Genomic DNA, 68195 nt, shown 5'->3' on the forward strand with positions numbered 1-68195 from the left:
AATTTTGCCAAACCGAGAAGAAGCTTAGGGGAGGTTGCACGGGTGGCCCAGTCGTCTAAGGTGTCGCGATTTGCTGTGCAGAGTTGCTTCCTTGGACACGCCAGAAACCTATGATTGTTGGCTCGAATCCCGGTTCATCCCAATTATGTTTCTAGGTTCGTCAGCACCATAACCGTGCTCGTGGGCTTCACCGAAGTGGTAAAGGTCTAAGACTGCATCACTTCGGGCTTTCTCCCACATTAAGCTGACACGCCGCGATATAACTGGAATACTGTTAAAAGAGGCGTTAAACCCAACTCACTCACTCAGTGGTCATCACATAATTTTCACACCTATTTGGCACTTTACGCCAAATGGAATCTGTTTCGGCGGATGATCTAGACAGGTTATTCTCTTGGATTGACAATTTATATTTTCTCAGTACACTGCAGATGACATTGCATTTCATCTTGGAACAATTGACATTACGCTTTGACGGCGGAACTGTAACTATACCTATGGTCATCACGTTGAGTGGTAAAAGCCCCATGGATCAAGGAATGAAGTATTTCCTCACGACATTTGCTGGTAAGCTCGTACGGTATCTAGTAAATATGTCTCGTCATTAACACGCAAAAAACATTAAAGAGACAACGTCTTACGTCTTATGGCGGTTCGATTCCACTTTGAATAGAACCTTTGTAATATCAGCGAGTGTGAGCTTATTGCTTTAGATTTAAAATGTCAATGCAAGAGAATACAGGGCAAATAGCGGTGAAACATATATAAATGGACCACTGAAAATGAGTGAGACTTCATACCTGTGAAGATCAGGGACAGAATAGGTCCTCAGCAACCCATGCTTGCCGCCGTAAATGGCGACTATGCTTGTCGTAGAAGGCGACTAAAGGGATCGGATGATCAGACTCGCAGACTTGGTTGATGCATGTCATCGTATCCCAATTGCGTGGATCGATGTTCATGATGTCAATCACTAGATTATCTGCTCCAGACACGATTATTTACGGACCGCCGTCATATAGCTGGAATATTGCTGAGTGTGGCGTTAAACAACAAATATTTTTTTTAATTTGAAGTTTATAAGATATACGTCTTTTCAAGTGGACGAGAGGTCGGTCACCTGACCGCGAAATTGACGTTCATTAGTGTATGAACGACACAATTTCACGTTCATACGTTTTTCACGAGACCTTGTTCTTGAAATGACGTAAACACTGACGGACTACTTCAACATTCCTGGGGAAACCCCTTGGAATTCCCTAGCGCGAATATGTACAGAAGCGTCCTTTCTGATCATTTAGACGCTTTAATCTTGAACTCAGCGTTTTAGTATACATTGAGAAACGTCAGAGTTTGACTGCATGATCGTTCACGAATATCCTCGCTATTACCCATCCTAGTGAACAAAACGAAGCAATGGACACCAAAACTGTGGTATTATCGACTCGATCCGTGTCTAGGCTGGCAGTGACTACAGCAATCTATGACTTTACCTTAGTAAAATTCGACACATCTTTAATCACCTTTCAATGATCGGCCAATTGATTAATGATGACTAAACATGTAACCGCCATAGGTTCATTAGCAACTTCCGAAATCTCTCCCGTCACGTTTATCGTGTCGGCCATTTTGACGTCTTGTACTTAAAATGTAAATGTATGGCTGTCAATGTAAACATAAAGTCACACGTACTAAATTAAATGTATCTTTGAGGTAAGAAATTGTGATAAAAAAATATCAGATTTGACTTTCGTTCATACGCTTTGGCACTCACTCTATGAAGATTCATATCCCAAAGGAACTCACACAAAGTGAAAGTCAATTCTTAAACAAACAAACAAACGAACAAACAGTGAGACTTTAGGTGTTAAAGCAAACGCTTCAAGCACAAGGATACCCACGCCGCCTTCCACTTTGATGAAGTAATAGTGCATGAAGATGGGGGGAACTAGTAATCCTGCCGGCCTGGGCGGCAATTAGTGATGCTTTCATAGCGTTTCCGCCAGCACAACGAGAATTTCAGTGTCAAGAAGAGCTGAGTCAAAAAGAGTTGTCTCCCGTTCTGTGACTGTGGCGAGATTTACAGGTCAGGTGGGGTGAAATGGGGTTTAATATAGCGACCAAGATTATTGCACTTATATAGCAACGTGCATGCACGTGTTTGTGTGTGTGTGGCTGCTTGTACTAGTCCAGACTGATGCCGGTTTTAAAGTGCTGACCCACTGAGATAACATGCCTCAGTTTAACATGAATGCCTCACCCAGACACAGTATACTGACTCCGAGCCGACCAGTCCTTGTTTTAGCCCCTTAATGCCGAGCGCAAGACAGGATAACATGTCAGGGTACCATCTTTAAACGTCTTTTGGAATGACGCGGCGGGGATCGAACCCCGGACCTTCCGCTCTCCGGGCGGACGCTCTACCACTAGACCACGGAGGCGGTCAGAGATTAAAAGACATTCTTGAGATAACCTGAGCTCGGAAGGAGTATTGATATGACCATGGAGATGGGGATGGGGCCAGGCCAATACTATTTAAGGCGTTTGTCCCTCATACCAGTGTCTTACAAAGCGAAATACCCAATCTCAAACAATCATACGTGTAATACTGCAATAGCAAATGCAAAAAACTAACATCGATTGGATGAATTGTCCTGCCCAGACTCAATAAGTTACAGATATATAGCTGGAATATTGCGGCGTTAAACAACAAACAAACAAATATCTTGAAAGAATTTACTATAATTCTGCTGGACGTATTGCACTCAGAGAAGCGAGACGTACATAATATTCAAACATGATATAAACCAAATCCGCTCCCAAAAATCAAACAAATCAGACTTTCGTAATACCAAATGTATGTAAACAGGAGTAGCGGGACATTATTATCTCAATTCTAGCTATAATGTGTATGTTCCTTCGACTTTCCTTCATCCTCAAATAAACGTCAATCAATGTCAATTCCTCATTTCACGTCTTCGTAATTACTTGCCAAGAATAACGTCGCGAGGCTGGCACCGAACAATGGCGTATCATTGGTTACGTGAATAAAACCCTGCACATTTCCCGAGAGATTTTACGCGTAGTTAAAGACAGTGTATTTGTGCGGATTGAAATAGTCTTCAACAAACAAAAGCACAAAGAATACAGTCTAAAGAAATCTCAACGAAGTCATAAATAATTTCTCTTAATTTAACAAAATGTCATTTTCCGTATGCCGTGTCAAGTAGGTGAATGTGTTAGTATCGACTTAGTGATTAGTCTGTGTGATCTTCACACCTTGACAAACCAGATTGAAACGAGTATACATGACACGGTGACATGTTCAACACCAGAAATATCACTTCTATGTGGATACCAGAGTACTCACATAAGCACGTCATAATATATAAGTTCTATATATAGTTTTAATCAAACTAACATTTTTTTCACTTGCTTTTCAATACACTTCTCATATCGACAGTGAAGCTTTCTGAAACCACCCTGAAAAACTCATTCACGGCATCTCTGAGGTCATCGTTGTCGTCATACCGCTTTCCACGAAAGTTTCAGTTTAGGAAACGGGGAAATCACTGGGTGCCAGGGGGTGAAGAAGCTCTTCGAACCCACATTGTCGCACAGCAGTCTTTGCAAGTCGATTGGTGAGAGAAGAGGAATTGTCATGAAATAGTAGAACTCCAGCAGTCAGCATTCCTCGCCACTTTTCTTAGATAGAATATCTCAGGCGATGAAGCAAATCAGCATAGTAGACACCGGTAATTAGCTTTTCACTTTCTATGTTATTTGTTTTGTTTGTTGTTAAATCCCGCACTTAGCAATGTTCCGGCCATATGGCGGCGGTCTGTAAATAATCGAGTCTGGACCAGGCGATCTAGTGATTGACACAATGGGCACCAATCCACACAAGTCGGCGAGCCTGACCACCAGATCCCGTCAGGCGCCTCCTTACGACAAGCATAGTCGCCCTTTACGGCAAGCATTGGTTGCTGAAGACCTATTCTACCCTGGATCTTCACAGGTCCAGAAGTATATTAAGTCTATTTATTAGATATTATTAAGATAAGGCAAAAGAAAGTATAGGTTGGCAATTTGTAATTTTCCTAAAAACAGCGATAACTAGTGGAAAGTGGGTATTGTGAATATGACTGCCCAGGAACAGGTACCAAAAAAACACCTCACCCGAACGCGCCACCTTAGACAGCGCTCGTGCGGTGACAAAAAAATGGTGAAACAGGTTTCCCGCCTATGGCATAAGCTGCACGTGCATGTTAGCTGTATAAATGCGATTGTCTGCAGGGTATGACCACACGTGATGAAAGCACACAAAAGAAAGTCCACGACTGTCACAGGAGCAGAGAGAGAGAGAGCCATCGGTATGGCCGAAATGGGGGCAACACAGGTCCAAATTGCCAGAAGGTTTGGTTGTACTCCATTGACAGTAGCCAGGTTGATTCAACGGTACAGGCAGACAGGGAGGTCACAGGGCAGGCCTAGAACCGGACGACCCCGAGTGACAACACCACTGGAAGACGGTCAGATACGGCTCATTCACCTTCGTAACCACGACGGCGATGGCAGCAACAGCGTTGGGACATCCCATTAGCCAACGTACAGTACTACGACGACTTCGTGCTGCTGGAATCCGAGCGTATCGTCCTGTCCGAGGAATGGTACTGACTGCTCAACATCGACGCCTTAGACTGCGATGGGCGAGGCAGGTTCGACGCTGGCTAGTGAGAAATTGGCGTCGAGTGCTGTTTACTGATGAAAGTCGGTTTAATTTGTTTCGAAATGACGGCAGAGAACGAGTTTATCGACGCAGAGGGGAACGTTTGGCTCCGGCGTGTATTCGAGAGGTCCATCCATTCGGCGGGGGAGGTGTCATGGTGTGGGGCGGTATTTGTGGAGATCAGAAGACTGATTTGGTGATTATACAGGGAAACCTGAACGCTGTGCAGTACAGAGACCAAGTGTTGCAGCCAGTTGTGCTTCCGTTCTTACAAAACCAACAGCAGGGGACATTGTTTCAACACGACAATGCCAGGCCCCATACTGCAAGACTGGCTCGGAACTTTCTAAACCAGCAGAACGTTGACGTTTTGCCCTGGCCTGCCCACTCACCCGATGTGAATCGGTATTGATATTGAATATCTGTGGGACAATCTTGACAGACAGATTAGAGCACGCCATCAGCCTCGCGTCAACAGACAAGAATTGCAGCAGGCCCTGAGAGACGAGTGGCAACAGAATCCAGTCCACGTCATCAGAAGACTGACGTAATCGATGAGGCGGCTCATCAGCCGCCTCTGTAGCTCAGTGGAAAAACAGGGGGTTACAAAACTCATCACGTTATGTGAGGCTGCAGGTTCGATTTACGTCAGGGAATTTTCATGTAAAAGAATTGTGACTTTTAATCAAACAGAATTGTGTTCTCATCAAGAGACAAGTTTGTGAAACCAACGTATTACAATTGAAATTAAAAAACCTCAGCAGGTTTAGAAGAGTACCGCTTCAAAACCTAGGCTTTGAAGATGAGCAGGTTCGTAGGTTTACCTGAGGCTGTCAGGAACCTTATGCAATATGGAGTTGTACGGTAATAGGTTTATAATGCATGAACCTTACCTTGAAAAAGACATATAGATTGATTATGGGAATTCCTTCCCCATCACCCGAGGAAAAGAACTCATATCAATAATTCCGATTGAATGTCCATTATCACTCTTCCTGTCAGTGTTACTTCATCGTAATCAATACCCTTGTATGTTAAACACTGTTATACTGTGTATTTAATGATGGGTTAGGTCCTGTCATATTTGCAGAACCTGGAAATGATCATGAAACATTTGTCAACCTTAGAAAGGCTTAGTTTGACAGAAAAGTCCACAGACAAAACAGAATGGATACAATCGAGCATGCTCTTTCTACAAAAATTTCAAAGCGCGTCATACGACTCTTGCTCACAAATGATTCGATCAAGGTTACAACATTCAAGGCGTCAGTAAAGCTTTCAAAACGTTTTATGGAAGACATTTGGAGGCCATTTCCAAATTTGACGCACCAGTGACGAAAATGATGTCCGATGCAATTACTTATATTGACTCGTACCATATGTTCCCGTGTTTTTTCAGGTAAACAAATGACTTACCTTTGCATGTGTTGGTGACGGGGGCCACCGGTAGGACAGGATTCGCTCACCTTTTAACGAAGACCTGGTGTCATCACTATTTGATAGTGATTCCTAAACACATGCTCATGATATAGTTGGAATCGTACAATGGAATCTGCTTTACGCAGATATTTCTATTGGATGTGGAGGGTTTTTTGACGCTTTATTCACATGTGGATCGGTTGGCCACAATGGCCTCATTAACCTTTTGGGCGGGGTGATTTAATTCCAGTTTGAGCTCAATTGGAGACTTATAGTTTCAGGCGATACCTGAGCACTTTAAAATCCCATTCATTAACTGGCATTTATGTACACTGCACAACTAGCATCAGCTGCAGTTGCATTGCCTGACATCGGTGTAAAACCCCATTGGTCAGTGCATACATTTACACTGTATAACATAGGTAGGCTAATACAGATGTATTGCCTGACTTAGGTTCTATTGGTTCACTTATACAGTTGTATTGTCCGATGACGGTTTAAAACCCCACTGCTTAGCGGAAACAGTTGTAGTACTTGAGTAGGTGTATTGTTGTGCACTGAACTATTATTCTTAAAGCATAAGGTCGCTTGTGTCCGAGTGCGTTTACGTTTTCAGTTCAGGGTAAAACCATACTTAGTTACGCTATACATGGGGGTAGGGCAAACTCTATCACTTTTCAAAGATGACAAGCTTAAGACGAACCTTATGGTTTATTGGCGATTAGTTCAAATCCATTTTAAGCGAACAGGGCTAACTGACGGGCTGTTCCACGTAATTGACTGCTTCCTATCATTAGGAGATACAGTATAGTTTTAACCACAATATAACACCAATAATATGGGTCGATTATGGTTAAATAAGTCACATTTTATTGTGTGTTCAGTGTGTTATTATTCATAAACAGCTGTTCGATTCAGCTGAGCATAACTTGTGCCATGTCGCGTTACTTTTATTGATATGTTATTAAAAGCAACAAAGCCCTTGGCATAGTTATATGCAAAGTCATGACTGTGTATTGAGCATGTGCTTCTGAATCACTATCAAATAGTGGTGATACGAGGTGTTCGCGAAAAGGTTAGCGTATCCTGCCCCACCGCTGACATCCGTCACAAGCCATTATCCGAGTATTTACAATGTATGTGTGTCGCGCATCACTCGCTGAAGTGACATAAACATGGCAATCTGAAAACGTATAATCCAACTGTAACTCAGATCTGAGTGTGTCGTTATGACTCGGAATGTATTAAATGTTTAGCAAGACTAATCTTAGTATTAACGGGGTTCAAGATGATTAAGTGTGTTGAACCTACCATGCCATGAAATGTCTACTTAACAACATTGTTATTGAATAAGTGTCAGCAAGTGTCGATGAGGAGGAGAATCGTGTTGTATATTTCCATTTACTCTTTCCAAATATGGAAAATATATGAAAGCGGCCTTCTGCATATGTGGAATCGATGGAACCCAAACAGTGTGAGCCCTCAAGCAGAACATCTAAAATGTCTCACAGCACACTTACAACACACTTTCTATGCTACAGGGTAGGGTGTGCTTATGGCAACCGTAGTCCTTGTGAGTGAAATCATCGATAAACGGAGATGTAAACAAAGACAGCAACAAGGACATTCTGAGAGTGTTGAAGAGTCAGTGTTGCACTAGAAGGACCTTATGGATCTTTGATAATTATGTACTTCAGGGATGGACTTCAGCGTACCCAGTACGATACACACAGGCCATTCAAAACACTACTCTGACCCGAAAACTACTTACGACATTACAATATTTAAATCGTTAAATTTGATCCGACTGACCTCCCTGTGAGTGGAGGAAGAAATTATTCCGTGGAAAAAGATTGTTTTTGCATAAGTGCCCAGTTTGTCATTCACATTTTCAAAATGAATACATGTTTATTCCTCACTTCCCTAGATTATTACATCTTGTAGATCAGTCATCATTTTATAAGGGAACTGTCGTGAATCATTCGTGTTATGAACCATTTTAATGTTATATACTTCTTGTTAAAATAGCCTCATTGTTACATAAAAATTCAGTTGGTTCGTTACCCTTTTTGATCGTCTAGCTATCAAGTGGTTTTTTTCTCAAAACGATTTTGACTTTGGAAACGTATGAATTGTGTATTATATTAAATAAATGAGTACATCGCCTTAAGCATCCCGTCATTGTGGAATTCAGACAGACAGACAGACAGATTCGGTTTTTTTAGTACAGCCATAATGATCCAATATAGTTTCAAGTGTCGTCGAGTGAGAGTTACAAAGAGTTTACAATATTTTGCATGTTATAAATGCACATAAAAGATATTAAGCAAGTGTAATAATGGGTTCGCAATTATAGATTAAATAATAGATATAATGATGTTGTGGGGAGTAACACATCCCTTGTTGTTATATAATTTATTCATAAACCAACAAACACAGTTATACAAAATGTGGTTTTCATCTTCGGGCACTTCACATATTTAACATAATTCATCAAGGTTTTTTAAACACTTATAATCCTTTCGTGCTTTCTTGATGCCTAAGCTATCACATCTTTTTCTAAATTTGGTTAACATTCTTCTATGAATGAATTATTCTACATGTGATAAATACCACAATAACTTTTCAGTCTAGAATGGATTTACATTAATGATTTGTTGGTTGCTGTATGGCGGAAATAATGCCGATGCGACGTTAAATTTCAACTCGCTCACTAATGATATGTTCGAACACAGAAGACCAGTTAGTCGATATTTCTCAGCTTCATTGCACAATGCAAATCCAACATTGCGCAATGCAAATCCAACATACACTGTGAGCGATCTATGCCTTATTAATGCAAGGAGTCCCAGCGTGCATTGGGAGTAGTGCGTGGTCATAAACAATTTACCACGTGGGAAACTTGGTAGATCCGATTCAAAGAGGCTTCAATATATGATTAAACCTTAGTATTTAGATCCCCCCCAAAACGACTACACCCTTTCCATATTCATTAGAAATATCTGCCAACAGCTGAGTCGGGCGTGCGATGTAGCTACATGTATGGTCACCAGGTTTAGTGATAAATGCCCCATGGATCAAGGCATGGCGTTTCCCGTTAGAAATCGTGCATGCTAGTGGTGTAAAAAGGCGAAAAAGGTTTGGACGTGATATGTGAGGCACTCCATAATATCACAAAATGCTTTGTCAGTAAACGTAATGTTGACAATTGACCGTGTAAAATGTTTCATCAAGTCTGGATTTCCGACTCACCACGCACGTTCAGTTGCTTGTTGGATCGTACTGTGTCTAGTCTATACGTTTCGTCATTTAAGCAGCCTAACATTTTATATTCATTAATTTTCTTTTGAGAGCCTGAGAACCATGACATCTGATGCAGCATCGGGTGGCGGGTGGACGCACTTTGAGGCTCACATTGGCTGTTCGACTCACGATATCACGTATTATCACGATATATCAGCTTAAAGCTGTAGGGAACGTTTCACAGAAAGTAGGCATTTACCCGTGAGGTGAGTGAGAGGGTTAAGTTTCAGCAATATTCCCGTTCTCCGGAAGACGACAGGAATTCCCGACGGAAGACACCAGAAATTGGCGTGACATATTGGACTCAGATCACGTTACCTCCTGGTACAAAGAGTGCTTTACAACGATTTGTCTCCCGTTATATCACCAGAAATCACTTTGTGTTTTGTTTGTTGTTTAAAACCTCACGCAGCAATATCCCTGTAAATATACGAGTGTGGAGCAGACAAACAAGAGACCAGGACGCTTGACAATCAAGAGATTAGGACGCAGGATGCATTGCACTCAGAGTAGACAGGCGTAAATTATATTCAAGCATGATATAAACCGAGTCTGCTCCCAATAATCAAGCAAATCAGACTTTCCTGAAAGGACACGTTAAAATATAGGCATAGCTTAGCATTTGTATTTCCTTTCTAGCTAGAATACACGTCAACCAATGTCAATTTCACCCTTTTGTAATTACATGCCAAGGATAATGTCGGGAAGCTGGCTCCGAACGATGGCGTATCATTGGTAACGTCAATAAAACCATGCACATTTCAATACCCAAGGGATTTTACGGGTTGTTAAATGTTGTGTCGACAATGTATTTATGCTGATTGAAATATTCATCTATCTTCAACAAGCCAAAGCACAAAAAAGTCTTCAGAAAATATTGTGAAATATCACGAGGTAAGAAATCAATTCTTTTGATTGAACCAAACACTTCCATATGCCATCTTAAGAAGGTGAATTTGTCAGTATCAAGTTGGCGATTAATTTGTGTGTGATCTTCATAACGTGACAGACCAGATTGACACGAGTATACATGACAACGTGATACTAGTATATAGTTTGTCATACAGACTCTGAAACAAAAGTATCCGATGCAGCCCATGCAAGTCTAGATTACTGTAAAGTATGCTCATTTCAGAGACAAGATGTAAGTCTAAGTGATACATTCAACACCAGAAATATTCACGTCTATATGTCTACTAGAGTACACACATAATCAGGTCATTTCTTATACATGTCATGTAGCCTGCGTTTATTGTGACAACACACCAAATGATGGCGGACGTACTGATCACGGATGCCAAGGGATACCAACCTAAACAAGTCAGACAGAAACATGTCTGTCTGAGGTTGCAAAACACGTTCAGGTATCTATGGAATCCTTGAAAGGACATTGTCGCGTTTCCACACTTACACAATGCGACAACGCGACAGTTTGAAAATTTGACGCATTATCGTGCTTTGAATAATATGTTTTCACTTTAACCAAAGAGCCACAATACGGCAACGTGACATTTTCAATGTCTCGTTGTTGCGTTGTCGCCCCATCTAATGTGTGTAAAAGATGCGCATGTGTAGTAAGTGAATTAATCTACGCATGGTCATACCTAAAACACGCCCTAAAGCTTGTTAGTGAATGTCTGCATCTTAAAAGTGTACAAATCAGACTGAATTATATTCCAAAAAAGAAACGCATAACCAAACTGATTGTGTCAGAAGTTACACGCATTTACTGCACACATGCAAACAGCGTATCAGTAGGTACTTTTCCACACGAAGACAATCCCCGGAAAATGACACATGTAAATGAAATGAGCATTTGTGTAACAACCATTACTACCAAGAGCTGCTGCCCATTGATTAAACGAGAGTACTGATCACACTTTCAGTCTGTAAATGAAGTTGATACCAGTACAAACAAAAGTCTTGAGATCGTGCCCAACTTCACATATCGTTTACATGCTAATGCCTTTCAGATATTGATATCAATATCACCTTTGCGTCTTAATCTCTCAGCTTACATTAATATTGACGAATGTATTTAGGCCCCCCGACACAGTTTATACTCTCCAAAACGGATGGGAAAATAACAGATAATGACAGAAATACAAAGAGGTATCGAATGATCATAATGGATTGATGCGAATCGTAATCCATAATCTTTGTTTTTGACGAATGCGCCTAGGGATCGAACTCAGTCACAAAAATTATAAGTGCGCATACATAGGTGACGTCTACGAGCTAAGTCTGAAGGTTAAAAGGTCGTGAGTTATCTGAAGTTTGATGACATGGTGTGTCAGCTTGATGTGCCTGGAAAGCGAGAGGTGGTGTACATTATTTTCTCTTTATTTGACTCCCTTAAACGCCAGATACGCTTTATGCACGTAATCCTCTCACTTACGGTATAATCTTTGCATTAAACGCTGGTGGCAAAGAGTATCTGAAAGAAATACGGGCGTTTCATCGAGGAAATACGTTAGACCCAAACCAAGAAAAAGATAATCGTGAATTCGAACCTACGGTCATAGAATTCGGTCACGCCTTTGGTACCACAATCTGAACAGCGTATTCTTCGATTTGAGAAAACGAACGAGTTTGGTTTAACGCCGCTTTGAACAATATCTCAGTTATTTCACGTATTAGTTTTATGCCCTGGGAAGCCCTAAGTGATGCATGTCTATGGTGCGGGGATTCGAACCCACGATCATAGTTTTCTGGTGGGTCTATGAGACGCAACTCTGCACAGCGAACTCCACCATTCCAAACGAATGGGTCAGGCATGTCCCCTCGTCGATTCAAAAAGATGTAAGAGACCGGAATTTCTTGTTGCAGAAACACGTTTGGTTCTCAAAAAACGACACCTTCAACCAGTTTTTGCGCATAGGTAGATTAATTCACTTTCTACACATGCGCACCATTAATCGACAAAAGGGCGACAATGCGATATTATCAATTTATCCGAATTTACCTTACCTTGTAGCGCATTTAACGCCTTTTTTACTCATTTTAAATGTTCTAAATCATGTTTTTAAATGTGACGACAATGTGACATCTTTTGACCTTAAAAGACGTTACGTTACGTAAGTAAAAAATAATATTAAAAGCCCGACAATGCAACAACGTCACATTTCGAAAAATGCTAAAAATGAAATTTTACACTTTTTGCTTATTTTGAAAGGCGAGACGCGACAATTTCCCTTCCAGGATTCCATAGGTATCTAACTGTGTTCTGTGCATTTAATCAGGCGTGTACATATACATTGTCTCCAATTGATTATTTAAATAGTTTCTTTACTGACAGGCATCCATGTCGGCTTTGATGTTCCTCAATTGGGTGCATGCAGTCAGTAACAGCTGGAGCTGAAGATAAATCAACACAGGCGTCACTGTGGCGAAACTGATATGTTAGATCAATAAGAAGCTCTGGGCATGAGCATTAACACTAACATACGCTAATGGACGCTACACAACGTTCCGTAACATGTGTTGTATTTTTGTAAATCCGGGTTTGACACAAGGCTGGACCTTAGGGTAAAGGTTGACTTCCTGTTTTAGTCGACCGGTTCGAAAGACGTTTTCAGCTTGCATCCAGAGGTACATCCTCAGAAACAAACGCCTTTATGATGTCTTGGATTTGTACCTTGCAGCTGATCATCTTAATGATGTACACATCCTCGCACGTTTGGACACTGTCTCTGGGTGAGTTCAGTTCATCATGCTACTATAATGTATATATATATATTTTGATTCACACGTATTGTGTATTTAGATCTGTTGAATTGGTAAAGTGCATCGTAACTTTTTTCACTTTTTTCAACTACCATTGTACATACGCAACCATAGAAACGTATCATAGTATTCGACAAACATAACCCCCTGCAAATCAAATTCACTTATTATTCTGATGTATCCTTTCACTGTAACCAACCTACAGTTTTAACAATATCATAAACAGTCTACTTAATGGTTCTGTCCATGAAAATATGACAACATGATATGATGATGATGGTAGTGATTGATTATTTTATAATATTGAGAAATGTGATGAAATAGAGAAGACAAGTAGCGTCGACCGTTATGAATAATTGAAGCGGATCAATTAATTGTATGGTTACATAAAGAAAAATGATCGATGCTTTTACTACATTCTATCATGTAATCAATATGCTTTAAATTTGTAACCAGATATAATCCTGAACATCAAGGAGTATGATAAATGCCCATATCCTGTGGTGTGCCATAGAAATGTCTCAGTCAAAAACCAGTTAAGCGTGACCAATTGGCTGGTCTCTGATGGTGAGCAATTTGCTGCGTCGAAGACAGGTAACATTTGCTACGTATATAGAAATCTCATTACATTATGGCCTGGAGCTGATAATTTCGTTCTTACTTTCTTTTGATGTATTTTAAATGTAATTAGTTTTTATATAGTGTTTTGTTTTGTTGTTTCTTGGGTATTTTTACTGTGTGGTCAGGAGGGGGCGGGGAAGGGTAAGGGGAGAGACAAATATTATTTTGTCAGTATTTCATGATGTGTTAAGAATCCCTAAATCCGTCTGATTGTAATGTATTTTACCGAAATCATAATAACCCCTGCAAACACAGATCCAAAGGTATAAACGCTATGAGTTTGATGATGGCTTCAACAACTTAAATTCTAGTTATTTTGATACTTTACTCCCAGTGACACAGTTTCAAAAATACTGTGTTTCGAGTTTCAGTGAGATCGGTACATGGGGATGTGGTTGTCCTGGCGGCTCTCACTTCCTGTCAGCGTCACTTCAGTCCCTCCTCCCACAGGGATGACCTCAACATCAGCCTCTGCTCCGTGGTGTGCCCCGACTTCCTATCCAGCCATACAATATATATTCAATCAGTGTTCAATGACACAAATAAAGAGCAGTCCTACTTTAATGCCCTTGTCAGACGCAATTCTATGGAGGTTGTCATTGGAGGCATTAACTTGATACTCGATCATGTGAAGTGGAAGACGTTCGTTGTTATAACTTCATATGACGAAGGTGGGATATAGGAACACTCTGTATTATTCGAAATCCTAATGACAGTGATTTAGGAGCATGGACGCAAAATATATCGTATTCCCTAAAAGCATCATATCAACGAAAGCCTAATGGAGCCACTTTGCTAGCTTTTTTTTAATTCGAAATATATTTATATTTTATTTATTTTCTTGGAATTTCGAGGTTTTTCTCGTTACTTCGTGGGGTTTTTTCGTTACTGCAATTATTTTCGCTATATTTCAGATATATCTCAAAACTCGGAATTTCATAAAATAATGCTACCAAAGTGCGTATAGATATATTATCATAACAGTACGAGATACTTTAACTTTGATTATAACCTAAACTGCAGGGAACTCAGAACGATGTCCTGCAAACCGTTTCCATTTTCACAACAATATATTGCGCAGCTTATGTCATTTATTACAATAACAGGAACCGGAACAAATGAACATGATGGTGATGATGATGAGACAGAATTCCAAATTTCGATAAAATAACTGAAAAAACAAGAAATTTCAATCAGTTAAAATGAATTAATGCGTCCAATGTGGCACCATTAGGCCCTGTATATATCTCGCAATTGCAATGGTCAATGATGGATATCATATACAAAAATATCATATATTATTGATATGACGAATCTGCAAATGCCTTTCACTAAAGCTACACGAGTGATAAGACGATCGTAACCGACATACTTTAACACCGAGCTAGGCTGTCTTTTGCAGGGTGTCCTATTTCACTAAAGCCAACATTCACAATCTGCATCTATCACCACTGTCATTAGTTTCTCGCCTAAAGTAATTATGTTTGGTGATATCCATTCCTTCACTGAAAGTCTATTCCCTTGGATCCGAAGCTGAACATAAATTATTATACAATACAAACAGTACAGTAACCAAGTGAAAGTTATCCGCATACATTACGGCGAAGATATGTTTAATCAAGTAACTGACTTTCCCACCAGCACATTATCAGTAAAGAAAGCTAAATCTGATAAAATACCTACACAATAACGTTCTTTGCAGTTATGACAGCACTATCTGGAGGAAGATTCGCTTCTCCCAAGTTACTGCTATACATGATAGATGATCCTAACAATCCACTTGTAAGTATTGACCTCGCCAGCGTCTACCAGTTGCTTACCGACAAGGACCTGAAACTTCTTGTGATGTGTCCCTCCGATTGTATACAGAAACTCCTCTGTCAGGTAATGTATGTTTCAAGTTCACCAAAAATAACTACATTATTTTCTACATGGTGTGAGTTCGTTCCTGGAAACTGTTTCACGTTTCACAATAATATACTGAGTTTATGTCTGTGTATATTACAATAACAATACCAGATAATACTGAGTTCATATCTGTGTATATTGCAATAACAGTATGAGATGATACTGAGTTCATATCTGTGTATATTACAATAACAGTACGAGATAGTACTGAGTTCATATCTATGTATATTACAATAACAGTATGAGAAGATAATTTCACTTTGACAGAACGTTGTTCTACAAACTGTTTCCAATGTAACAACATACTGCGTTCCTCAGGTCATTTATTAAAATAGCAGGAACCGAAACAAATTAAATTAACCGGTAATATATAGTGCAGGACATACATAGTTCCTGTAACCAGTTTCAAGCTTCAAGATAAATTAATTTGTGCACTGCGTCATTTGAAACAAAAATGATTGAAGCTTTACTCCTGTTTTACCCCGTTCTGGCAGGACAGGACATGCTTACCCTTTCCGCGAACATCTCGTGTCATCACTGATTTTCAATGGTCCATTTATATAATTTTTACTGTTATTTTGCTTTAAGAATCTGTTTCGGTGGATAACCTAGAGTGGTGTTTCTCATGCATTGACAATTCATAATTCAGTCATATGTATATGTTCTATTCCGCAAATCTTTGTACAATAATTTGAATTAGACACAAGGGCAATGGGCATATTTCAATGAAGATCATGTAATCAGTTCTATACCACATGAAAATTGCTTGGCAAAGACATATTAAGGCAACGGGGTACAGAATGGGGGGTTATATGATGTGCATAACTGTTTATTGTCAGGTTCGCTTGCTGGAATCGAACTCGTCAGTAACGAAGGCAACTAGGGTCTCACAATGGCTGATGGTTCCTTCTGCCGGAAGTGTCATGGATATTGCACTCAGTCGTCAGCCATTCAAAACTGATGATGTTGTTTTCCTTGAGTTCATGCCGTGTTCTAGGCACCATTCACCACTGGTAAGCAGCGTAAGAAACGTACTTGTATTTTATACAGTAAGAGGTGAACCGTAAACTGCAAAAACTAGTGTTGCTAAATTGTTATTGGTGTGAAATAATTTCGGGGCAAAAGAAAAAGCTTTGCATGTGTATGTGGATCATAGTGATATGGACATCCCTCTTCTGTCCTCCGTGGAAAAGAACTGATATAAAACAATCCAATTGAATTCTTAGCTTCTTATCTTTCTACCTGTGTCTCTTCAACGAAATGAATGCCTTTGTCATTTAAACACAGTGATGGTGTATATGCAATTATGTATACGTAATTAGCTCCTGTCATGTTTACAGCATCTGGAGAATATTACGGAACATTTATCAAGCTTAGGGAGTATTAATATGACAGACCTGGAGACTGGCAAAGCAGACTGCACACAGAAGGTATCTGTTTTTAATATCTGATGCTGAACTGTGAATCTTGTGATCAGATGGCCACAATGGCCTTAAATCTGACGACCACGTGTATGTCTCCTCCAAGTTCTATTCATGCATATAGTTTCATGCAATACCATAAATTCATTCCATTCATTACCTAATATATGTACACTGCATAATTAGCAGACACTGGCCAGCTATTTTGTTGTCATTAATACAGGGGAGATAAGAACGTGGCAAAAAAATCACTTTCGCGTTTCAATTAATTTGAAGGGAAGTATCATTTGTGAATGAATTTCTGTGTTGATTTCAGGTTAAACGATACAATAATTATGAAACTTGTTAAGTATTTTTACTAAATATACCGGAACAGAAAAAATATTTTTTATACGAACCGGTGTAAAAACCCATTGGTTAGTTACTATACTTGTCATATCTGACTCTGGTGTAAAGCCCCATTCGTTAGCTCAAATGGACACCATCTATTTTTGCAGACTGCAACCATAAGTGAATCCCCAGTTCAAGCTAAACTACAAGTACTCAGTATAAGCCATACTGAAACAAATCTAGAAACCGTCGGCTATATTGGGAAAGATGGTGCTGTGGAGATCAAGCATCAGCTCTATCATGATAACAAATATGGATTTCACAACCGAACATTAACCGTCGGAACTCTGGAGGTATTTACTATATACTTCATGATGCATTTGCTGTGTACTGTGGTGTTTAGTGTAGGCAGTGTAGCTATCTATACACAATTATAACCAACAAGAAAACAACGTTATCACCATCCTCCGCCCTTGGGCACATTAGAACTTTGTTTGTTCATATAATACTGAATATAAAGTATAAAAAGGAGTCCAATAATGCCTAAAAAAATATATAGGCACTTGGACCGCTTCTTGACATCATACAGAATGATTAAATGTGATACATTAAGAAGATATTGACGGACATGTTTCGGGAGAGTGGGTTCGTGTTTAAGCAACAGATTAAATGAGTTGATAAATAGCATACACTGGATGTCCACTGGTGAGACGACCTCCCTCTTCACGATTGATTGATGGCTTGGCTCGTCTGATATAGATAGCTTCTTGAATATTGATTTGATCTATCGTTTTCAAGGCTTCGGACATTAACAAGCCCTTTCAACGATTAGACGCCTGGTTTTCGTGTTGTACTTCTTTTGTCAACAGAAGGCGTTTATCTCCATTTATCATCCAAAATTGGCTCCCACTGGATATATCGCTTGGGTGAGATCAAGCGATATCTACAAGCGATATCTACATTGTAGATATCGCTGCAATGAAATTGCATCACGATGCTCTGCAGATTGTCATGGAAACCAATGACATCACAATCAAATGACATCACTAATGGCTGTGCTTCTGAAGCTGTCAGCAGTACTTTTTACACTTAAGACACTGCTTATTACTGTCTACAAAATGAAAACGTTGGGAGAATGATGTTGGATGATAAATAAAATTTCACGCTTGTGTCTTTAGATATCAATTCTATCAACACTCGTTGATATATTTGATATCAAAAGACACTCGGGTGAGATTCTATATATATGTTATATATCAGTGTGTGCCTGCATCGTCGTCTTTCTATCTGTGCCATTTACATAATATCATGGAAATGTTAATAGTTCCTTGTTCCCGTCCATATATCTTTGAATAATATTTCGATAGCAGCTATATCTCGTCAAAAGTCTTGAACCTGTAAGGATGATAGTAAACTCGACCACTTCGTGTTTGTAGTCTCGATGCTCTACGATTTCCCAGTTTGTTCAAGTAGTGCTGAAAATGGACCCCTACAGCGTCTGTAAACATGTTTTCAAATTTATATTCTGCACAAGCTATTTGTCAATTGCAAAATACTTATGATTAGATATGTCAATAGTACAATCAGCAACACGTTAGAAATATGATTCATCGTGTTTTGCAAAAGAAATAAGCAATTGCTGAAGATAATCAGGGGACAAGAAGAAAATGAAATAGTCGGGGCAATATATTTCATCATATTCTTTCTGGTGCTGATACAGTGGCACCCATTCGTGATCAGGAAGGTGGAAAATGAAACTGTCAGCTTCGACGGCCTTTGCATCCAGCTTTTACAGGAACTGGCGAAACAACTCAATTTCAGGTTCAGTGTATATTATATATTTGTGTGCGTGCGTGTGTGTGCGCGTGCGTGCGCGCGTGCGTGCGTGCGTGTGTACTATAACAAGGTGTAATATTGCTTCTGGGTAATCACTCTAGTACTATAACTCCACCGTGTCAGGTAATACCAAGGTGTACCCTTACTTGTTGAAATGTTGTAACAGGACTATGCTTGTGTTTGTCAGCTACACCCTGGTGGAGCCCAAAGACAGAGAGTGGGGTCGGGTACTGAATGGCAGTTGGACGGGGCTGGTGAAGTTACTTACTCATGGGGTATGTTACAGTCATAACACACAGTAATATTGAGGGTCTGTCAAATGTGCTGGCATAAATTGAGTGCATCTAGCAGCATATATACCCCTTACTCCGAGCACTGGGTGTTTATGGTAGAGAGAAAATGGCGGCAGTTCGTAAGATGTAAGGTGTCAATATTCTTACCAGCATTACCAGTGCCTACCTGGTAAATCAATGCGACAAACCTGTTCTACATCCATAAGAAATATCTGCCCATAACAGATTGTCCGATTCCGACTATATCATGAGCATGTGTTCATGAATCCCTATCAAATAGTCATGATACCAGGTGTTCGCGAAAAGGTGAGCGTATCCTGCCCCACCGGGGTCACCCATCATAAACACATGCAGAGGTTAGTCAATTAGTCACCTGAAACAACACGGGAAGATCAAGTACAAGTCAAAATAGGGACATCTTTTTTGTCACTGATGCGTCAAATCTGGAAATGTACTCCACATATCTACCATGTACGTAGGCATTGGATGTCATAACCTTGATCAAACAATTTCTGAGTAAGAGTTTAATGACGCTTTTTACAATTTTGGGAGAAAGAGCATGCTCGATTGTACGTCAAAAGTTGTGAAATGTGAACACCAAGGGCTGGAGCTGAAGGAATATGGCTCGACATGAAGGGAAGGTTGACTATTGGAAGGTTAAAATCATCCCTGGTGTCATACGTTTTTGTGGTCTTGTTTTGTTACTGCGAATCTGAAATGCATAGATCTGAAAGAGATAAAGCGATCTCACTGGTCTCCTCAATTACGTGCTTAGGGGGATAAATCAGTGGAAGGGAATTGGCTCTATGATGGTTATTGAAGTATATCAGGTCATAGATATACCTGAAACGTTAGTTAAACTTCTTGGCCAAATTACTTTATTTTGACTTTGCCAGTCCAAGCGGTCTTTCTGATTCATATGCATAAAAACAGATCAGCAAAAAAACATTATCTTACATTTTACGTTGATTTCTAAAGGACTACAATAACTGTTGACATGCAGGAATGTAAATGTGCCAATATTATGAAACAATTTAAATGAAACAGACGGGGAGTCCATTTATATAATGTTTAAGGAATAGTCTAGCTGTTTAAATTAGCAATTGTAGCAAACCGACACTTTATATCCGTACAATTAGTATGAAAATAAGATTGCTCTACATGACATACATTTTGTTACCAGTCAAACAGTGGTAATTGAAAGGTTTGCTAGGAATGCGAGTTTTTTTCTGAACAGAGTCCCCCTTTAATGTGCACACTTACAGCTTGTTCATAAGTGAGGAGTAACAGTAGTTGTTTCCGTTCTTCCAGGAAGTTGATTTGGTCGTGGCACCAATGACTATGAGTGACGGCAGATACACAGTCATCGATTTCACAGTGCCCTACTTCTACGTCCACTCAGTACTTATACTCAGCAAACAAGATCCTAATTCCAACCAACGCTTTACACTACTCTCCCTATTCCGCTATGAGGTTCTCATTTGTATCCTCGCCTCCTTCATCTTCTCCACTGTCTTCCTCTTCCTGATAGAAGAAGTGGCACCTGTCCCTTCGTGGACAGAGGACAGACCCACGGATATGCCGACCCGTTATGGGGATATACTCTGGTATCATTTTGGAGCTCTAATGGCGAACGGTAAAGGTTCTATTTGTTTGTTTGTTGTTTAACGTCGCACTCAGGATTATTCCAGCTATATGACGGCGGTCTGTAAATAATCGAGTCTGGACCAAACAATCCAGTGATTGACATCATGAGCATCGATCCATGCAATGGGGATCGATGACATGCATCAACCAAGTCTGCGAGCCTAAACACCCGGTCCCGTTAGTCGCCTCTTACTCGCAATGATACGTTCTTATTATTGCATATTTCATTTGCACAGCGATGTGTTTTTGTGTTATTCTTTTACAGAAGTATGCACTTTCTATCTCCATAAAAGGGTATCTATCCATTCACTGATTTGTATCTGTTTATCCGTCATTTTGGACATTGATAAATAAAGACGACACATTTTGGACATTGATAAATAAAGACGACAAACACATACCATGCAACGCACACCACTTCATGAAACTGAATCACGGGTCTTACATCGCAGACCATGTATGGACGGAGTTAATTGATTTGATTTTGTGGAACATAGATCTGCCTGTTCGAGACCCTGTTGCGTGGTGTCTGTAATACGAATACACACATTTGATAACAAGCATACGTGTGAATGACTGCTTCTTTATACTGTTGTGCTCTTTCCGTGCAGATACTGGCACCTTTATACACATGTGCCTCAATTTTCAATACGCCTTTTACTAATATTCCAGGAGGAGCATATCTTCCCAACACAGTGTCCGGACGTACAATGCTCAGCTGCTGGTGGATGTTCACGGTGATAATGGCGGCCACCTACAGTGGCAACCTCATAGCCTTCCTCACCGACGGACGACAGAAACCTCATTTCTCCAACCTGGCTGAGATGGTGCAGCAGGACACCTACCGGTGGGGGTTTGTGGGAGGAACAGCTCTCATCACTCTCTTTCAGGTCAGTAAGTACATGTGTGAGTTTGGTTTAAGTCACAGGTGTATATTCATATATGCTGTATAACATACACGCACGGCGTTACCGTTACGCGGTGAAATATCTATTCTACACTGGCGGTTCTTAATTGAATCATTATTGTCTCGTACTGATCTGTAAAAGGACCCATGACATGCTATATTACTAATTATGTTTTATCATACACAGTTGAAAGTCTAAGGTTAACCCGGGAATCGGTATGTACAGAACTAGATTGTGAAACAATTACACACATGATCAATGAACAATTTACAAATTCTATTGAAATACACATGATATAAAAGGATCACAATCAAATAAAAATACGTCAAGAAAATGGATGGAAAACATGCGATACAATGACCACACTATGAAGCAACAGCAGTGAACATATTATTACAGGCTCTATTCATAAAGTCATTTCATCCAGGGATCAGTCACACAAAAGGGTAGGAATGTCAATGCTTTCCTATAAGTACCCAGGCAATGATGTGCAAATAGACAGACGCAAGGTAGGTCGTGGTAGGAAGGCAGAAAGGCCTCGAAACGCCATCGTCTTGTACGTTTTATGGGTACAGTCTTCCAGAGGCTTTTTCATCGAACATTGTCGTTATGCTGGAAAAATAGAGCCATGTGAAGCTTCCAGATTCTTCCAGTGTCAACAGCGAAAGGAAAGCGAAAGGAAAGCTGAGTTTCATAATATTCTACTGGCGCTTCAATCAAATAACCACGTTCTTCATATGTAGTTACATGATAGGAAATATATTATTCAATGCCACATAATAACGGAACCTATGGCATGTTTTCAGGAATCCAACATCTCCGTCTATCAGAACATATGGCACCGTGTGGAGGAAAGCATGGCCATCGACCCTGATTGGTTGAGTCAGGATAAGGACGAGCACCTGCGCCGAGTGGTCGACAGCAAGTACGTCTACATTGCAGAGGCATCCACTTTGGAGACGTGGACGGACCCACGACGGTGTAATTTACAGATGTTAAACGACAACTTCTATCACAACAAATTTGCAGTTGGCCTACCCAAACACAGTATATACACACAACTATTTTCCAAACAGTGAGTACAGGATGTTTTGATGCTTTGTTTTGTGATTAATTTTGATCTGGGTCTGGGTGAGTGTAAACGTTTTGCATCAAAGTCCTTATGTTTCAATTTTGTTTAAATGTTTATCAAGACTAATCTAAGCTATAACAGGGTGATGACTAAATGTGATGAACCTACCGTGCTACGTTACCGTGCTATAACATTGTTATTGAATAAGCTGTTGTCTCAGTAAGTGTCCAACCTGAAAAGTTTGGGTGTCCTCAGTTCATGCTCTTTTGCACCCATACCTTCATTTAAATCTTATATCGGCTAAATACAGTCAAAGTCCCACATATATGTGATAATACAGCTTCAAGTTATAACAGGCTATGTCATAGGTAAACATACATATAAATATATACTTTGCATAAGTATTCTTCTGTTGTTTTGTAAATATAATCCCCACCTATTTCGAAAAGAGGTTTTTAAACACATCTACATAAAATTATCATCGAAACTTACTGAGGGCTTAAATATATAAATAAAAGCAACATAATCTCTTTCCACCATCAACAGAAATCTCGATTGTATGTTTCCGGCTGTGTTATGAACATGTGTATAAATGACTATCAAATAGTGACGATACCGGGTGTTCGCAAAAAGGTGGGCCGAACCTGCCCCACCAGTGGCCTGAATCCGTCACCCTTCACCTTAACAGATGTGCATGCTCGTCCAAGAGGAGGATTGCGTTGTATACTTTCTATTCACTTTTGCAGAATATTGAAACTATACGAAAGCGGCCTCCTGCATATGTGGTGGAATCGATGGAAACCAAAACAGTGTGAGCCAGCAAGCAGAAAATCCAGAAAGGTCGACATTGTAGCCTTGCAGAGCGCCTTCTATGCTGCAGGGGTGGGTGTGGCGATGTCACTCGTAGCCCTTGTGAGTGAAATTATTCATAAACGGCGATGTAAACAGAGACAGGAAAGACAGTCCTCTGAGAATGTTACAGAAGAGTCAGTTTGCCCCAATACTTCATCCCCGAAACTATCCTGTGAAGAAATACCTTCAAGCACCTGACGTACAACAGTGTTACACCAAAAGGAACCCAAGGCTTATAAACTGAAACCCCCATCTTGCATAGACATAAAATATAACATAGTTACATTTCTCTTGTCATTATGTTGTATAACTCATTCATTCAGATGAAAGCGCGTATGCAGTTTTTTCTTTGATCAATATGAAAACAAGAACTTGAGAACCATGGAACTATAGATCACCAGATATGGGCTTCAGATATTGTACCCATGTGAAGATTCCTACCCGGGTATGCCAGCAGCGTAACGAGAAGGATCAATCTGAACATGAGATGTAGGTGTTTGGTGGTGGTGGAATGTGTTTTCAGGGGACTAATGTAAAAAGCGTTGATCCTGAAGCCGAAATTCTAGGTTCGATTCCCACATAGGTATTACGTGTGAGGCCATTTCCTAATGAAATGAGAAAAGCCATACCCATATTATATTATGCATAATATGCTGTAAAACACTGGAAAATATGTCACTACAAGCAATTGGCAATTGTACAGGAAAAGACGAAATTTCACTTCATAACGTATTTATGCAATAGAGATGATACAATAAAGCAACAAAGCCCTTTCCATAATCATAAGAAATGTCTGCTAAAGGCAGCGTCCATTGTACGGTTCAAAGTATGTCCTGCATTTATGAATCACAGTTAATAAAGACACGAGGTGTGGCTGAAAGGTCCTGAGTCGAACAAGCTGGACCGCGTTGATGGAGTTGGTTGTTAATTAAGGCCCATTCTGTCTATAAATAGCCTTCTGTTATAAGACAATTGTTTCAACTGGAGACTCCTAATATGACACACCGGAAGTTTCGCCAATATTTCTTAGCTTGACAACAATTTATGAACATGTCACGTGTATCAACATAACAATGCACATAACCAACTAATAAATAAGTGACGTAAAAATGGGCCTCTCTAGATAATATTGTACTCACGATAAACGAAAAATCCAATACACATGTTCCACGTCAAGTTTAATTACTGATTTTCTTTTTTCACAATCAAAACTGAGTTGGTCATTTGATCCACTTGTGTCCCATGTATTATTTGTTCGGTGGCTTTGGATACAATTTGTGTTTTGAAAACAATCTGGCATCACTTCCCGTGTTGTCCACGCCAATTCTTCATCTGCGCCTGCTTCCAAGTCCAAGTATCTAGGCTCTCGTCAAACACTTCGTCTTTTCAGCTCAGTCCAGAAGTATACGTAGCCTGTCTGCAAATCGACGAATTTCTGCAACGTTTTGGGGCAATATTCCCTAACCACGATTGCCTGTGCTGTGTCAGGCATGGTTGAAAAAATCGGTGGGGACACGCATCTTCGCCTTCAACTGGTTCCATGATAAAATCTCTCTGTGACACTGATCCACTAATCCCAAGAATCGGCACTGAATTTGTCAAAGTTTCTATTGAGAGGCGCCATCTTGTTGATTCGAGTTGACAGACGGAATGATGTCATCTTGAATTGGAACTTTCTCCACAATAAAGTCATCATTGTAATATTTGAAATGACTAAAGCCTCCCCTGGTCTCGAAAAACTCTTACTTCAAGTTAAGCGTCACAAGAAAATGTTTTGTTGCTCATATTGAAGACAAGCGAACATGCAACCTCCTTAACAGTTGTGGTAGGCAATAATCCAATTTGGATGCGCGCTTGGGGCGTGGTTCCATGGATTTGTTTTGTTTGTGTGTTTGTTGTTTAACGCCGTACTCAGCCATATTCCAGCTATATGACGGCGGTCTTTATATAATCAATTCCGAACAAGACAATCAAGTGATTGATATCATGAGCATCAATCCACGCAATTGGGATACGAAGACATACATGAACCAGGTTAGCGAGCCTGGCAACCCTATCCCGTTAGTCGCCTCTTTTTTAGTGGAAACAAATGTGTGTGTGTGTGTTTGTGTCTTTTGTGTTTTTTTTGTGATTGTGTGTGCGTGCGTGCGTGCGTGCGTGCGTGCGTGCGTGTACAAGTCAGGACTGATGCCGATTTATAGTGTTTGCCAACTGAGAAACCATGCCGCAGTTTAACATGAATACCCCACTCAGACACAGCATACTGACAACGAGCCAGTCCTCAAAAGAACCAGGTCAACTTTATTTTTCTTCAGCTGTTAAGAAAAGACTGTTTCCGAGGCAACGCGACTTGATCTACGTCATAAATTAACTTATAGACTAGTACTAGGTGTTTTAAACTTTTTGCAAAATGTCAAAAATAACTCACACAATTGTTGGAAGACATTTGTGTTTAATTTAAAAAATATATACATTTTATTTCGTCCGCCCGCTCTCTTGTTCGTTAAGGTTGGAGATGAGAAACACAAAAAATAAGCATGGCCTTAAGCAAACGATACAAGGAATTAAAATCTGGGTCACGGGGACCCGCAAAGTTTCCCGGAGTGACTTGGCACGAGGAGCTTTCGGACAAGTGTGCCTCTTACAAAACACATTGCTTCTGGTCAATGTTTGTTTGGTTGCTTGTTTGCTTGTTGTTTAACACCGCACTCAGCGATATTCCATCTGTATGACGGCGGTCTGTAAATAATCAAGTCTGTACCAGACAATCCAGTGATTGACTTCATAAGCATCGGTCAAAGCAATTGGGATACGATGACATGCATTAACCAAGTCAGCCTGACCACTCGATCCCCTTAATCGACTCTTACGACAAGCAAAGTCGCCTCTCAAGGCAAGCGTGGGTTGCTGAAAACCTTTCACGTGTCCTAATTTACACTGGATGACGCTGCAAATGTCGATTTATACGAATGTCAACCAATGTTAAACTTTGCCAACACAATCCGATATCAACGTTGTGCTCGGTGTACCTTACAAGCGTTGACTTTAACATTGTCTCCAATCGATTATTTTTATACCTAATTTACTCAAATGGGTGCATGTAAGCAACAGTAGAAACAACAATTTGCGATGTTAAGGAGCTGAATATCAATCAACACAGGCCTTCCTCTGCAGCCGAGATGTTAAATCAATGACGTGCACTGATTTAATGTCACAGTCATCATCAGTCATTAGGATTCGCTCAGAGGCACAGCATCGGACACAAGATCCAAGATGTCTTGGATTTGTACCTTGCAGTTGATCACCTTGATGATGTTCACATCCTCGCACGTTTGGACACTGTCTCTGGGTGAGTAATGCTACTATATTTTACAAGTTTGTAGATACTTGAACAGATAAAGTGCATATACAAATAATAAAACGTATCGTAATTACATTTATTCTGAAGTACCATTGTGCATACATACCAATAGGAACGTTCCGACATAAGTATGATACACCGTTTATTCTGATGGACCCTTTCCTCGTAATCAACCTGTAGTTTTAATAATGCCATTTGTACATTTAGTAGACGATTCTCTGCTAGTGTCCGGTGTTTACAGTTTACAGCAAAAAAGGTTGATGATTCAACAAGGTATAATTATGTCATCAGTGTCTTTCTCTTACCAGACATCTTGCTGAACATCAAGGAACATGATAAATGCCCTCATCCTGTTGTGTGCCACAGAAATGTTTCAGTACACAATCAGTTAAATGTGACCAACAGGCTGGTCTCTACTGGGGACCAATTTGCTGCGTCAAAAACAGGTAATATTCGTCCTCTTGTACATAGCAGACGTAGTTCAAACTTACAACAAACTCAGTGGTTTCGTTTCGGGTCCATTACTTGAGTGTCTGGTTTGTTTACAGGCCGTCGTAGCTTTCCATGAGTATTGCTGTGCAGCGTCAGGCAACAAACAAACATATATTGGTGCCACCGATAGGGCAGGACATGCTCACCCTAAACGCGAACACCAGGGCCCACTTGCACAAAGCGATCTTAGCGCTAAGACTATTGTAAGCCTATGTTAAAGTATGGGAGTTACGATCATCATAGCGCTAAGATCGCTTTGTGCAAGTGGGCCCTGTTGTTAACAGAGATCTTCACTGATCCATTCATATTATTTACATATCTGTACTCACACGCAAAAGAAACGCAAGTCGAGTATGCAGTATACATGTTATTTCTTTTCAACAGTAAAGACAAGAAATACTAATAGGGCAAGATTGACAAAAATTTGACTGAAGACAGTTTAATGGATTAAAAGGCAGATGACATAATTGTGTTTTTTTCAAATGTTTAGGGCTTACACAGTTTCGGGTCAATAACCAAAATGTCAGTCAATACCTGGTGTGACCACCATTAGCATTGATCACTGCCATACATCTCCTGTGGATCAGACGATTTGTGAAGGCCCTAGGGATCCTCCTGCACACATCCAGAGCAGCTGTGCGTAGTTCATCGGCAGTTGTAGGGACTGGGCGCACATTGTGCAGACGCCTTTGAACCTCATCCCACAAGTGTTCGATGGGGTTCAGATCAGGGCTGAGGGCTGGCCACGGTAGAACACGGATGTTGTGTTGTTGCAGAAAGGTCATGGTAGCTCTGGCAACATGGGGACGAGCGTTGTCCTGCTGGAAAATGCGTTGTTGACTTTGTGCAAAACGTGGGGTCTGATCACTTGGTCGATATACCGCTGAGCAGTGACGCCGTGACCCCGACCTTGACCAACATTCAGAAAGCACATGGGTCCAAGTCTCGCAATAAGTCCAATCCCTGCCCATATCATGACGCAAGGTCTACTCCATGGATCCCTTTCGACAACGTTTCTGTCAGCGAAACGATCACCTCGACGCCGCCAAATTCTGACTCTTCCGTCTGCATGGGAGACACAAAAGCGACTTTCATCAGACAAGATGACACGCCTCCACTCACGATGACGCCAATTGTGATGACCCTATGCCCACTGAAGTCGTGCTTGTCGATGCCGTGGTTGGAGAACAGGACGATGTGCTGGTCGGCGACATCTGAGGTTGTTGGAACGGAGACGTCGAATCACAGTGTCCCGGCTAATGTGTCGATTATGTGTTGCTATTGGTCTGGCGAGCACTTTCACTTGCAGTTAGGAACGGATGTCGCTGGTGTTGACGGGTAATCTGCCGATCTTGTCGAGGTATGGTGACCCTAGGACGACCGCTCCGAGGAAGGTCATCTGTGGTCTGTGTAGCATAGTATCGTTGAGACGGTAAATTGTGGTTATGTTAACGTTGAAATGAAGGGCAACATCTTAGACAGACTCTCCAGCTTCCAAACGTCCGATATCCTGGTTTCTCAAAATTTGAGTTAGGCGTGGCATTGTTGACCAAGGAGTGGTAGGTCCCACTACAGTTCGTGCATTTTCGATTTCGCAAAAAACGGCAGCATGATAACCACATATTCATTGAAATGGTGCGTTTTGGCGATTCGTTTCTTATGTTGCGTTTTTACCCGGGGCTTCCAAAATGCCACCAAAAATATTGATAACACCATAAGGCTTCACTACATGCTAAAACTCGTATCAATATATGGTTCCGTGTGTGTTACCTATTTGCTTAAACCACTTGCGTTTCTTTTGCGTGTGAGTATATTTTGCCTTTTACGCCCACTGGAATCTATGTCGGCGGGATAATCTCAGGTGTTGAGGTTTAAATTTAGAATCTCGCTAATTGTCTTTAAACAGGTTGACCTTGAGCTAATAATTTCCATCGTTATTTCTTTTCATCCGGTTATTTATTCTGGGACGCGTGGCATTGTGCCTGGTTGACATAGATCAATTATGTTGTTATCTTCAAAGGTTAAAAAAACAAAACAAATGCCATCTGAAGTTTGCTGAGAAGCATATGTGAATTGATGGACTTCCTCATTAATAACATGGGTGTGAAATTTTGGGACAGGATATTTAGGCCAGAAGTAGGCATCCGCAAGGGAGCACCCTTGCTGATCCCTTTCTTTATGCATACGGGTCAAAATTACTTCTCGGATTAGCAAAATCAAGCTTTCCCAAGAAGTTTAACCTATGCTTCAGGAATGTCGATTTTCTTATACTGTTCACCAATTGTCAAATAGCCCATTCTCGTCCACTGATTTACCCACCAGATCTAGAAATACAGCGAAATTGCCTCATGCGGGTCATATTTAGATTTATGTGTAACAAACATTAGTTGACATTCGTTTTATGCTAGATATGTGAAGGATATTACCAAATTTGTCGCATCAATGACGAAAATGAAGTACGAAGTAATTCCCTATTTCCAGGTGTACAATTTAATTGCATTGGCATGTGTTTGTGTCGTATACCACAGTTTGGACAAGATACGCACGTCTTTTCACAAACACGGAGTACTATTTGTAAGTGATCCATAAACTCAGGTGTTTTGTGGAATCGAAAAAAAGCGACAGAACCCTTTTCATAGTCATAGAGAGAAAAACATATTATTTCGTTATCTTTTTATACATTTATGTACCAGTAGTGACCAAGTGACCCTTTTAAGGTACCCATGATTTAGGTGGCTTGATTCCATCTGATTTTCATTTGTTTTATTGAACTAATTACTAACTCATACAACTAGAATGTTAACAGCATTATTTTAAAGGTGAATGATTCTACAAATTAAATACTTGTTATATTGGTACATCAGTACTAGTGGCACAGTTACGAAAATACTGCGTTTCGAGTTTCAGTGAGATGGGTGCATGCGGACGTGGTGGTCCTAGCATCTCTGTCTCCCTGTCAGCGTCACTTCAGTCCCTCCTCCCACAGGGATGACATCAACGTCAGCCTCTGCTCCATGGTCTGTGCTGCCTTCCTATCCACCCATACAAAATATATTCAATCAGTGTTCAACGCCACAAAGCAGTCCTTATTTGACAACCTTGTCAGACCTGATTCGATGGGAGTAGTCTTAAGAGGCATACACACAGTACTCTGTCATATGAAGTGGAAGACGTTCGTTGTCATAACATCATCTTATGACGGTAGGATCTAGGAACTCTCCGTATTATCCAAAATCCTAATGTCAGTAATTAAGAAGGAAGGTCAGAAAATAGTTACCCCTCAAACAAACATTTTTGGCATATACAACTACGAATACAACAATCAATTGTGGATCTACATATAAAAGACATCTACGAATACAATGGTCAATTACAGATATATAATATACGATTTCGGATACAATGTTCAGTTATGAATATCCCTTCAACCAACTTTTGTAGCATATACAACTACGAATACAACAGTAAATTGTAGATAAACAGGTAATATAGAACTTTGGACAAAACAGTCAATTACGGATAAAATATCAACTTTGCATAAAAGTTCATTTTATTGATATCACGAACCAGCAATTGAAGTTCAACAAAGCAAGTGCGATCTTAACTGACATATTTTAACGCTGAATAACGACATTCGGTTTCCGCATACATGACCAATTGCATTGGTTTCTGCATGTTGAGTAAAATATGCTTAGCTATGTTCAATATTTCAACGGACCCGTGAAGATCCGTGGTTGAATAGGTCTTCAGCAACCCATGCTTGCCATAGAAGGCGGCTGATGCATATCATCGATCCCAATTGCGTGGATCGATAGTTATGATGTCAATCACTGGATTGTCTGGTCCAGACTCGATTATTTACAGCCGCCGTCATATAGCTGGAATATTGCTGAGTGCGGCGTTAAACAATAAACAAACAATATTTCAACGAAAGCTAAATCCCTAACATCCGAATTATATTACAATGAAAACATTATACTAACCAAATGACAATTTGCGTCGATCAAAGATATGCTCACCCGCGTGAGTAAATATCGCATCAACAAATCAGTATGGAATAAATAAGCAACAAACAATCAAAACGAGCAAAGAAAGCTATATCACATAACATACTTAGAAAATGGCGTTATTTACAGTTTTGACTACACTGCCTGGAGGTAGACTGGCTTCCTTCAAGTTAGTGCTGTATATGATAGATGATTTCAACAATCCACTTGAAAGTATTGACCTCGCCAGCATATACCAGCTGCTTCTGGAGAAGGACCTCAACCTCCTTGTGATGTGCCACGCCGATTGTATCCAGAAACTCCTCTGTCAGGTAGTGCCTGCAAACTGCCGGCTTCAGTTTCAATAACAATTACATCTCTTTCTACATAGAATGAGTTCATTCCTGGGAAATGTTCACGTTTTGCTAACAGTGCACAATTTATAATAGCTTTACGAGAAAATTGTTTGTACTATAATAATGACATCTACTGCAGGATACGCGTGCATATAACCTGTTCCTGCAAACTGTTGCCAATTTCACAATATACTGTGTTGGTTTGTTCATATTACAACAACAGGCATCGACAAAATGTACTACTGCATGTATTGGAAAAGAATACGTTGTCCATGTAAACTGCGTCAAGCTTCAAAGTGAATTACTTTGCTCATTAGATCATTTGTAAGACAAAAGATTGAATCTTTACGCCTGATGCATTCTATTTGAGTATGGAACATATTCAGGAAGTGCATAAATAAACTTTATACTGCATGAGCCGTCATATAGCTGAGTGCGGCGTTAAACCAAAAACCAACAAACTATTCTGCATGCACATTGCTGTTTATTGTCAGGCTCGCTTGCTGGAATCGAACATGACAATGACAAAGGCAACTGGGGTCTCACAATGGCTGATGGTGCCTTCTACCGGAAGTGTCATGGATATTTCAAACAGTGATGAACCATTCAAAACCGATGATGTTGTTTTCCTTGAGTTCATGTCGTGCTCTGGGTTTTATTCACCACTGGTAAGCAACTATGAGACGTATGCTTATCCCATACAATAAAGGAATCATCATTCGTGTTGTGACCCCTCTTCACAACTGCAAAGAAATAATGTTGCTAAATTGTTATTGCTGTGAAATAATCAAAATTATGTGCATGTGTCTGTCGAGCATCACAATACAAACAGATACATACATTTGTGATGTCTTTTAATGATGTGTTAGCTCCTTTCATATTTACAGAACCTGGAGATTATCAAGAAGCATTTGTCAAGCTCAGAAAGGACAGTTATGACAGACCAGGCGGCTGACGAAACAGAATGGATACAGAAGGTATCGGTTTTCAATATCCGAAGCTGAAGAGTGACTCACATGTTGCCTCGTCTAGTATTTGGGCAGGGTGATTAAATCCCAGCTCACGCTCTAACTATCGACCAGGCGTGTCTATTCAAGTTCATTTAAGTCATATAGTTTAAGGTAATACCTTAGAACTTTATAAACGCCATTCGTCAGCTCATAGGATGTGCACAGTCCGTTAGCTAATCAGTCTAAAACGGCATTCGTTAAATAGAACAGTTATACTGTATGACACGAGGGCAAGACCCCATTGGTTAGATACTATAATTATAGCTGGAATATTGCTGAGTGCGGCGTTAAACGGAAAAGAAAAAAGAAAAAAGAAAACATAATTGTATTTCCTGACTACATCGTCAAACCTTATTCAGAAAAAACTACATCTCTCAGTTGATATCATATGTTTGATTTGATTTCATGGACACAAGTTAGACTTTGCTGAAATGGAGGTAGGTGTCGTTTCTGGATCAGCACTAAAAACTGTTCAACAGTGTTGAATCACACTTGGAACATGTATTATTCAGGGGTTGAAGTGGTGACTTTGGCTATTTAGGAATTCAGATATATTTTCCTGTTTCCATGGCAAGAAGTTTGACTTTGACTACCTCTTTTAAACTAAAATAGGTATTCTTCCTTCAAACTTTGCACACATATGACCAGTTTGTCATCTGGTGCCTTTTGCTGTTTAGGGATTGTTAGAATTTATATTTTTTCCGTTTCCCTGGCAACAAGTTTAATTTTTACTGTTCATGTTGGTGTGTACCTGACATAGAAATACAAAGTTCCGAATCCAAATTCCATGGTATTGTTTTGTTAGCTCAAAACCTACTCTTGTATACTGACAGACAGATCAGATAGAAAGTCTTCATCAAGTGGACTTAACAGGCAAATAATTTGTTCTTTCGAATTTGTATGGGCCGGGGGATTTGTCATCTTCTGATAACTCTTGTTACAGCATGTTGGAGGAATGAGAGATGGTCATAATCAAATCACATCCGGGTTAGTCTTCAGCAACCCGTGTTTGTCGCAAGATGGGTTGATCCGGCTAGCCGACTTGGTTGATGCATGTCATCGTATCCCAATTGCGTAGAAATGTACTTACGATTACAGACCGCCGTCATTTGGTAAAACAAACAAACACTGGATTTTCTTGTCCATCGATTACTTGATTATCTGGTTTGTTCACATGCCGCCGTCGCATGTCAGGAGTACTGGTGTCTGGCGTCAGGCAATAAACACTTACTTTGTTATGCAAATTGTGTGAATAGCGGGTGCTTCTGATTTTCAGTGGTCCATTCATATATGTTTCTGAGCCATTTTGCCCTTTACGCCAAATGGAATCTGTTTCGGCAGATAATCAAGACTGGTTATTTTCCTGCATTGAAGTTTTATACCTAACCAATACAGTTTATTATACTATAACGTTGTAAACCACATTAGTCAGCTGATACAGTAGTATAGTCTGACTACTTTGTAAAACCCCATTCGTTCGCTCAAATGGACATCATCTATTTTTCCAGATTGCAACAGTCAGTGAATCACCCGTTCAAGCTAAACTACAAGTTCTCAGTAAAACCCATACTGGAACAGATGTTGAAACCGTGGGCTATATTGGGAGAGATGAAACAGTGGAGCTCAAGCATCAGCTCTATCACGGTGGTGGCAAATATGGATTTCACAACCGAACATTGATTGTCGGGACTCTGGAGGTATGTAAAATTGTGTGTAGACAGTCCACTTGAAGATCACTTTCCGATAATTGCATTCTGTTTGCCAGTATTTCCTCTCTTGATTTATCATCTGTATATCTGTGTGACGCAACAAAGGCTATTTATCAACTTTTATCTGATAATATTTTGGTGACTGATAAATGTGCTCGATTCAAACATGTGTGTGAAAGGCGCATGAAACTTGCATCACGTGGTGCGACTCTCACGGTCATTTCAGAGTTAAAACGTTCTTTGAAATTGTCTTAACATGGTTGTCAAAGCCTCGAACATTAGCGAACCTTTTCAGCGACTGAGCACCTGGTTGTCGTATTACTTCTCTTTGTAGCAGTGAGACGTTTCGTTTCTTTCCATACACTGTTTTACAGTGCCCGTCACATTCTGCGCTTGTGTACGTATGTTGTGGTACTCGGCAATGCAGTCGGTACTTTTAAATGATGTTTATTCAACTGTGAGAACCATTGTCGTCTATGATCAACAATGAACTTCCTGTTTTTAAGTCGAGATTAAAAATTCGTCGCCTTTCTCTGTGTACCATGGCTTAGATTTCCGATTCCCGAAACGATCTTAGTTAAAATTAATCTTAAATTACGTCCAAAGATTAGATATCTTAAGAATACGTGAGGATATATTTTTGAAACTATCTTAAACGTAGCGTTACCGTAAAAAGCTATGATACCTAGCGTATATATAAACCATCAACGAAAGAGAAAACCAGTCACGATTATCCGCCAAGCAAAAGTGTAAAAAAAAGGCGGGGAGGTTTCCATTGATGTCACGGGGATTTCCAAGCCCCAGGCAATTCCACCAAGTCGTGGTAAAACGGAATTCAACATCTCTCGATTGTTGTCATCATGTGACGTTGTGTAACACGCATTTATCTGAATTACTTTCCGCCTTGTCCTCAGTGTTTTCTACCTGTCTACTTTTTGTTCTTATGAGAAAAGGAATGCGTTGTTCGTAAGCAGCGATCATTTGGCGTAAACTTCGGAATTGACAAGGCCGTAGAAAAGATCAGGAACGCGGATAAAACACGAGCTGTTCTGAATGCATTGCGGCGAATAAAAAATGTTAATCACAACTCTATCTTTTCCGGGTTACAGTCATCCCGTTCACACATCAGCTGTACAACATCAACCTCCTCACAAAAAGAGAATCAAATGTATGATGTTTATCAATTTGGCATCTAAACCCCATGCAGGCTGATGTATCGTACATGTAGTTACATTTATTACATCATGATGAAGATTCTAGCCTTTTGTCCATATCTTTGTAGCTTACGTGTGCCTCGTGCGCACGATTAAAACGCAAGAATTTTTATCAACAATAAGTGTAGTGTTGATCGAATATACTTCAAAAGTTGTGAAATTTAGTCGAACAGTTGTCAAACAGTTGTCAAACAGTTTTGTGGATAATCCTTTTTCACTCTGAATCTCTATGCACAGGTAAGAAAATTACACAGATGTAGCAGTCTCACTGGTCTCCTTTATATTATGTTCAGCTGGCTAAAACGGTGAAGCGGAATTTGCTATTGCTATTGTGTCAGATCATTGTTTTACCTGAATCTAAACTAAAATTTTGACTTTGCCAATCTGAGCAGAAGTTCGGAGCCAAATCAGATCAGCAATAATGGTAGCATAATTGGTGCCCATTGGGATGCCTACTTCTTGCCTTATGTCTCAACCCAAAATTTTACACAGATGTTATCAATGAGGACGTCTAGCATTTCACATATTATTTTCTCAGTAAACCTCCAAAGATAGATATGTAACTGTATATATGGTCACCATGTTTTGTAACAAAAGCCTCTTGGATCAAGGGTGGCCCTGTCGTCTAAAGCGGCACCGCGATTCGCTGTGCAGAGTTGCGTCCCTTGGGCACGCCAGAAATCTAGGCTTGTGGGTTCGAATCCCGGTTCACCCCGATTAGGTTTCTTGGTCTGTCAGCACCATACCCATGCTCATGGGTTTCACAGAAGTGGTAAACGTCTGAGACCTGCATCACTTCGGGCTTCCCTAGAACATTAAGCTGACACGCCATGATATAACTGGAATGGAGTTAAAAGCTGCATTAAACCCAACTCACTCACTCTTGGATCCATAAATGAAGTTTGTCCTTAAGTTTGTCATGTGGCATAGTGGTATAGAAAGTTGAAAGTAAAGTCAAATGTGTTTACAAAATGGAACTTGCAAACAAGCACATCCTTTGAGTTTTTGAGAAGCCACATGGTATTAATTTCACCATATTAATTCCGTTGTATGAAACATGTGACAAGAACATATAATAGATGCTTCAATCGTACATGCATAATTACCAAAACATTTGTATACAGGTCCAGCCTGTAAAGAGCATCCACAAATACATTGTCTTTGCCATTGAGATGCTTGATCTCAAGTTTAATCTTTTGCAAAGACAAACTCATACACTGATTTATGTTCTTCTTTGGAAGAAAAGTAATCAGATTGTAATCAGTGAACATTTGAATAAGATAAGTAGCAGGTCCCAAATACAGCTCGAAATTACAAAGACAACGTGAAGGCTGGGGCCATGATCAATTCATATATGTTTTACCACTATTTCACTTTTTACGCCCAATGGAATCCGTTTCAGAGGATAATCGAAAATGGTTATTCTCTGGCGTTGATGTTTAAAATATTGAGAAGTTACAAACAGGGTGCTTGATGTCGTTTGCACTTTCCTGTAACAATATACAGTAGATCTGATATAAAGAACATGGATATAGAGAACAAACGGATACAACGAACTGTGAAAAAATACCCGACCTATCTCCTGTACAAGTCATTGCTGCAATTACGTGTGTTGTGTTTTGTTTTATCCAAGATTGCGGACGTTTCCGAGTGAAAACGTATTTAACGAACAACGGATATACCGAACTGAATTCTCTGGACCCTTGTAGTTCGTTATATCCATGTTCTACTGTACCACCAACAACAACGTCACTTGCCACCTAAATGGTTTTTTTCTAAAATATATGGAACACTTTACAGTTCCCAAATACACCTAAAAATGCTCTAGACACATCATGAAACCTTTCGAATGATCACTTCGGTCCTGTTTTACAACAACCAAAGGGAAGTGACTCTAAATCACCCTCTGAAGCCGATTGGTCACTACAACACTCAATAGTTTACGAGCACCTAACAATCAATACAATTAAACACAAACCCACAACACTCTCTACTCTATACAAAGAATGTCGGATAGTTAAAGTTGTTTTGTTCGTGTTTTAAGCAATATTGAAATTCAAATTCTGCTCAGCTGTCTCTGGTTAATAACAAAATATAAAAAAATTATTTGATATGCCATAACTCATATGATCATCAACATGTTAGAAATATGGTTCATTATGTTTTATAAAAGTTGAAATTCATCACGGGACAAGAAGAACATGAAATAGTCGGCCAAGGTATTTCATCACAATTCTTTTTGTTTTGATACAGTGGGCGCCATATGTCATCAAAAGAGTGGAGAATGGTTCTGTCAGGTTTGATGGATTTTGCATCCAGCTGGTGCAGGAACTGGCGAAACAACTCAATTTCAGGTTTCAGTGTTCATTATATATTTGCGTGTGTGTGTGTGAGTGCGTGCGCGAGCGTGTGTGTCATAACAAAGTGTGATACTGTTTCTGGTTAAACATACCACTCCTACAATTAAAGAAAACGTATTACTATTACCTTTTGAACGGTTGTGACAGGACTAACCTTCTGTTTGTTAGCTACACCCTGGTGGAGCCCAAAGACAGGGAGTGGAGTCGGGTACTGAACGGCAGTTGGACAGGGCTGGTGAAGTTAATTACTGATAAGGTACGTTACAGTCATAATACGCAGTAAGATTAAGGGTCTTTCCAGTATGCGGGAATAAATTGTGTGCTTACCATTGCTCCTAGCACGCGATGTTTATGATAGAGAAACAGTGTGAGATGTTAGGTCCCACGTTAGATGGGGGAAAATGGTTAGGGAGTACTGTAGACTATATCCGCATGTTTAGGCCAATGATATTGGCATAATAACTACAGTTGTTTTGTTTATTTGTTGGTTAACGCCGCAGTTGATTTGCATGAAAAATGATCAATTAATATGTTGAAACGCTTCTAATGATATATGATGGGGAGTTTGTTTCTTAAGCCACGTTTTAAAAATGTTGATACTTCCAGGAAGCTGATATAATTGTGGCACCGATGTCAATGACTAACAGCAGAGTGACAGTCATCGATTTCACAGTGCCATACTTCTACAGCCACTCAGCTCTTATACTCAGCAAACAAGATCCCAAAACCAACAAATGGATGACACTACTCTCCCCGTTCCGCAATGAGGTTCTCATTTGTATCCTCGTCTCCCTCATCTTCTCTTCGGTCTTCCTCTTCCTGAAAGAAGAAGTGACATCAATCATTCAGTTGACGGACGAGAGACCCACGAATAAGTGGATCCGATATGGAGACATACTCTGGTATCATTTTGGAGCTCTTACGGCGAACGGTAAATCAACATTTCTTGAATGATCGTTTACATGCTTATCTAAGAGGTACTTTTCGAAAATTGGTATCGTCTATTATTATTGTACAAAGTAACAGGCCTTTAACCATTCTATTTTACTTAGTGCATAGTGTCTGCAATGGGGACAAGTTTCTCAGAAACAACTGAAGTTACATGAATGCTAAGAGATACTTGTTAAGACTGAGTTCGAAAATTCATCCCGTCAATTCTTTTTGTACAAAGTTACTGGCCTTGATCTATGACATTTTGCTCCGTGCATATTGTGTGCAATTGGGACAACGTTTCTCAGAAACTACTGAAGTTGCAAGAATGAAAGTTTGCATGCTTATCAAGAGATACGTGTCAAGACTGAGTTCGAAAATTGGTCCCTTACGGTCTTGATCCATGTTAATTTACTTGGTGCATAGTATCTGCAATGGGGCGCGGGAGGGGGGGGGGGGGGGGGGGGGTGATACTAATCACGACTCAGTTATTGTTTCCAGAGTATTGTTTGTGTGTATAAATTTCACATTTAATCATTTTTACAGATGACCTAAAGTGCCCCTAGCGCCTATCTCTTATTTAGGAGATGAACATACTGTACATACCTGTACATTTAACCCCGCTAAATTGAATTTGAAACCGAACGCGCAGCGTGAGGTTTCCAATGTTAAATTTAGCATGGTTAAATCTACAGGTAACCTAGCTCTACATTGAAAACACAGTATGTTTATCTCCATTCTACCATGACTCAATAAAACGCGAACTTTTTGGTGTTAGCAAATATACTGAGTGAAGCGGCATTGATTGAGCCCAGTGTTTTGAGGTGGTTATCAATCTGAATTACGGAATCTCCGAACAAAATATGACGCTGTATATACTCAAGCAGTTTGTTTACACCGTCATACTTCACTCGAACATATGACAGGCATTGGAGGCATACAAGTACGGCAACTTGGTAAGATAACATGAGGTGGGCGTCCCTAAAAAAAACAAAGCAAGCAAAGGCTTTCGGTCTACATCGCGTATCAGCATTATGACCTCATAGCACTCATTGTGACGCAAAAGATATGACGTCACAGTCGTATATAGAAAAGCGCCAAAATTCCAAGCTCTCTGTTGTCTTCAAGACGTTAAAACATTCACTTTGTAGATTTTTATCGTGTTTTCTGCACGAAATGTATTGCCACACATCCTTTGAATATTGTAGTAACCGCATCTGTGCATGTTGTAACCTGTAATTGTAGATATAATTATTTAAATTTTCATACCTACAATGACAAAAAAGTACTATTCTATAAATATTAGCTTCCGCAGTGATGCGGCCGTCAAACCTGCTGTTTCACTCAGAGGGGGACTCTATTTCCTAGTTTATATTCACTACTATATGAACAAACAAAATTCTAAAAATGTGTCCCATGGCAGGGGACAGTGATAACGCCGTTTTCCTATATATTTTAATAATAAAGACCCGGAATATGTAGAGGGCGTCATGGAAAATGATAAATACAAAATTCTTTGGAATAGGCCCGTATTCAGTGAAGATGCAAGAAACAGAAACGTCCGACACTCGCAGACGGAATTTTTATTACATGATGTTGAGCGTTCATCACAATGTTCAATACAAAAGTTTATAAGAACAATATTTATTCAGACAAAATCGTTGGTGAAGGATTTGAATTGAAGACGACTTCAAAATACAACCTAAAACTATGTTTACTTTCCAAGGCGTTATAACGAGGCAATTTCAGTCTCGTTATAAGACGACTATCTTTGTGTACATTTGTTTACGTTGAATACGTTGGTGGGTGAGGTTCAGAAAACTAAAATTGAAACTGCAAAATAATACTGAATTGAAGTTATAAATGCATTGAACACTTGATGAATAAATCAATATTAACTTTGTCATTGAAAAAAATGAGTTACCTTACATTTGTGTTGCTTTATACTTTGGAGACTATAACCATGATCCTGACTGATTGTGAGGGGAACATGTGTGTTTTAGATCATGTGACTTAAAATGAAATTGAATCGTTGATCATCAGATTGCGATTAAGATGTATTCCACTTCTGGCATTCTTGTAGAGAGAACAGATACTCCTTTTTTCCATCTTGTCCAGAACACGTTGGCACGATACTGGATTCTGCGCCATTGCCGACGCATGTACATATCGTCTCGTTGAAACTGTCCAGGAGGAGCTACATATACGTTGGACTTCATCTTTAGCAGATGATTTGGTGACAATGGATCAAGGTCTCCTGGATCACTGGAAGGTGTTGTCAGAGGTCTTGAGTTGATTATCTCTTCAACTTCACACATCAAGGTTCTGAATGACTTGTCATCTATTCTATCACCAAACTCACACAGCATTGGAGCCAGAACCTTTCTAACCATCCTTTCCCAGGCCCCTCCCATGTGACTAGCTGATGGTGGGTTGAAGGGCCAGTCTTTGTTGAGCAGATGTGATTTCACTTGGTTTGGGTCCATTTCCATTTGAGGTTCCTTCAGTTCTCGTGTAGCCCAAATGAAGTTGGTCCCATTATCAGACCACATCTCCTGTACATGTCCTCTTCTGACAACAAAACGACGTATAGCATTGAGAAAGGAGTCTGTGTTGAGAGAGTTTCTATGTGGACAGCTCTGCTCACAGGGCAAGTAAACAACACTCCATAACGTTTGATCTGCTTACTGCCCTCCTTGATGATGACAGGGCCAAAGTAATCAACAACAGTGAATGTGAACAGTGGTGCTGGACTTGTTCTACTGGGCGGTAAGTCGGCCATCTTCTGTTCACATGTTGGAGCGGTTAGTCGACGACATGTCACACACTGATGAAGCACATTTCTGAAAGTTGAGTTGGCACTGACCACCCAGAAAGTTTCTCTTAGCACTGACAACAAATTATTTCTACCCGCATGAATGAGTGTTGTCACATGGTTCTTTCTTGATAAGAGTATGTGGTGCTTCCTGCCATCTGGAACTTGAGCCTTGTTGAGTCTGCCTCCAACTCTGAGTACTCCATCAGTATCTATGAATGGATCCAACTTGAAGAGAGAACTGCTCCTTGATACTCGGCCTCGTTTACCAGATGAGTCTTGAAGAGCATTGATTTCACAACTGAAAATCTTTGACTGAACATACTCAACTACAGCTTTTGAAGCATGCTCAAGGCGTTGTACGATGAACGCGTCTTTCGTTTGGCAGTAATTGACAGGTTTCTCTAACCTGCACTTCATCAGTTCTTGAAGAATGTCCATCACACAACTATAGACTGCAACTGCACGTTTCAATCTGCACCAACTTGAATAGTGATTGATCAGACAGTCCATACCACATTCAAAGTTTTGAGCTTGTGTGACACACAAATTTACAGTCTCTTCACTCTGATCATCACAGTCAGTTGGTAGTTGCTGTATTGTCCATTCCGTTTCAGGAGTTCTGAGAAAAACTGGCCCATTGAACAACTTGTCGTCCTGGAGTAGTTTTACTGTAGCTGTTCCCCTTGAGGTGACATCAGCAGGATTGTCATGTGTATCAATATATTTCTACTGGTCAGGAGAAGAAAAGTCATGAATGAGCCGGACCCGGTTGGCATCAAACACCGGTCATCCCTTCTTACTGTTGATGTAGTGGATAACCATTGTGGAGTCCGTGTAGTATGAGACATTGTCTATTTTCACATCAATTTCTTTAAGGAGTTGTTGTCCAATTCTGATTGACACAGTTGCTGCTGTCAGTTCTAGACGAGGGATAGTGACAGTTTTCACAGAAGATAGTCTTGACTTACCCATCAGGAAGGCAACATGGATGTTCTCACTCTTGTCACACAGTCTGAGATATACTTCACATCCATATCCCAGAGTGCCTGCGTCGGAGAACACATGCAGTTGAGCTGATGTGACTTCTCCAAAGATTAATGGCTTTACATACCGTCAACATTTTCAGCAAGTCAAGTCAAGATAACCATTCCTTCCATTAACATGCAATTTCACTAGGTATCTGATCATCCCAATCTAGGCTTTGGTCAGTGTACAGGTTCTGGAGTATCTTCTTTGCAGGCAGAATTACTGGGGACACAATTCCAAGTGGATCTTACAATGAAAATGAAGACAATGTTGACAGGCTTCCTCCGGTCACTGGTTTATCTGGTAACTCCAAAGAAAATCCAAACATATCAGAGTTCACATACCATCTCATGCCCAGAGCTCGTTCTATTGGTAGTTCATCATAGTCAAGGTCTCTGGACTGAAGCTTTGGAGTGATCATCTGTGGGAATCGACTTCAGTAGATATCTGCTGTTAGAGGTGAACTTGGTTAATCTGAATCCACCATCTGCACAGGCTGATACAAGATCTTGCACCAAATTCACAGCTGTGTCTTCATCCTTTGCAGATTTTAAGCAGTCATCTACGGAGAAATACTTATTTTCTGCTTTGGATGCCGTACATTTCAAGGCAAAGCTGGAAATGATTGGGGATGACACGGTGCTGAAGATATGTACAGCCATTCTGTATTCTTTAAAGTCAGTATCAAGATTACCTTCAGGCCACCAAAGGAATCTCAGATGATCGTGTTGTGAAACTTGAACCTTTACTTGATAAAACGTAGCCTCCACATCACTCATGAAAGCTACTGGTTTAGTCCTGAATCTTGTCAGCGCAGCAAAGAGAGTTCGTTAAATCAGGACCATGGAGTAGTCTATCGTTAAGAGAAGATCCTTCATATCTGACAGTGCAGTCGAATACAACACGAATTTTCTCAGGTTTCTTTGGGTGATAAATACCATGGTGTGGAAGACACCATACGTTATCAGCAGAAACAGAGAGTTCATCATCAGGCACAGGATAGGCAAAACCTTTATCTAGGAGATTGTTGATGAACACACTTCTGTCTCTGTGGTAGGTTTCACTTGCCAGCATCTTGTTTCTCTGCCACTTAACTCTGTCGAGTGCTTGTTGTCTGTTGTTTGGAAAGTAGGCATCAGGATTGCGGAACGTTAGTGGCAGCTGATAGTGACCATTGATGAACGCAATGCTTCAGCTATATCCATAAATAGCTTGTCTTCTCTGGAACAGCCACGTTGACCAGGAAGATCACCAATGTCTTGTTCGCTGACGTCCTTCTCCAGGAGTGTGACTGCAGTGTCGGGTGTTAAACATTCTTTTACAGCAGTTGATTCAGTGAAGATCACTCTTTTGCAGCAACGAGAGTTCTGAACCTGATCATATTTCACATGTAGAGGCCCACAGCAAAGGGATCGTTGACACCTGAAGGGATCACTTCTTGTGGTTCCAGTGCTTGAGGACAATTGCTTCCAATTAACAGTCCAACTTCAAGATCGGGACACACTCTTGGAATCTTGTTTGCCATGTCACGAAGATGAAGCCATTTCTTCAAGCATTCTGGGTATCAGGAATTTGATTATGGTTGACAGGGACATCATTTTTCACAAATGTCTTTGGAAGAGGAACAGGATTAGCACAATCAATGTTCATAACCACAAGACCAGTCACCACTGAGGTTGGCACAATGTCAATACCATGCATCGTGCAAAGCTTTAAAGTTGTCTGTGTTAATGGAGCACCAAGCTGACACTGACAATCTTCAGGCATGAAACACCCTGAGCTCCCATTAATCAGGAGAGCATATGTCTTTATGTTCACAACACTGTCTTCAAGATGCACTGTAACTGGAAGAATTGACTGGGGAACCGTTTCCATGGAATTTGATGTTGCTGCACTACTTGACGTGGTTACGCCATCGCTTGACCTTGATACTTGTTTTTACTTGAGTGTCTGCAGTGTTGAATTCATGGTGAAGTTGTCATCATGAAGTGAAGGTGGATGATGCTTTTGCATTTCAGACGTATCCAGGCCAACGAACCTGATCTTTTCCTTTTTTTATAAATCCAATGAAATCATTTATATTATTGAATTTTCTCTCCCTTTGACACCAGTGTGATTGACAAGATTCATGAAAAACATGGCAAATATGCGGACCTCGCTTTCCAAATGTCACGCTTGCAACCCAAGTACCAAGTTGTCCGACTCCCCATTGTTCTCGGTGCCTTAGGTTTGGTACCTCCCAATATGTTGACTGACATTGGGAGAGTACCAGGGTTTGCAACCACGAATACAGCCTGGGAGAAGTCCAATTCGCTGTCTGGGCTGCGTGTAGAGGGGGCAAGGACCCTGAGCTGATGATGAGCCTAACCAGCCTGACTGTGCCAGGATCACCCAAACCCTCTTCACAAATATTAATCACCACCAAGCGGTGTTACTTTTAGCATGCAAACAAGAACAAAAAATGAGATGCATCCCATAATGGTCTGTTTGTGCCTAAGCCGTCAAAAGTAAGGAGATATCCACGCTACGAATGTCCCAGAATGTCCTGGGATGTTCTAAACCCATTTCAGACATTGTCCATATACTAGTAATCAAATCCATACATTGTTTGCTTGTACCAACGCCATCAAACGTAAACAACTGCTTTCGAGACATCACAACATGTGTTCCAGTGTGTTCTTAACCAATGTTTGACTTCGACCATGTTCGAATCCTCAAATGGTTTACTTGTACCAACGCCGTCCAATGTAGGCATCACTTGCGGGGCATCGTCGCTACGACATTTGCATGTGCCTGGGTGTCCAATCCTGTTCTAAACCCATTTCTGAACTTGAATCCTCATGTTAGATTAATATCATGAGCATCGATCCATGCAATCGGGATTGATGACATGCAGTAAGCAAGTCAGTGAGCCTGACCAACTGATCCCGTTTGTCACCTCTAACAACAAGCATAGTCGCCTTTTATGGCAAGTATGTGTTGCTGAAGACCATTTCTAACCCTCATCTTCAAGGGTAGCTGACAGTAAAAGGGAGATAATCCTAGATGTAATGAGCGCTTCATTCAGTATCATATACTCAAATGGACTTTTTTCCCCTAAACTCAAATATTACCACTAAGCAGTGTTACTTTTAGCATGCAACCAAGAACTGAAAATGAGGTACATATGGCACACTAACTTCATGTAAAACCTTCAACAGTTTCTGTGGAGAACCTTACAAGATGATCAAAATCTAAAATGGCCGCAACTTAAAAAAATATATAAAATCAGCTATTACAGTTTGTTGTGTTGTGTATGGAGACAGTTCTCTGAAGAAGTAGAAGAATTTCATGCAATGGATTCAGAGGAGATATGATTTGAAGACAGGTATCCCCAAAAATACTGTGAAAACCTTGAATCCAATATGGCTGCCAAACCACGTGAACAATGCCAAAGTCAAAGAACAAAACATGTCAAGCAACTAAAGCAGCGGACACATGCAAGGTTTGAAAGTAATCGGACAAGCGGTTACGGAGCAATAGGGCGAAATACATCTTTAAAAAATACTTGTTTTTCAGTTACCTGCGCTTGGCCATTGGGCCTACGGCCTTGGGATCTACATACACATACAAAATTTGAACAAAATCGAGCCCTTGGATATTTTGATAGCTCTGGTACAAAAATCAGCGGAATAATAAATAATAATAGATCAAACGATTACAATAGGACTCTTGCCTTTTAGGCAGGGAGCTCTAATGAGACTGTCCAACACATTGTCAGTGGATGCCCCGCTTTGGCACAAACACAGTATCTTATGCGACATGATGGAATAGCTCGATCCTTTTATTACCATATTTGCAATGCTTGTGGTTTTGAAACAGAGGTCCATCCATGGTACGACCCGGAATATGCCACAATCCCCTTATCCATCTTTGCTTCGTTTATTTATTTTAATCGACATTCTTATAGCAACAGACACTAGCACAAACAAATACTAGTATCTATCGGTGTTCTATAAACCTTCTATTTCCAGGGGGAGCATATCTTCCCAACACAGTGTCCGGACGAACAATGCTCAGCTGCTGGTGGATGTTCACGGTGATAATGGCGGCTGCCTACAGTGGTAACCTCACAGCATTCCTCACCGACGAACGACAGAAACCTCCCTTCTCCAACCTGGCTGAGATGGTGCAGCAGGACACATACCGATGGGGCTTTGTAGGAGGATCAGCTCTCATCGCTCTCTTTCAGGTCAGTAAGTACATCGGTGAGTTTGGTTTTAGTCACAGGTGTATATTCATATATGCTGCATAACATACACTGCACAACCTGACAAGGGTGGTGCTGCAGGACACATGCAAGTGGGGGTTTGTGGGAGGATCATCACTGGTCACTCTCTATCAGGTCAGTATGTGCATAACATATGCGCATTAGATTTAGCATAAATTCTGACATGACACTGAAGATTGCTTGATTCTGATTTGTTAAAAGTTGTTTCCTTTTCCTACTTATACCTTTGTAAATTGAGCCTTTTAACAAAGACCGTGCATATGGAAACCTCCATCTAGTTACAACCTACGCATCAATGCATATAACACTGGCTGTTGATAACCCAGTAGAATATTGTACACATTTAATACCATAACAACCTATGAAACCTGGTGAACACACACAATGAAGTATACACACACTACCCACTGTGCCACATAATCACCAGTCATAAAATGAGCAGTCTCTCTGGTGTTGTCATCTGCGAGTTTCCATTTGCAATGGTTTTAGCAATAGGCTCATTTCCACCATCAGGTTGATGTTTTGTGTTTTCCCCATCTATATTTAGTGACGTGAGCATTCACCAAGTGTATGGAGTTCAGCGCAATAAAATGAACTTGTAAGAGGCGACAAACGGGAACGGGTTGTCAGAATCGCTGACTTGGTTGACGCGTATCATCATATCCTGCGTAGATCGATACTTATAAAGTCAATCCTTGGGTTGACAGACGGCCGTCATATAACTCAAATATTGCTGAGTGCAGCGTTAAACAACAGACACTCAAAACAAACATAAAAAATGTGCTTATTATTATTATTTTACAAGTCTTTGAAAAGCATTTAGAAGTGATACACACGAGGAAGAGAATTTATGGATGTCAACTTCTTTACTATGAGGAACACAACGTTTCGGAGTATATGCTTACTCCTTCATCAGGTGAATGATGAAGAAGCCAGAGAAAAAGGGGGAAACTTATCACAGAAAGCCAAGAGATAATTGGCGCTAACAGGTGATTAGCAATAGACAATAGAAGCCAATACTTTACAGCTTTACAGTAATTAGAGCCAATTGTTATGGACAACTGGAAGCCAGGACGATTTTATTACTGATTGGTAATTGGCAATGGAACAATGGGCAAGCGGGAGGGCGGGGTTAATTAGCACTGATAGGTAAAAGAGTAGAAATAGCAAAGGATCAAATGGAAGCTAGAGCTTCCCTGGTCATGGTTCATGGCTGGCTGGAGTAAATGGCTTCTTGTAGTTTTCTGAGGGTTTCGCCGATGTACTGGTGGCCACAGTTGCAGGGGATCTGGTATATACATCATCGGGGTTTGACACTTTGTTGTCTCTCTGCCATTGGCTTGGAGATGGGTCTAGATGGACATCCATAAATTCTCTCCCCTTGTTATTTTACAGACTAAATAAAATAAGTAAATGCAGCAAAGAGGGTCTGCGTGATCCTAACACAGTCAGGCTGTTTATGGTCATCAGCAGCCCAGACAGCGAATGGGACTTCTCCCAAGAAGCACTGCCTAGCCGAAAAAATCAAGAACTTTTAAGAGAACACTATATCCTTCTGAATTACCCCGATTTTCGCAAGGGCTGTATTCCTGGCAAAAAAGCTGGGAACTCTCCCAATGTCAGTCAACAGATTGGGAGGGACCAAACCTAATGCACCAAGAACAATGGGGGGTCTGACAACGTTGTACTTGGGATGTAAGCATGACATTTCGAAAGTGAGGTCCTCATATTTGCCAAATCTTCCCTGAATCTCGTCAGTCATATTAATGACAAAAGGGACATGTATCATTGGATTTATCAAAAAGGTCAAAATCAGGTCTGTTGGCACTGAAAGGTCTGGGGCTACATAGGCCCCCATTTTAAAGAATTTTATATACTGAACAACAAAAGTTCCTGTGACATTGAATAAGATTTAATGCAAAGTTATGTTTTTTACCAAATCTGAAACAATTTCGGTTTGCAACAGATAAAAGACTCCTGTTAGTGTTAAATTTGCCATACTGACTTCAGAAAATGCGTGATTTCATAAAAAAAACATGAATATGCCCAAATGTCAATTTACAAATCAATAGCGGGTGTGTCCACCTCTGGTTTCGATGCAAGCAACACATCTTTGTTTTATGGAATGGACCAGGCGTCGCACAAAGTCCTCTGGGATATCTGTCCATATCTGCTGGAGCATGTTTCGAAATTCCTGGAGTGTCTGTGGAACACGTGGTTGACGTCGAAGGCGCCGATCCATCTCATCCCACATGTGCTCGATTGGTGAGAGATAGGGGAGCGAGCCGACCAGGGGATGACATTCATTCATTGTTTTGTTGAAGAGAATCCTGGACAAGTCGAGCAACATGAGGCCGGGCGTTGTCATATTGAATGGTAATGCCTGGGCCATGACGACGCAAAAACGGTAGAACAACAGGGCCGATGATCTCGTCGCGGTAGCGCTGTCCATTGAGATTTCCCTCTACCACTATCAAACGGTCCTCTGCCTTGCTGTAATCCCACCCCATACCATAACGCTGCCGCCCCCGAACCGATCTTCTTCCATGAGACAATGATTGACGTAACATTCACCTCGACGTCGGTACACTCGAATCTGTCCATCGCTGTAGCTGAGGTGAATACGAGACTCGTCAATGAATAGAACTTGTCTCTACTGCATAGCCGTCCAGCGTAGACGCTGTCTGCACCACTGTAGACGTGCCTGACGGTGGTTTCATGTCAAAATGGGACGTCTGGTGGGTCTTTCGGCGACAATCCCTGCACATATCTGAGGCGGCGACGTACAGTTTATGAAGATATTCGTCAAAGGCCAGGGATGCTTCTTGCAGTCACTGTTGCTGGCTTGAATCGATTTCGTAGGTGTGCTGTTCGAATCAAGTTGTCTTGTTGATTATTGGTTACGCATGGCCTGCCACTCTGAGGATGGTCTCTGACTGCATTCGTCTGTTGCCAACGTTGCCATAAACACCAGATGGTGTTTCTGAGGACATTAAATTGTCTTGCACCATCACGTTGACTCGATCCTGCTTCAGGCATACCAATGGCTCGCAGACGCTCATTTTCGGACAGGTATGGCATTTCGTATTGTTGAATAATTGCATAATTTTGTTGTTTTTCTGAGTGGTTGTTGTCAGCACGATGCTAAACAATGCATATGGAATCCCGTTAACGCACATGTTTTTATACCCATTCTTGGGTAGTGAAATGCATGGGGCTTGCATGAAAGTCAACTTTTGCAAGGAATGCATGCTTTTCTGTAGCGGTTGCGATTTGTGACTTGATCTCATACATGTACTACAAAATTGAAAACCAAACTTTACTTGTTTGATAAATACACTAAAATATTGGTGTCACAGGAACTTTTGTTGTTGAGTATATTTATCATTTCCCATTACGCCCCATATTCCACTGGTCACAACGATTAGGTTTCGAGGTTTGTCAACACCATACACGTGCTCGTGTGTTTCACCAAAGTGGTAAACGTCTAATACCTGCCTCACTTCGGGCTTTCCTGCCACATTAAGCTGACACTCCATGATATAACTGGAATACTGTTCAAAGCGGAGTTGAACACAACTCACTCACTTACTCTACGTATTCCATGTTGTACCATGGATGGTAAAATCTGTGTTAAACCATAAGCAGCATAGTGAAGACAGTAATACAAATATCGAGCCATGCCCCTATTTCGCTTCAGTTACTGTGTTTACGCCAAGTGGGAAGTGACTGTTCCTGAGCAGCAAGCAGATGTCCTTCTGTTTCACTTCTCAGGCTACCTACAATTGCTGGCGATCTATAGCCGAAATCGGTCGATCTGTTAAAGATTCTTGAAACGTTGTATTATCAATTTTCTTATAATGATATATACAGAACCTATGGCCTGTTTTCAGGAATCCAACATATCCGTCTATCAGAAGCTGTGGCATCGTGTGGAGGAAAGCATGGCCAACGACCCTGATTGGTTGAGTCAGGATGGCGAAGAACACATGCGCCGAGTGATCGAGAGCAAATACGTCTACATTTCAGACACTACTACTTTGGAGAGCTGGGACGACCAACGGCGATGTAATTTACAAATGTTAGATGACAACTTCCTTTTCAGCAAATATGCAGTTGGCCTATCCAAAAACAGTACATACACACAGCTCTTTTCCAAACAGTGAGTACTGGATGTTTTGATTCATATATTTAGGTGTGGGTGAGTGGGTGGTAGATATTTTGCATTAACATTGTCATGACTCGGAATTTATTAAATGTATATTAAGATAAATCTTAGTCATAACGGGGTTCGAAATACTTCAACTACTCAACAAGTGTCCCACTTGAATACTACCTGTGGCCTGCACTCCCATATACATTTAAACCTCTTATTTGCTGAATACAGTCAATAATGTAAGGCCTCCACACATAAATCACATTGTATATATCTTTGCATCATATACTAGTATGTCCCAAATATATGTACATATTTGGAACATCATTACGTTATTTTGTAATTATGATTCCCATCTATTTAAATAAAGAAAAGCTTATTCAAATGTGCATTAAATTCCCGTTTGCGGATATCAGAAAGAAAAACAGTTTGATGGCATAATTACATAATAACAAAAGCGACAAAACCCTTACAATATTCACAAGACACATCTGCCAAAAGCAGAGTCGACTGCACACCTTTAACCAAATCACGACAATGCGTCCATGAAAAGGTAAGCCCCATCGGTGACACACTGCAGCTCCCACAACCAGAAGAAACATGGGAACACATGGCACAGGTTGAAATTGGGAAACGCATTGGACATAACGACTTGGAAATGTCATCCTTTGTACAATCCTTTTGAAAGCTTCACTGAGGCCTTAAATGTTGTCACACAGCTTTTAAGCAAGAGTGTATGACGATCTTTGAAATCTTTGCAGAAAGAGCATGCACGATTGTAACTAAACAAATAGACACCAAAGGCTGGAGTTATTCGAATATTGCGCGACACAAAGGGAAATGTGACCATAGGAAAGTTGAAGTCAATATATTTTCATATAGACTTGTTAAGAGTGTTTTGTCAATCTGGATCTTTATGCACAGATCTAAATATGAAACCGCGGTCTCACTGGTCTCCTTTATTTCTACTTCAGGTGGGTAAATCAATTGAAGGGAATTGGTTTTTTGACGAGTATTGAATGATATTAGATCATCTCTATACCTGAAGCCTAAGTTACAGTTCTTGTCAAATTACCTAGTTTTGACTTTGCCAAACCATGCAGCTATTCCGATTCATGCGCATAAAGAAACAGATAAGATAGATCTAGTATTCTGTTGCCCGTGTGGCGAGGAGGATAAGGTTGTATCCTTTCTGTTCACTTTGCAGAATACTGAAAATGTATGAAAGCGGCTTACTGAATGTGTGGTGGAATCAGTGGCAACCCAACCATCAGTGTGAAAGCAGAAAATCCAAAAGGGTCGACATGTTAGCCTTGCAGAGTGCTTTCTATGGTGCAGGGGTGGGTGTGGCTTTTGCACTCGCTGTCCTTGTGTGTGAAATTATCAATAAACGAAGATGTAAACAAAGACGGGGAAGACACTCTGAGACTGTTGGAGAAGAGTCTGTGTGATGGATATAACATGTGGCCCCAGGAGGACATACTGGCGACTTAGCCTATGTAAGCTAATCTTGATCATATCGGTAGAAATTCAAAGGTTTCAAGTATTAAATAGTTACAGTGCCCTGGTTGTTTGTGTTTTGTATGACTAAATCATTCAGATGGTCATGTAAGACGTTTAAAAAAAGAGTTTTGTTCTGTGATTAAAATGTACTACATATCTCTATTCTATCCTGAAAAATACTTTAGGTATATAGACATGTGAAGGTCCGGGGTCTTCAGGAACCCACGCTTGCCGTAAAAGGCGACTAACATGATCGGGTGGTCAAGTTCGCTGACTTGGTTGATAAATACCGTATCCCAATTGCGTTGATCGATGCTCATGGTGTCAATCACTGGACAGTCTGCTCCAGACACGATTATTTACTGAACGCCGTCATATAGCTGGAATATTGCTGAGTGTGGCATTAAACAACAAACAACCAATCAACCAAACTCTTTGATCAAACAATTGATGTAATTATGCTTACATATAATGGTTATGTTATCTGAGGCCTTGTCAGTGGTAACAACTACAAACCTTTTACGTTGGGCAGTCAGACATTGAATGACTCGCTGGATGGGACAGAACTGTTTTATAGTTCAATTCTCTTCGGGTGGCTTCGGCCGAATAGTAGTCCACTTTCGGTGGAGGTTTCAAAATGCCAATTTCTGAGCACTTGTTTTACAACCGGATCGCCGTGCTGGGGTGTTTGGTCTCTGTAACCCTGAATCAAAATCCAACTTTGAAACTTTCAAGAGCTATTTGATGATAGAATTTGCGCATCGTTTGACTTTAAAAGTAGAGGAGGCTTATCATTCACTTGCAAAATCAAATTAGGAAGAGCCTTGTGCTCAACGTTTCAATGATGTTCTGTACTCAAAATCTGTTAGGGACCATTCACAAGTCATTGTTTATAAGCAAGCTTGAGTCTCAGAACAATTTTGATAATTCTGCAGCTTTGCGTATTAGGTGTTCATTTTTCAAAAGACTAGTCAAGGGGGTACATATTGTAGTGTTATGTCACAGTCCTTCGGGTTATGTCTTGCGGCCAGTTCCTGAAGAAGTATCAATGATAAGAGAAAGTGTTTCCAGTGTGAAAAGCGAGGTAACATAGTACGATTCTGTTGTAAGAGAGTGAAGGTTGTTCAACCTTCTGCTCCCCCATTCAATCCAGTTTAGCGGATTCTTACAAAAGTTTGCACATCGGTTTTTCGATTCATACCTTAATGAACCGAAAGTAATACACATTCAGTGCTTATAACTAAATTCGACAACAAAAAACACGTTTTATCTACGATAGTTTAACCAAAAACAGTTGTATATATCAAAGCAGACAAAAATTACGAGATTGATAAACATTCAAGGTGTAGGAATACATACTGTGGCGTGACATTAATCAGATGATTGTTTAATGCACTTAACTTGACACGCCTACAAAGTCAACAGCCAATTAACGGAGAATAAGATCATAACAATGTTCATAGGACATGTCAATCAAGGCAAGAGGTGAGAAGAACTGCATCAGTCAGAGTGCAACGAAACTGAACAAATATGTCCAGGTTGGTTGGTTTGTTGTTCAACGTCGCACCCAGCAATATCCCAGCTATATGACGGCGGTCTGTAAATAGTCGAGTCTGGACCAGACAATCCAGTGATTAATATCATGAGCATCGATCCACGCAATTGGGCTCGATGACATGCATCAGCCAAGTCAGCGAGCCTGACCACCCGATCCTGTTAGACGCCTCTCACAAGTACACTTTACGAAGACAAGGACTCTCTCTTACGGCAAGCATGGGTTGCTAAAGACCCATTCTATCCTGGATCTTCACGGTCCTGGAGAAGGCGGCTGTTTTAAATGACATGGTCAGTTTCCGCCAGATTCAAACATTTGTTCCCTGAGAATGGGAAGACACAGTTGGAAACATGCTAGTTAGAAATGAAACCCGAAGACATGAAAGTTGTGGAACCGAGGCGAGCTGGAAAAAACAGGCGGGCGAGACTGCACGTTTGCTGTTTCATTACTTCTCGGCCTTCGGTCTCAAAGGGTTGGACAATGAATAGGCATGAGTTTCGCTAAATGTTCTGTGCATGAAGATACACGTGAGCAGAGGGGAATTATCCCTCGACTGTGATATTGGGATTCCCCGACATTACGGTGCAATAAAAGTAGTTCGCCTCGAGGGGCGTGGCTTAATTGTTTACATTCATTGGAAAATGAATGCAATAACACGTGACCAAGTCAGCTAATGAAAATGCAGGAATTTCAATGAACACAACAAAAATTTGATTAGAAAGTTATGTTTTTTTATAAATCGGTAGTGTATGATTATCAACTGAGATTGTTCGTGGCTATGTCCTCGACGGGGGATGAAGAAGCGTAAAATTATTGTCCCCTGAAAGGGCATGTAAGACCACCTCATTCAATGTATGTTTATAGCTACCTCTATTTTAGCTGCAGACTATTTGTTCACTTTGTTCTGGCTAAATTTGCAACAATCGCCAGGAACTGAGGGAAAGGTGTAATGCCTGGTGGAAACCATACAGGTAGCCAAGGTACCATCAGTCCCCTTGGTCCCAAGGGTGGTGACATTACCTTTGTTGCTGGCGCTTACAGCTGCCTGCTCCAATCGACTAGTTTAATTGATTGTTTATTGACAGACTTCATGTTCATCAACTGAAAAAATTGTGGTGCAATGAACAGTCATTACTCTGTAGCCGGGATGCTTAATCAATCACCGGTATGTGCCTTACACATATGTAAATGAGTAGGTACTATACTGTTTTGAGATATCTTTTTTCGACATCACAAATGATGGAGATCTGGAACACAGAACAGGAGACATAACTTAATGCAACACATGACTGCATAATGTAAATTTACATAATCCTCTAGTATGGTACAGTCATAATCAGTTATCAGGATTCGTCCAGACACATAGCCTCGGAAACAGACGTACGATGTCGGGGATTTGTACCTTGCAGTTGATCATCTTAATGATGTACACATCCTCGCACGTTTGGACACTGTGGGTGAGTTTAGTTCATGCTGATACTATATCATACACATACATATATTTTTATTCACAGGTATTGTGTAAATGTGTTGAGTTGGTGAAGTGCATTTACAAATAATAACGTAACGCAATGTCCCAAGCATAGAAACATAGATTTAGGAATGTATTCAGTACAAATATGACACCCTGCAGTTGCGCAATCATTTCATATTAGGATGGTACCCAATGAGTTTTGTTGGACTACTACCACTACTACTGACCCGTGAAGATCCGAGGTAGAATAGGTCTTCAGCAACCCATGTTTACCGTTAATGACGACTATCCTTGTCGCATCCAATCATTTTATTGTTCTAAAACTAGTTTTAAAGTTATAATCTGTGATATCTTGCTAGTTGTTGTACTGTCCTTTGACGACAGTTTTTTTGTATAAGCTATACCTTGTTCAAGTCACGATATGGCTGAAATATTGCCGCTGTGACTTTAAATAATAACTCACTCACTATCCTTGTCGCAAGAGGCAACTAACGGGATCGGGTGGTCAGGCTCGCTGGCTTGGTTGATGCAAGTCAACGTATCCCAATTGCGTGGGTCGATGATCATCTGGATTGTTTGGTCCAGACTTGATTATATAGCTGGAATATTGCGGAGTCGGGGTTAAACAAAGAAACTACTACTAGTAGTAGTAATTATACCATGGATGAACCTTGAACTTATTTCTTATGGAGGATCCACACTAAAAAACAGATTCTCTTTGACGAGTCCTTCTAATTATATCGGCTTGGTAGAAATGACATATCAAATTATGTCACATATAAGGCCAGTGTGTTAACTGTAATCTGCCAACACCATAAATCAGTACGGTAAATTTTGACTTTACAATCTGAAGACATGTCCATTCCTCTTTTGTACTGGATTCCCAAGCTCCTTAAAAATCCGGACAAAGAGAGATATATTGCTGGGTCCAGCAAATGTACCACCAAATCACAGTCTCAAAGACTAATCATAATCCTTAATACAATGAAGGAATGGCTTTCGTAATATTCACAGAAAGTATTTGAAACAAGTGGAAGTAATACCATGTGGATTCTCAAAAAGTCAAAGGATTTGCTTGACATTTTGCAATCTCAGAAAAGAACCAAGTTCAATTCTGTCAAAACATATGATTTTTCTGTCAAAACATATGATTTTTCAACTATGTGCACCATTAACACATATGAAAAACGTAAGGAAAAACTTAATTCCTTGATCCATGGGACTTTTGTTTCAAACCGTGGTGACCACAGATACAGTAACGTAACTATATTCAGGGGTTCAGGACAATTTGTGAAACATAAAAGCAAATGCCATCTGAAGTTTACTGAGAAAACAATGTGGGAAATTATGTAAAATTTTGGGGGAAGACTTTAAGGCAATAAGTAGGCATCCCCAAGGGTACCAATTGTGTTCCCCTTCTTGCGGATCTGTTTCTTTATGCATGTGAATCGGAATTTCCGCTCGGATTGGCAAAGTAAAAACATGAAGTTGAACTTGAGGTTCAGGTATATTGATGATCTGATATCTTTCAGTAACAAAGAAATGGCCAATTCCCTTCCACTTATTTACCCACCTGAACTGGAAATAAGGGAGATCAGTGAGATCGCCTCATCTGTTTCATATTTAGATCTATGCATAAAGATTCAGAGTGACAAAACACTCTCCACAAGACTGTGTGACAAGAGGGATGACTTCAACTTTCCAACAGTCAACTTAACCTTCATGTCGAGCAATATTCCAGCCTTTGCATGTATTTGTGACGGTGCCACTGGTGGGGCAGGATACGCTCAACATTTCGCGAATACCTTGTATCATTACCTATTGATGGTGATTCATAAACACATGCTCATGATGTAGTCGGAATCGTAAAATCGACTCAGCTTTATGCAGAGATATCTATTGGATGTCGAAAAGGGCACTGGTATTGATGAATAAACTTCTTGAGATTTTGCGTCAACATCACCCAGTTCTCTTGTAGCCATTTCAGATTTGTTGCGCTTCCAATTCTCTCTCAGTCGTGCCACGAATTGTGTCACAATGCTGGTTCTGATCAGTGGCTTAATCATTGCATACCTGAATAACAAAAACTGTAATTTCCCAAAGGATTTAACGGTGGATAAGAAACATGTATTCGTACTGACTGAAATATTCATTTACCTTCAACAAACCTAGCGCTAAATATATTCTTTAGAAATAATTGTGAAAGAAATCAATTCCACTGATTTAACCTAACGTGTATTTTCTGTAAGTAGGGGAAGCTTGAAGATCGCCATGGCGACTCCACTGGGTGATCTTTATTATTTGACTGACCATAATGACGCCATGAATATAAAGTGAGTGAGTGAGTGAGTTTGGTTTTACGCCGCTTTTAACAGTATTCCAGTTATATCACGGCGTGTCAGCTTAATGTGGGAGGAAAGCCCGAAGTGATGCAGGTCTCAGACGTTTACCACTTCGGTGAAACCCACGAGCACGGGTATGGTGCTGACAAACCTAGAAACATAATCGGGGCGAACCGGGATTCGAACCAACAATCATAGGTTTCTGGCGTGCCCAAGGGACGCAACTCTGCACAGCGAATCGCGGCGCCTTAGACGACTGGGCCACCCGTGCCCCCCATGAATATACAGGACACAGTGACATGTTCAATGCCAGCAATGTTCACTTAAATGTCTATACCAGAGTACAAAACTAAAGTACACACAAAATCAAGCGATAGTGTTTGGCTATTTATTTTACACTTGTAAGGTAACAAGCGTTACTGGTGAGAACATTCCAAAGCATACAGTACGATAACGGACGCTGACACATGCTGAATACGAATGCCACATGATGTCAACATGAAGGTATCCGGCAGAAGTATGTATATATATTGAATTATACGATCAGGTATCAGCGTTGTGTTCTCTGCATTAAAACAGTTGTGTATGTTTACATTGTCTCCAATCAACTATTTAAACCGCTTTGTTTACTGACAGGCTTCCAGTGTGGCTCATATATTATGGCAGCAGTAACGGTTGCAAGATCTAAACACCCTGTGGCTGGGATGTTAGCTTAATCAATGAAGGGCACTGCAGCATATGTCATCAGTTATCAGGATTCGCCCAGACACACAGCCTCGGAACCAGACGCCTTTATGATGTCTGGGATTTGTACCTTGCAGTTGATCATCTCAATGATGTACACATCCTCGCACGTATGGACACTGTCTCTTGGTGAGTTTAGTTCATACTGATACTATATCGTTCAGATAAATATATATTTATTCGCACGTATTGTGTATTTAAATGTGTTGAATGGATAACGTGCATTTACACATAATGTAACGCGCATACACACCCATATAATCATAGAATAATGTAACGGGATAAGTATTCAACAAACATATGACACCCTGCAAATGCATATTCTTTATATATTCTGAATGTGCCCGTTCACGGTTATCAGCCTGTAGCTTCAATAATTCCATTGGTACAATTTTTTAAACAGTTTCTCGCATAGAAATATGATCACTGCAAACACGAAAACGTCGTTTTTTCCGTATATGGTCATTGGACGGAAAAACGACTAAAAATTCATTAAAATTGATTAATTGGTCAGCGTCTAGAAAGTGTCCAGAAAAGGGTCGAGTTTTTCAAGCGTAAAATGGACGGAAAAACGATGCTTTTTGCTCCGCCTTGTACAACTGTTAACGGCCAATCAGATGGCGCTGGTCCCCCGACGCACGTGATGTCCAAGGCTTCCTTTCGGAAGCTTTAGGTTTCGTATTTCTGGCATGCCTTGCTCTAGTATCTGTCGCGCGCAGTGCAGCGAGATTTGCTGATAAGCTAGTTTTAGGATATGTTACATGTTAATGGAATTCAGACACGCGCCAAGAAGTCAAACGGCTATGTACAGTTACCCCTATCGGATAATGGGTTGTGTTTCATTTGGTTATAACAATAACTAATTTTTTAATGTGAAGTTTACAAGATATACGACTTGGACGCGAGGTCGGTCACATGACGTTCTTCACGTGACTGTATTCTTGAAAAGGCGTAAACACTGACTACTTCCACATTCCTGGGGAAAACCCTTGGAATTCCCTGGTACGAATTCATACAGAAGCGTGGTTGCAAGCCCATTTAAGGATACCCTCGCCACAACCCATCCCAGAGAGAAAAAACACGAAAACAAATCCAAACTGTCGCAATGACAATTTACAGAAATCTATGAATTTACCTTAGTATCTTTTTGACACATCTTCACAATCACCTTTCAATGATCGGCCAATTGATCAGTGATGCCAAAGGCTTGAAATAGCCACAGGTTAATTAACAACTTCGAAAATATCTCCCGTCACGTTTATCGTGTCGGCCATTTTGACGTATTGTACTTGATGTAAATGTATTACGACGCTCTGTCATTGTAATTGACTTACTGAGGTAATTCTGTAAAAGATCTTCTCATCTAATGAGGATATTGTTTGGAATATATTTCTTGTAAACATACTAAGACATATGTTACTCGCTTTGGGGGGAACTATTTTATTCCGGGGTGGCCCATTAAATCTGGTAGTAAGTCAAGGCGCCATGCGTGTTCTGTTATTTTATGTGTTTAAATTACGATTTGGGGCGTTAATAAAATACACTGACGCAAGTATATTCTATTCAAATCAATTTGATAATTGAATATGCTTTCTTTTACATATTACATAACATCACTGCACAAAATATGAACAGTTGCAGTAACACACTACGGTAATCGCATTAAACATCATTTTCAACTGTACAGTATTTCAGTATTTCAGTTATATCATGGTGTATCAGACTGATGTGGGATAAAAATCCGAAGTGGTTCAGGTCATCCAATGGGTGTTCGGGAAAAGGTGAGCGTATCCTGCACCCGTCACAAACACATGCAAGGACAAGTCAATTGTTCACCTGAACAAAGCACGGAAACACACAATGATGCCCGTCCTCAGTTTTACCGAGCATGTAAATTATTTTGTCCGTCAAAAACATGGACGAGTATAAACAATATGTTCATTCACGTAATACATGTCATACATTTGACAAAATGTATTGACTCGGAGCATTATTGTTAATCACAGCGTATGCAGTTGAACTCATCACCCATTCCATTATTGATAACCCTTCTTGAAGATCTATGAAATCAGAAGCTGCAACAATCTATCTTTTAACTGGCATGTCAGACTTCTATTTCATTACTGAGTTTTATTTGCACGGATTACTATGGAAGGGACATTGTCTCGTTGTCGCATTGTCGCATTGACGCCTTTACAAAAACAAGCAACACGCGTCAAAATTTGTCGCATTGTCGCGTGTTCGCATTGTCGCTCTTTGATAATACTTTTCTTTATTTTACAAAAGGGCGACGATGCCGTAACGCGACATTTTCAAGGTCAAAATATGTCTCGTTGTCGCATTGTCGCATTGTCGCCCCATCACAAATGTGTATAAAAGGCGTAAAGTTCAGTTATTGTTACAGTTAGGAAGTTCAACCTGATAAATGTACGTCTTGAAATGAAAACACAAGTCCGTCCGCGAGTCCATAACGTTTTATTGTGAGCTCTTCTCTAAAAGTGCTTAGTGTTCAACTCCCAGTTCCAAACACGTAGTACCTCCTCAATAATCCACATACCTCCAGTGCAGTGGTCTTCCGGAAGATCTTACACTTGACCGTATTAGACAACTGACGAGTGCACGCCTGACCTGTGACCTCGTTGCAACCCTCGTGATGTGTTTGCCGAAGGGAGAGGTGTAGGAAATGTGTGCTCCAGCCCAGCGCAGAGCTCACGACACACTGTATACTGATGTATACAGTATATTGCAGTTGATATACTGTATACTGCATGTGATACTTATTTGCGGAAATATTACAACTTTCAAGATTCAAGATTCAATTTGCATATATTTCATATACAACAAACCGCCGTCATATATCACTGGAATACTGCTGAGAGCGGCGTTAAAACAAATTGTTTTCATAATGGAGCGCTGCAGTCATTTAAAATAGAACCGTATACATATGTACATGTAGTACCAACTCACTCTATTTGTTTCGAATATTCAGCAGAAAATATATTATTAACCAGGTCTTTGGGAAAAGATATCAGATTTGTATAAGCAGCCACATAGGGATGATAAAGGACCCCTCGCTGATTAGGTTCTTGTTTACTTAAGAGCAGAGTTGGCCATGTTAGATGATATAACCAAAATCCGGGAGCTCCGGCGGGGGGCAAGCTGGTCTTGTTAGTGTATTGTATGAGCTGTGACGTTGATAATGTAAAACATGAGACCAACTCAAGTCTATAATGATTGGGAAAGTCTAGATTTCCACAGCTCTAGCCTGAAATTAAGGAATTGTTCTATGCTCCATTTTAATTGTATTATTTTCATTTTGTAGACATGGATTTGACATTACGGCATTTGATTATTAGGGCATGATCATGTACATGTTCACTGTTGTAATGTACACACCAGTCAACTTGATTATAATTTTTATCAAAGTGTAGCGCGGCATCAACGATTACTTTATGATATCGTCACTTGTCATCGATGTCTTGACATCGAACAATGGACGGCAATTCGAAATTCTTATGGATGGCTTCAATAGGGACAGCGCCGGTGTCAGTACAATTTTCCTAGTTAAAATAAGTATCTACAAAATATAATCTGAAGTAGACAAGAACAATATTTTTTTTATTAATGCTTACTTTCATGGATAGAATTAAGGCAATCTAGGCTTGCCAAATCGTTCTAGACTTGAGCTGGATTCCTTTTAAATTTATTCTGTATGGTCTGGGAGACGAACGGGCGTCAGTATCGCATGGAGAACTGGGACAGCCTTAATCAGTGTAATCGGATATGTTGTGGAGTTTCGGTTTTGGGCTGTTTGCTGAATATATAGAATTGCGAGTTATGTATACTCTGTATTCTTTCGTCATGGTAGCATATATATTTTCTATGTCGCTTTTTGAATTATCCACAAATAATGAGAACTACAATGTAAACCTCTCTCTGGAGATATGCACTAATACTACTGAAGGGCATATCTGAAAAATGGGACTTCTCGACAAATATTTCTTTCTTAAATACTACCCGTTACAGGCATTCTGATCATTATATCATACTTTGTACAGTTTAAAAGTCAAATAATGGCAAATTGTGTATCTTTCTACATTTTGAATTAATTATATATTCTGAAATAAAACCTTAGCATCAGATAGTGATATACACGAATATGATCTATACTATTATAAATGAATTATCAATTTCGTATTATGAATGAGATAAACAGAAATATGATAGTAAAACAAATTATTTTAATCTATTCTTGTGAGTAGGTAACGAGAGATCTAGGTAACGCACTAACGTAGCCATTTATGAAAAATGAAATATTAAAAGTTTAGGGGTTTAAACATGCACATTGAATGACAGGGAAGAAAGCAACGCAATAATTAAATTATGAATCAAATTATCTTATAAATATAACAGAATATTTAGAAAATATAAGTTTAATTTCTCATTGTTGGAAGGTGTTTAATAATTATATAGATTGTGTTTGATTGTTTGTTGTTTAACGCCGCACTCAGCAATATACCAGCTATATGACGGTGGTTCGTAAATAATCCAGTCTGGACCAAACAATTTAGTCATTATCATCAAGAGCACCGATCTACGCATTTGGGATACGATGACATGCATCAACCAAGTCAGCGAGCCAAGTCGCCTTCGTACAAGCATGGGTTGTTGAATGCCTATTCTAACCCGGATCTTCACGGGTATTTTTTTAAATAATAAGGTACAATGAAATTCTGTATATGTCCATAATAAGTGTGTATAAGTAGATGGATAATATGTCCATACACGCCAAGTAAATGGTATATGCATTAATTTAAATGCAAATGATTCAATGATAAGTTCTTTCACAAGTCCATATTTCAAGGCATGTATTTGATATTCATAATAACTCCACAAAAGCTACACAATGGCAACAAAGCGGTACCAGCATCACAGATACCAATAATACATGAGATACATATAATTACTTTAAAGTTAAAACATGTATCTAAATAGAAAATTAGAAGGATACACTTCCGACATTTTTCGTATTTTGTTTTCGTTTGGAGAGAGAAGTTGTGATTGGTATCTGATGGGTGCAAACAGGTGTTCCCTTCCGCCCAGGCCTTGCGGCAATGCTATAGCCCAAAATGAAACAAGCCTTGTTCAACAGGTTCAGACTCAAATTTCTATCCCACTTGGGCTCCTTTTAAATTTAAATATAATTTCTCGTGTCCATATGTGTCAGAAGAAATGAAATATTACAGCAGGGGTGAATAGGTCATATGCGCATGTCAGCGTCGATCCTATAATATCCTTTTATGCAAAATACATATATACTGATGAATTAAGGTAGTAATACTACGCAAATATATGTCCAGATGCATACATCAGTATCATCTCGTGATCTTAATTCGTGATTTGAGTCCTTTTTTCTACCGGAGATTCTGGGGTGTTACATCAAACCAGAAAACCAGGTCCAAATTCAAGTCATAATTTCATGGTCCGTCTTGTATGTTGGAAACCAATATCGCAATATGGCTAAATATTGCTGAACGTGGTATTAACCCGATTACTCACATAATTATTCCATTTTCTACAGTCATCTACGAACACTATCTTTAAGGAGGTATATCTGTATCATCCAAATGTCCATACATATATGTTCACATTTATATGTATAAAGCAAGTCGTCCTGCGCTCTTCCTTAAAAGATAAATGTTAAGCATTTCCTCTGTATGTATTTATATAATGTAATATCGTTTTAATGTAATGCTGATGCAGTAAACGTACCACAGACCTAATGCTAGAATAACATCTAATTTCTGAAATGAACATATTTTACAGCAAAAAAAGTTGTTTAAACAAGGAGCCAAGAGCCAAATATTGGGCTGTGTTGGACATATTTGTTTCGGGGTCTTATGACAGACAAACCTGATGCCTTTAAGTATAAAGATAAGTAAGTATAGATGTTGTACATATTCAAATATGTTCGTGATTAACCCAACCTTGAAAAATATTGAAAGATGAGTGGTAAGTATTTATGCCATTATTTCAAATTAGAATGAGAGCACATCAGGAAAGCATGGTACTTTAATATACGTATCTTGTTAACCCAATATTCTTTTTTAAGTAAGAGCAGCATGTATATCGAGAGTATAGGTTTGGTGCGTGACTTATCACACAGTACTTTCAGAAAGTGTGCATATTCTGTTTATCGGCAATAAATAACATAAGACGATTCATACGGGTAAATACGATTTACTTCAGAACTAGTATAGATTATTTAAGGTTAGGGGGAAATGTATGTAATTAACAGAACTTTGGCCGGGTTTGAAGGATTTGGGTCCTGGCTTGGGCTTTGTGTTGGACGTGTAGACGGCATTTCCAGGTTTGACGTATCAATGACAAAAATGATGTCAGATGCAATTCTCTGCCTTTTCGGGTGAACAATTGGCTTGCCTTTGGATGTGTTTGTGGCGGGTGCCACTTGTGGATCGGAATGAGCTCGCGTTTTTGCGAGCATCAAATGTCATCATTTATTATGATGAATCATGAAACATGCTCCTGATGTTGTCGCAATGGTGCAGTTGGCGCTACTTTTGGCAAGGGTTTCTCATGATAATGGAAATGCTTATGTCGCTTTTGTTGACCGATACACATGAAAAGATTTAATGTTATTGTATATGGTCATGTAATTAAGAAACAAACGACGAGTGGGAGTTGTTTATTGTACGATAAACAACGACCGAGACTCGTTTATTTCTATATGAGATATCAACATTACGTACAGCCTCTGTTAGGGTGTTAAATTAGGGAAAAATACACGCTTTACAATATTTACCCGTACTTAAATAATGATGATTCCTTGAATAGAATCCGACAGCGGCCATGCTAGATAAATCCATTTTAGGATTTGAGTTTGGTCCCGCATATTCTCACAATTTTCTCGTCAATCATCTGTACCTTTTCTCCCAAAACCGATTGTCATATCACTCTCACTTTTGGATTCGATTGTTCGGGCACTGCGTTTATCTACTTTCTCCAGCAACATTTATTGGGAACAACTCACTAGACACATACCTCTCAAAAATAAGGTCAAATTTACAAATTTTACTTTTCAAGTTGCGAGTGAATGTTCGAATCTCAATAAATGACGTCATGATAGAACAATGTTTTATCGTGAAATAAATATCGCTTCCTTCTTTGTTCTTTGTGATCTATCGCGTAGCTATCTTATATCATCAAATGCCAATTTCTAATTGCTTTATCATGACGTATCCGTGTCATGTAGCAATAACATACACAAATTTCGTTGACTTCGACGTTGAATAGTGTCATGCAATATGATTATCCTCTTGTGTGCAATATTTCTGGCTGATAAATCTAACATGTTCTTACTTTAAGAATAGCGACTATACATTATTATATATCCCTTATCAGGTCTCTGTAACATTTGCAAAATGATACAAATATAAAAATACAACTGAACCTAAATGTAATGTTTTAATATCCTTACGTTGCTGAGTGCAGCATTTAACAACAAACAAACAAAACATAATATCTTTAAGAATTATGTTAACAATTCCGATGATAAAAATAATCTCACAATCTCCATACCTCTTTCTCTCTATGAAAACATAATAACTTTTTTTTAATAATCTGAAGGAATAATAATGGCAATATTGTCATAATTATCATCATTATTTATGTAACTTATCCTCAAGTGAAGTAGTCCTCCACACTATACATTCAGTGAAGAAGCCCATGAACATATGAACTATGTAACATACATTCATGGAAATTAGATGAACAGTTGAAGTTAGCAAATGATATTATTCGGTCGAACGTCTATCAGCCATCTATTCTATTCATGAAGAACATTTCACGTGGGACCAACAGAGGGAATTATGACTATCGTCTTGCTAATTATTTTTTATATTCATGCCAGCTCAAACGATCTATTGGCTTGATTTATTGTTATGGTATCCACAAAATAAGTAGGATCCGATTTTTTCCGTTTTTGTTGAAATAAAACTGAATAATATTTGCTGTTTACATATCAAAGTTTGCCAAATTGTTTCAAAATGTTTGCCCACAGCAAGGCTACGTATCCCCAACATATTGTGCTAGGCACAGTATCACTGGACTGAGGGAGGGCGGTATTCCTCCTTGTAGGTCACCTGCTTGGCAATATGGGACGGGAAAACTGCAGGGGGTGAGGGCAGTTAAGTTGATGGTACAGACAGATAAGAGAGATCATTTTACAAATGTGAAACCTCAGTCCACAAAGAAAGAGGCGAAAGCTGAAACTTGGTGAGGTTTACAAAACAAAGGCAGTTATTTCTAGTTTCTTACTGACTCTCGAAGATACATTTAATAAAACAATTAATGCGCGCGCGCGCGTGTGTGTGTGTGTGTGTGTGTGTGTGTGTGTGTGTGTGTGTGTGTGTGTGTGTGTGTGTGTGTGTGTGTGTGTGTGTGTGTGTGTGTGTGTGTGTGTGTGTGTGTGTGTGCGAGGTAGAAGAAGAATTGTACACCATAAAAATGGCTACGTATGTAGTTGGGGTAGATATGTTGAATGCCCGGCCAGTATGACCTTTGAGTTACTACAGTTTCGGTCATTAAAATGCGTAAAACAGTATTTGAGTGAAAGAAAACACTATAAGTGAGTGAAACAAAAGACCTCAGTACAGGCACACCCAGTCCCCCAACCCCAAGTCTGCATGTATCAATACTCATACCTGCCACATCCTCAACCACTTAACTTACTCACACAATCATCTGACAACATGTTCGCCAACCCTCGTATCACAACGCATGCACGCACGCGCACACACACACA

At 40.0% G+C, this 68195-nt stretch overlaps 2 protein-coding genes across 2 annotated transcripts; both read left to right on the forward strand.

The window, feature by feature from the left end:
• Positions 1 to 12827: 12827 nt before the first annotated feature.
• On the forward strand, positions 12828 to 24352 carry LOC124148475 (glutamate receptor-like). Its single transcript, XM_046519573.2, has 13 exons — positions 12828 to 13147; positions 13634 to 13771; positions 14170 to 14469; positions 15501 to 15682; positions 16546 to 16719; positions 17047 to 17136; positions 17625 to 17810; positions 19178 to 19278; positions 19481 to 19568; positions 20898 to 21222; positions 21906 to 22123; positions 22948 to 23216; positions 23960 to 24352. The coding sequence occupies exons 1-13, from the start codon at positions 13069 to 13071 to the stop codon at positions 24261 to 24263; spliced, it is 2454 nt and encodes an 817-aa protein (XP_046375529.2). The 5' UTR covers positions 12828 to 13068; the 3' UTR covers positions 24264 to 24352.
• An 8401-nt stretch (positions 24353 to 32753) lies between these two features.
• LOC124148446 (glutamate receptor ionotropic, kainate 3-like) lies at positions 32754 to 53252 on the forward strand. Its single transcript, XM_046519541.2, has 9 exons — positions 32754 to 32928; positions 33148 to 33237; positions 34779 to 34967; positions 38447 to 38547; positions 38722 to 38809; positions 39160 to 39484; positions 47341 to 47558; positions 51491 to 51759; positions 52961 to 53252. The coding sequence occupies exons 1-9, from the start codon at positions 32776 to 32778 to the stop codon at positions 53202 to 53204; spliced, it is 1677 nt and encodes a 558-aa protein (XP_046375497.2). The 5' UTR covers positions 32754 to 32775; the 3' UTR covers positions 53205 to 53252.
• The last annotated feature ends 14943 nt before the right edge of the window (positions 53253 to 68195 follow it).

The sequence above is a fragment of the Haliotis rufescens genome, unplaced genomic scaffold, assembly GCF_023055435.1.
Source record: "Haliotis rufescens isolate VD_foot unplaced genomic scaffold, xgHalRufe1.0.p SCAF_3, whole genome shotgun sequence".
Taxonomy (NCBI): Eukaryota; Metazoa; Mollusca; class Gastropoda; order Lepetellida; family Haliotidae; genus Haliotis; species Haliotis rufescens.

What these genes read in the sequence shown, in the direction of transcription:
- LOC124148475 (XM_046519573.2), top strand. Translation starts at nt 13,069, where the DNA reads ATGATGTCTTGGATTTGTACCTTGCAGCTGATCATCTTAATGATGTAC. An exon ending in CGTTTGGACACTGTCTCTGG is followed by an intron (nt 13,148 to 13,633) that starts GTGAGTTCAGTT and finishes ATTTGTAACCAG; the next exon opens with ATATAATCCTGAACATCAAG. An exon ending in CTCTCATCACTCTCTTTCAG is followed by an intron (nt 22,124 to 22,947) that starts GTCAGTAAGTAC and finishes GCATGTTTTCAG; the next exon opens with GAATCCAACATCTCCGTCTA.
- LOC124148446 (XM_046519541.2), top strand. Translation starts at nt 32,776, where the DNA reads ATGACAATGACAAAGGCAACTGGGGTCTCACAATGGCTGATGGTGCCT. An exon ending in TGATTGTCGGGACTCTGGAG is followed by an intron (nt 34,968 to 38,446) that starts GTATGTAAAATT and finishes GTTTTGATACAG; the next exon opens with TGGGCGCCATATGTCATCAA. An exon ending in ACACAGCTCTTTTCCAAACA is followed by an intron (nt 51,760 to 52,960) that starts GTGAGTACTGGA and finishes TTCACTTTGCAG; the next exon opens with AATACTGAAAATGTATGAAA.